Source organism: Garra rufa, unplaced genomic scaffold, assembly GCF_049309525.1.
Source record: "Garra rufa unplaced genomic scaffold, GarRuf1.0 hap1_unplaced_001, whole genome shotgun sequence".
Lineage (NCBI taxonomy): Eukaryota > Metazoa > Chordata > Actinopteri > Cypriniformes > Cyprinidae > Garra > Garra rufa.
The window spans coordinates 18,905,812-18,977,900 of NW_027394276.1; positions in this window are offsets into that span (position 1 = coordinate 18,905,812).

Consider the following 72,089-nt stretch of genomic DNA (forward strand, 5'->3'; position numbering starts at 1 on the left):
TTATACATATCAAAATAAATAGTCCAGTGAACAAATACATCATAAATAGATGTTTGGAAAATAACCCCCAAAAAAAGCATACTTTCCTGGAGGAAAAAAGAAGAACTCATTATTGTATTTTATTTTATTTATTCATTTTGCTGTCATTACATTCCATTATTTTACTCATTTCAATTTAAAGTAAAAAGTTACATTGGTAAAGTCATTCTCTTGGTCTGTCTGGTCCTTGTGTTGATTTAATTGCCTAATTTTTGCCCTCCATAGCGAATCTGGTGATCTGGCCTGTTACTGTGTGTCCTATCATTCATATTGATACACAAGGGAAGTAGAGTATCTATTGTACACTAGGCGTTACTGGCTACACTATAATGCAGTACAAGCTATATCCTCCGTTTAACCTAAATATAAATGATTTTATTCAGTATTTTTGTGCGTCCTCTATAAAGCACCATTTATGAGTAGTGCGCATGCGCACAAATGCCTAAGGGAACTTTCCGAGTATGACGTAAGAGGGAACCTGTGCTAAATCAAACAGAAAATACAGCGAAATGACAGGGAATAAAAAACATTAAATGAGTGATTATATGTTCAATACAGTTGCATTTTTTTGAGAACTCTAATCAGTTGAATAGCATAAGTTATTAGTTGGTGAGGTCATTAAAAACGGCCGTACTTTGTTGAACTATGTGGTTCAAACGATGAGACCATATACATGAAACAGTATTTACTAGCTAATTCGTTTCCACAAAAATGCAGCACAAATAAGCAAGCATTTTAACGTTTTCAATACACTAATCTACTATTATTGTTCAATCGCTGGAGTGTTTTTTTTTTTTTTTTAATGCCTTTAAAATATGTAGTTTTGTGAACACGGACGAAGAAACGCCAGCCCCGAAGCTCATCCGTAAACCACATAAAACAGCTCATATGCGCTTAGCTCTTTAAAATGATAATCTGTTTACATTGTGTACAGTCGCTGGACTGTTTTTATTTAAATGCTTTTAAAAGAGGCATAGTGATGTAGTTCGCAGACCGAGAGCTCGGAGCCTTGACTCTCATGTCAGTACAACAGAAAACACTGGCTGAAGGCAGCTCTCTCCGTTTTAAATAAAATTACTTGCAAACACCTGAGTTTAGCTCTTGCTGTGTTCTAAGGGGTTGACGGAATGAAATCGCTGGAACATTTAAATTTTAAAAGGCCGTATTTATTTTCATTTTCCGCTCCACACCTTCAGTGGAGTGGAATGCCTTAAACGGGGCATTATTTTTCGTACGTGACCTGTGGTTAGAGGCATTGTTGCTTGTTAGTAAGACATATGGCATAATAAATTATGTTCTTGGGCATAATTTGCAAGCTAACATGCATTACAAGTCATATCTTATATTTAACCTAAATATAAATGATTTTAATCTGTATTTTTGTGCGTCCTCTATTAAATCACCCTTTATGAGTAGTGCGCATGCGCACAAATGCCTAAGGGAACTTTCTGAGTATGACGAACCTGTGCTAAATCAAACAGAAAATACAGCGAAATGACAGGGAACAAAAAATATTAAATGAGTGATTATATGTTCAATACAGTTGCATTTTTTTTTGAGAACTCTAATCAGTTAAATAGCATAAGTTATTAGTTGGTGAGGTCTTTAACAACAGCCGTACTTTGTTGAACTAACGTGGTTCAAACGATGAGACCATATGAAACAGTCTTTACTAGCTTATTCGTTTCCACAAAAATGCAGCACAAATAAGCACGCATTTTAACGTTTTAAATACACTAATCTACTGTTATTGTTCAATCGCTGAAGTGTTTTTTTTTTTATTTATTTTTTTTAATGCCTTTAAAATATGTAGTTTTGTGAACACGGACGAAGAAACGCCAGCCCCGAAGCTCATCCGTAAACCACATAAAACAGCTCATATGCGCTTAGCTCTTTAAAATGATAATCTGTTTACATTGTGTACAGTCGCTGGACTGTTTTTATTTAAATGCTTTTAAAAGAGGCATAGTGATGTAGTTCGCAGACCGAGAGCTCGGAGCCTTGACTCTCATGTCAGTACAACAGAAAACACTGGCTGAAGGCAGCTCTCTCCGTTTTAAATAAAACTACTTGCAAACACCTAAGTTTAGCTCTTGCTGTGTTCTAAGGGGTTGACGGAATGAAATCGCTGGAACATTTAAATTTTAAAAGGCCGTATTTATTTTCATTTTCAGCTCCACACCTTCAGTGGAGTGGAATGCCTTAAACGGGGCATTATTTTTCGTACGTGACCTGTGGTTAGAGGCATTGTTGCTTGTTAGTAAGACATATGGCATAATAAATTATGTTCTTGGGCATAATTTGCAAGCTAACATGCTCTACAAGTCATATCTTATATTTAACCTAAATATAAATGATTTTAATCTGTATTTTTGTGCGTCCTCTATTAAATCACCCTTTATGAGTAGTGCGCATGCGCACAAATGCCTAAGGGAACTTTCTGAGTATGACGTAAGAGGGAACCTGTGCTAAATCAAACAGAAAATACAGCGAAATGACAGGGAACAAAAAATATTAAATGAGTGATTATATGTTCAATACAGTTGCATTTTTTTTTGAGAACTCTAATCAGTTAAATAGCATAAGTTATTAGTTGGTGAGGTCTTTAACAACAGCCGTACTTTGTTGAACTAACGTGGTTCAAACGATGAGACCATATGAAACAGTCTTTACTAGCTTATTCGTTTCCACAAAAATGCAGCACAAATAAGCAAGCATTTTAACGTTTTAAATACACTAATCTACTATTATTGTTCAATCGCTGAAGTGTTTTTTTATTTATTTATTTATTTTAATGCCTTTAAAATATGTAGTTTTGTGAACACGGACGAAGAAACGCCAGCCCGGAAGCTCATCCGTAAACCACATAAAACAGCTCATATGCGCTTAGCTCTTTAAAATGATAATCTGTTTACATTGTGTACAGTCGCTGGACTGTTTTTATTTAAATGCTTTTAAAAGAGGCTTAGTGATGTAGTTCGCAGACCGAGAGCTCGGAGCCTTGACTCTCATGTCTGTACAACAGAAAACACTGGCTGAAGGCAGCTCTCTCCGTTTTAAATAAAACTACTTGCAAACACCTGAGTTTAGCTCTTGCTGTGTTCTAAGGGGTTGACGGAATGAAATCGCTGGAACATTTACATTTTAAAAGGCCGTATTTATTTTCATTTTCCGCTCCACACCTTCAGTGGATATGCCTTAAACGGGGCATTATTTTTCGTACGTGACCTGTGGTTAGAGGCATTGTTGCTTGTTAGTAAGACATATGGCATAATAAATTATGTTCTTGGGCATAATTTGCAAGCTAACATGCTCTACAAGTCATATCTTATATTTAACCTAAATATAAATGATTTTAATCTGTATTTTTGTGCGTCCTCTATTAAATCACCCTTTATGAGTAGTGCGCATGCGCACAAATGCCTAAGGGAACTTTCTGAGTATGACGTAAGAGGGAACCTGTGCTAAATCAAACAGAAAATACAGCGAAATGACAGGGAACAAAAAATATTAAATGAGTGATTATATGTTCAATACAGTTGCATTTTTTTTTGAGATCTCTAATCAGTTAAATAGCATAAGTTATTAGTTGGTGAGGTCTTTAACAACAGCCGTACTTTGTTGAACTAACGTGGTTCAAACGATGAGACCATATGAAACAGTCTTTACTAGCTTATTCGTTTCCACAAAAATGCAGCACAAATAAGCAAGCATTTTAACGTTTTAAATACACTAATCTACTATTATTGTTCAATCGCTGAAGTGTTTTTTATTTATTTATTTATTTTAATGCCTATATAATATGTAGTTTTGTGAACACGGACGAAGAAACGCCAGCCCCGAAGCTCATCCGTAAACCACATAAAACAGCTCATATGCGCTTAGCTCTTTAAAATGATAATCTGTTTACATTGTGTACAGTCGCTGGACTATTTTTATTTAAATGCTTTTAAAAGAGGCTTAGTGATGTAGTTCGCAGACCGAGAGCTCGGAGCCTTGACTCTCATGTCAGTACAACAGAAAACACTGGCTGAAGGCAGCTCTCTCCGTTTTAAATAAAACTACTTGCAAACACCTGAGTTTAGCTCTTGCTGTGTTCTAAGGGGTTGACGGAATGAAATCGCTGGAACATTTAAATTTTAAAAGGCCGTATTTATTTTCATTTTCAGCTCCACACCTTCAGTGGAGTGGAATGCCTTAAACGGGGCATTATTTTTCGTACGTGACCTGTGGTTAGAGGCATTGTTGCTTGTTAGTAAGACATATGGCATAATAAATTATGTTCTTGGGCATAATTTGCAAGCTAACATGCACTACAAGTCATATCTTTTATTTAACCTAAATATAAATGATTTTAATCTGTATCTTTGTGCGTCCTCTATTAAATCACCCTTTATGAGTAGTGCGCATGCGCACAAATGCCTAAGGGAACTTTCGGAGTATGACGTAAGAGGGAACCTGTGCTAAATCAAACAGAAAATACAGCGAAATGACAGGGAACAAAAAATATTAAATGAGTGATTATATGTTCAATACAGTTGCATTTTTTTTGAGAACTCTAATCAGTTAAATAGCATAAGTTATTAGTTGGTGAGGTCTTTAACAACAGCCGTACTTTGTTGAACTAACGTGGTTCAAACGATGGGCCATATGAAACAGTCTTTACTAGCTTATTCGTTTCCACAAAAATGCAGCACAAATAAGCAAGCATTTTAACGTTTTAAATACACTAATCTACTATTATTGTTCAATCGCTGAAGTGTTTTTTATTTTTATTTTTATTTTTTAATGCCTTTAAAATATGTAGTTTTGTGAACACGGACGAAGAAACGCCAGCCCCGAAGCTCATCCGTAAACCACATAAAACAGCTCATATGCGCTTAGCTCTTTAAAATGGTAACCTGTTTACATTGTGTACAGTCGCTGGACTGTTTTTATTTAAATGCTTTTAAAAGAGGCTTAGTGATGTAGTTCGCAGACCGAGAGCTCGGAGCCTTGACTCTCATGTCTGTACAACAGAAAACACTGGCTGAAGGCAGCTCTCTCCGTTTTAAATAAAACTACTTGCAAACACCTGAGTTTAGCTCTTGCTGTGTTCTAAGGGGTTGACGGAATGAAATCGCTGGAACATTTACATTTTAAAAGGCCGTATTTATTTTCATTTTCCGCTCCACACCTTCAGTGGATATGCCTTAAACGGGGCATTATTTTTCGTACGTGACCTGTGGTTAGAGGCATTGTTGCTTGTTAGTAAGACATATGGCATAATAAATTATGTTCTTGGGCATAATTTGCAAGCTAACATGCACTACAAGTCATATCTTATATTTAACCTAAATATAAATGATTTTAATCTGTATTTTTGTGCGTCCTCTATTAAATCACCCTTTATGAGTAGTGCGCATGCGCACAAATGCCTAAGGGAACTTTCTGAGTATGACGTAAGAGGGAACCTGTGCTAAATCAAACAGAAAATACAGCGAAATGACAGGGAACAAAAAATATTAAATGAGTGATTATATGTTCAATACAGTTGCATTTTTTTTGAGAACTCTAATCAGTTAAATAGCATAAGTTATTAGTTGGTGAGGTCTTTAACAACAGCCGTACTTTGTTGAACTAACGTGGTTCAAACGATGAGACCATATGAAACAGTCTTTACTAGCTTATTCGTTTCCACAAAAATGCAGCACAAATAAGCAAGCATTTTAACGTTTTAAATACACTAATCTACTGTTATTGTTCAATCGCTGAAGTGTTTTTTTTTTATTTATTTTTTTTAATGCCTTTAAAATATGTAGTTTTGTGAACACGGACGAAGAAACGCCAGCCCCGAAGCTCATCCGTAAACCACATAAAACAGCTCTTATGCGCTTAGCTCTTTAAAATGATAATCTGTTTACATTGTGTACAGTCGCTGGACTGTTTTTATTTAAATGCTTTTAAAAGAGGCTTAGTGATGTAGTTCGCAGACCGAGAGCTCGGAGCCTTGACTCTCATGTCAGTACAACAGAAAACACTGGCTGAAGGCAGCTCTCTCCGTTTTAAATAAAACTACTTGCAAACACCTAAGTTTAGCTCTTGCTGTGTTCTAAGGGGTTGACGGAATGAAATCGCTGGAACATTTAAATTTTAAAAGGCCGTATTTATTTTCATTTTCAGCTCCACACCTTCAGTGGAGTGGAATGCCTTAAACGGGGCATTATTTTTCGTACGTGACCTGTGGTTAGAGGCATTGTTGCTTGTTAGTAAGACATATGGCATAATAAATTATGTTCTTGGGCATAATTTGCAAGCTAACATGCTCTACAAGTCATATCTTATATTTAACCTAAATATAAATGATTTTAATCTGTATTTTTGTGCGTCCTCTATTAAATCACCCTTTATGAGTAGTGCGCATGCGCACAAATGCCTAAGGGAACTTTCTGAGTATGACGTAAGAGGGAACCTGTGCTAAATCAAACAGAAAATACAGCGAAATGACAGGGAACAAAAAATATTAAATGAGTGATTATATGTTCAATACAGTTGCATTTTTTTTTGAGAACTCTAATCAGTTAAATAGCATAAGTTATTAGTTGGTGAGGTCTTTAACAACAGCCGTACTTTGTTGAACTAACGTGGTTCAAACGATGAGACCATATGAAACAGTCTTTACTAGCTTATTCGTTTCCACAAAAATGCAGCACAAATAAGCACGCATTTTAACGTTTTAAATACACTAATCTACTGTTATTGTTCAATCGCTGAAGTGTTTTTTTTTTTATTTATTTTTTTTAATGCCTTTAAAATATGTAGTTTTGTGAACACGGACGAAGAAACGCCAGCCCCGAAGCTCATCCGTAAACCACATAAAACAGCTCATATGCGCTTAGCTCTTTAAAATGATAATCTGTTTACATTGTGTACAGTCGCTGGACTGTTTTTATTTAAATGCTTTTAAAAGAGGCTTAGTGATGTAGTTCGCAGACCGAGAGCTCGGAGCCTTGACTCTCATGTCTGTACAACAGAAAACACTGGCTGAAGGCAGCTCTCTCCGTTTTAAATAAAACTACTTGCAAACACCTGAGTTTAGCTCTTGCTGTGTTCTAAGGGGTTGACGGAATGAAATCGCTGGAACATTTACATTTTAAAAGGCCGTATTTATTTTCATTTTCCGCTCCACACCTTCAGTGGATATGCCTTAAACGGGGCATTATTTTTCGTACGTGACCTGTGGTTAGAGGCATTGTTGCTTGTTAGTAAGACATATGGCATAATAAATTATGTTCTTGGGCATAATTTGCAAGCTAACATGCTCTACAAGTCATATCTTATATTTAACCTAAATATAAATGATTTTAATCTGTATTTTTGTGCGTCCTCTATTAAATCACCCTTTATGAGTAGTGCGCATGCGCACAAATGCCTAAGGGAACTTTCTGAGTATGACGTAAGAGGGAACCTGTGCTAAATCAAACAGAAAATACAGCGAAATGACAGGGAACAAAAAATATTAAATGAGTGATTATATGTTCAATACAGTTGCATTTTTTTGAGATCTCTAATCAGTTAAATAGCATAAGTTATTAGTTGGTGAGGTCTTTAACAACAGCCGTACTTTGTTGAACTAACGTGGTTCAAACGATGAGACCATATGAAACAGTCTTTACTAGCTTATTCGTTTCCACAAAAATGCAGCACAAATAAGCACGCATTTTAACGTTTTAAATACACTCTACTGTTATTGTTCAATCGCTGAAGTGTTTTTTTTTTAATTTATTTTTTTTAATGCCTTTAAAATATGTAGTTTTGTGAACACGGACGAAGAAACGCCAGCCCCGAAGCTCATCCGTAAACCACATAAAACAGCTCTTATGCGCTTAGCTCTTTAAAATGATAATCTGTTTACATTGTGTACAGTCGCTGGACTGTTTTTATTTAAATGCTTTTAAAAGAGGCTTAGTGATGTAGTTCGCAGACCGAGAGCTCGGAGCCTTGACTCTCATGTCAGGACAACAGAAAACACTGGCTGAAGGCAGCTCTCTCCGTTTTAAATAAAACTACTCGCAAACACCTGATTTTAGCTCTTGGTGTGTTCTAAAAGGGGTTGTCGGAATGAAATAGCTGGAACATTTAAATTTTAAAAGGCCGTATTTATTTTCATTTTTCCGCTCCACCCCTTCAGTGGAGTGGAATGGCCTAAACGGGGCATTATTTTTCGTACGTGACCTGTGGCATTGTTTCGTGTTAGTAAGACATATGGCTTAATAAATTATGTTCTTGGGTATAATGTAGCTAACATGCAGTACAAGCAATATCCTACGTTTAACCTAAATATAAATGATTTTATTCAGTATTTTTGTGCGTCCTCTATAAAGCACCATTTATGAGTAGTGCGCATGCGCACAAATGCCTAAGGGAACTTTCGGAGTATGACGTAAGAGGGAACCTGTGCTAAATCAAACAGAACATACAGCGAAATGACAGGGAACAAAACATATTAAATGAGTGATTAGGTGCCTTGTTCAATACAGTTGCTTTTTTTTTTTTTTGAGAACTCTAATCAGTTAAATAGCATAAGTTATTAGTTGGTGAGGTCATTAAAAACGGCCGTACTTTGTTGAACTATGTGGTTCAAACGATGAGACCATATTCATGAAACAGTCTTTACTAGCTAATTCGTTTCCACAAAATTGCAGCACAAATAAGCAAGCATTTTAACGTTTTCAATACACTAATCTACTAGTACTGTTCAATCGCTGGAGTGTTTTTATTTTTTATTTGTTTTAATGCCTTTAAAATATGTAGTTTTGTGAACACGGACGAAGAAACGCCAGCCCTGAAGCTCATCAGTAAACCATATAAAACAGCTCATATGCGCTTAATATAGCTCTTTAAAATGATATTATGTTTACATTGCGTACAGTCGCTGCAGTGTTTTTATTTAAATGCTTTTAAAAGAGGCTCAGTGATGTAGTTCGCAGACCGAGAGCTCGGAGCCTTGACTCTCATGTCAGTACAACAGAAAACACTGGCTGAAGTCAGCTCTCTCCGTTTTAAATAAAACTACTCGCAAACACCTGAAATTAGCTCTTGGTGTGTTCTAAGGGGTTGACGGAATGAAATCGCTGGAACATTTAAATTTTAAAAGGCCGTATTTATTTTCATTTTTGAATGGCTTTAACGGGGCATTATTTTTCGTACGTGACCTGTGGTTAGAGGCATTGTTTCTTGTTAGTAAGACATATGGCTTAATAAATTATGTTCTTGGGTATAATTTGCAAGCTAATGTAACCCATATTAGGATTGAGCTGGTTAGAGGAAATTAAATATAAATTAGTATGAATTTATTTTCACAAAAGAATATTAATTTCTTTTAAAAATAGTCTAAAAAAGGCTATTCTGAAAAGTGAAAACTAAAAAAATAATAATTTTTAACTAAAAAGAAAGCATAATGTTTTGTCATATGGTCGGCGCTCTGTGTGATGTCACTGTGATGAGACGCATAGCGAGAGAAGAGAAACACGCTAGAAAATCGCGGGTGTCAGAAGAGAGATTAAAAGTGTGATGTTTGATGATTGAAGCGGATGCTAGTGGATCGTGAGGCCTGTATCTCCAGATGCGGTTTATAATTTGATATTGATATCACCCGGATTTGGTGAGTTTTAAACCAAACAATGTTTAATTTGTTGTAATTTTGAGTCAATGTGTTATATTGGCATTCTAATGTGTTTATGTGAGTGTATATGTAGTTACTGTTAAAGGTTGTGTGTTAATATACTATGCACTTAAGAATGTACTGGTGTATGTGATGAAATGCTAACTAGCTCTGTGAATGTTATAATTGCACATTAAGTGACAAAAGTGCTCAGATTGTATTTTTATAATCACTGTTGGTGTTTAAATGTCATTTTCTTGAGCTGTGAGGGTAATACAGTCATATAAATTGTCTGAAATATTTTTGATCCTGTTTGTGTAAACAGGTCAAGTTTTTTTTGTGAGGTTGAAACTGTGATCTGAGATGGCGAGCCACCCGGAACCGTAGGCAGAGACGAGAGGGATTTCTGTTCTACATTGTGATCTGTGCCTTAATTGCTGTTACCAACGGGATTCATCTATTGTGTGGTATTTCTCATCCGTTACTCTACCACTAAGTTCTATAAAGAGTTGTCCGTGCCTGGTTGGACATTACACCACATGAAATTGCACTACCATTACTGCACCAAGAGACTTTACATTCGTTGGATTCATTCGATTTCAAGGAACTTTCGTTACATTTGCATATACACACACACTGACACTCACTCATTTCATGGACTGAAATTGTTTACATTGAATTACTGTAAGTTTTTACAGTCAAGTGTTTTTTTGTTTTTTTTTGTTATACAAATCTGATTGTTACAGCTGTTTCATATTGTGGGTTTTGTTTTGAGTCAGGTTTATTCAAAGAAACAATTTAAACCTCAAAGGAAACCACCTAGCATAAGTTAAAATATACCAGTATTAAAGTAAAATAAATTGAAATATAAGTAATATTATACATATCAAAATAAATAGTCCAGTGAACAAATACATCATAAATAGATGTTTGGAAAATAACCCCCAAAAAAAGCATACTTTCCTGGAGGAAAAAAGAAGAACTCATTATTGTATTTTATTTTATTTATTCATTTTGCTGTCATTACATTCCATTATTTTACTCATTTCAATTTAAAGTAAAAAGTTACATTGGTAAAGTCATTCTCTTGGTCTGTCTGGTCCTTGTGTTGATTTAATTGCCTAATTTTTGCCCTCCATAGCGAATCTGGTGATCTGGCCTGTTACTGTGTGTCCTATCATTCATATTGATACACAAGGGAAGTAGAGTATCTATTGTACACTAGGCGTTACTGGCTACACTATAATGCAGTACAAGCTATATCCTCCGTTTAACCTAAATATAAATGATTTTATTCAGTATTTTTGTGCGTCCTCTATAAAGCACCATTTATGAGTAGTGCGCATGCGCACAAATGCCTAAGGGAACTTTCCGAGTATGACGTAAGAGGGAACCTGTGCTAAATCAAACAGAAAATACAGCGAAATGACAGGGAATAAAAAACATTAAATGAGTGATTATATGTTCAATACAGTTGCATTTTTTTGAGAACTCTAATCAGTTGAATAGCATAAGTTATTAGTTGGTGAGGTCATTAAAAACGGCCGTACTTTGTTGAACTATGTGGTTCAAACGATGAGACCATATACATGAAACAGTATTTACTAGCTAATTCGTTTCCACAAAAATGCAGCACAAATAAGCAAGCATTTTAACGTTTTCAATACACTAATCTACTATTATTGTTCAATCGCTGGAGTGTTTTTTTTTTTTTTTTAATGCCTTTAAAATATGTAGTTTTGTGAACACGGACGAAGAAACGCCAGCCTCGAAGCTCATCCGTAAACCACATAAAACAGCTCATATGCGCTTAGCTCTTTAAAATGATAATCTGTTTACATTGTGTACAGTCGCTGGACTGTTTTTATTTAAATGCTTTTAAAAGAGGCATAGTGATGTAGTTCGCAGACCGAGAGCTCGGAGCCTTGACTCTCATGTCAGTACAACAGAAAACACTGGCTGAAGGCAGCTCTCTCCGTTTTAAATAAAATTACTTGCAAACACCTGAGTTTAGCTCTTGCTGTGTTCTAAGGGGTTGACGGAATGAAATCGCTGGAACATTTAAATTTTAAAAGGCCGTATTTATTTTCATTTTCCGCTCCACACCTTCAGTGGAGTGGAATGCCTTAAACGGGGCATTATTTTTCGTACGTGACCTGTGGTTAGAGGCATTGTTGCTTGTTAGTAAGACATATGGCATAATAAATTATGTTCTTGGGCATAATTTGCAAGCTAACATGCATTACAAGTCATATCTTATATTTAACCTAAATATAAATGATTTTAATCTGTATTTTTGTGCGTCCTCTATTAAATCACCCTTTATGAGTAGTGCGCATGCGCACAAATGCCTAAGGGAACTTTCTGAGTATGACGAACCTGTGCTAAATCAAACAGAAAATACAGCGAAATGACAGGGAACAAAAAATATTAAATGAGTGATTATATGTTCAATACAGTTGCATTTTTTTTTGAGAACTCTAATCAGTTAAATAGCATAAGTTATTAGTTGGTGAGGTCTTTAACAACAGCCGTACTTTGTTGAACTAACGTGGTTCAAACGATGAGACCATATGAAACAGTCTTTACTAGCTTATTCGTTTCCACAAAAATGCAGCACAAATAAGCACGCATTTTAACGTTTTAAATACACTAATCTACTGTTATTGTTCAATCGCTGAAGTGTTTTTTTTTTTATTTATTTTTTTTAATGCCTTTAAAATATGTAGTTTTGTGAACACGGACGAAGAAACGCCAGCCCCGAAGCTCATCCGTAAACCACATAAAACAGCTCATATGCGCTTAGCTCTTTAAAATGATAATCTGTTTACATTGTGTACAGTCGCTGGACTGTTTTTATTTAAATGCTTTTAAAAGAGGCATAGTGATGTAGTTCGCAGACCGAGAGCTCGGAGCCTTGACTCTCATGTCAGTACAACAGAAAACACTGGCTGAAGGCAGCTCTCTCCGTTTTAAATAAAACTACTTGCAAACACCTAAGTTTAGCTCTTGCTGTGTTCTAAGGGGTTGACGGAATGAAATCGCTGGAACATTTAAATTTTAAAAGGCCGTATTTATTTTCATTTTCAGCTCCACACCTTCAGTGGAGTGGAATGCCTTAAACGGGGCATTATTTTTCGTACGTGACCTGTGGTTAGAGGCATTGTTGCTTGTTAGTAAGACATATGGCATAATAAATTATGTTCTTGGGCATAATTTGCAAGCTAACATGCTCTACAAGTCATATCTTATATTTAACCTAAATATAAATGATTTTAATCTGTATTTTTGTGCGTCCTCTATTAAATCACCCTTTATGAGTAGTGCGCATGCGCACAAATGCCTAAGGGAACTTTCTGAGTATGACGTAAGAGGGAACCTGTGCTAAATCAAACAGAAAATACAGCGAAATGACAGGGAACAAAAAATATTAAATGAGTGATTATATGTTCAATACAGTTGCATTTTTTTTTGAGAACTCTAATCAGTTAAATAGCATAAGTTATTAGTTGGTGAGGTCTTTAACAACAGCCGTACTTTGTTGAACTAACGTGGTTCAAACGATGAGACCATATGAAACAGTCTTTACTAGCTTATTCGTTTCCACAAAAATGCAGCACAAATAAGCAAGCATTTTAACGTTTTAAATACACTAATCTACTATTATTGTTCAATCGCTGAAGTGTTTTTTTATTTATTTATTTATTTTAATGCCTTTAAAATATGTAGTTTTGTGAACACGGACGAAGAAACGCCAGCCCGGAAGCTCATCCGTAAACCACATAAAACAGCTCATATGCGCTTAGCTCTTTAAAATGATAATCTGTTTACATTGTGTACAGTCGCTGGACTGTTTTTATTTAAATGCTTTTAAAAGAGGCTTAGTGATGTAGTTCGCAGACCGAGAGCTCGGAGCCTTGACTCTCATGTCTGTACAACAGAAAACACTGGCTGAAGGCAGCTCTCTCCGTTTTAAATAAAACTACTTGCAAACACCTGAGTTTAGCTCTTGCTGTGTTCTAAGGGGTTGACGGAATGAAATCGCTGGAACATTTACATTTTAAAAGGCCGTATTTATTTTCATTTTCCGCTCCACACCTTCAGTGGATATGCCTTAAACGGGGCATTATTTTTCGTACGTGACCTGTGGTTAGAGGCATTGTTGCTTGTTAGTAAGACATATGGCATAATAAATTATGTTCTTGGGCATAATTTGCAAGCTAACATGCTCTACAAGTCATATCTTATATTTAACCTAAATATAAATGATTTTAATCTGTATTTTTGTGCGTCCTCTATTAAATCACCCTTTATGAGTAGTGCGCATGCGCACAAATGCCTAAGGGAACTTTCTGAGTATGACGTAAGAGGGAACCTGTGCTAAATCAAACAGAAAATACAGCGAAATGACAGGGAACAAAAAATATTAAATGAGTGATTATATGTTCAATACAGTTGCATTTTTTTTTGAGATCTCTAATCAGTTAAATAGCATAAGTTATTAGTTGGTGAGGTCTTTAACAACAGCCGTACTTTGTTGAACTAACGTGGTTCAAACGATGAGACCATATGAAACAGTCTTTACTAGCTTATTCGTTTCCACAAAAATGCAGCACAAATAAGCAAGCATTTTAACGTTTTAAATACACTAATCTACTATTATTGTTCAATCGCTGAAGTGTTTTTTATTTATTTATTTATTTTAATGCCTATATAATATGTAGTTTTGTGAACACGGACGAAGAAACGCCAGCCCCGAAGCTCATCCGTAAACCACATAAAACAGCTCATATGCGCTTAGCTCTTTAAAATGATAATCTGTTTACATTGTGTACAGTCGCTGGACTATTTTTATTTAAATGCTTTTAAAAGAGGCTTAGTGATGTAGTTCGCAGACCGAGAGCTCGGAGCCTTGACTCTCATGTCAGTACAACAGAAAACACTGGCTGAAGGCAGCTCTCTCCGTTTTAAATAAAACTACTTGCAAACACCTGAGTTTAGCTCTTGCTGTGTTCTAAGGGGTTGACGGAATGAAATCGCTGGAACATTTAAATTTTAAAAGGCCGTATTTATTTTCATTTTCAGCTCCACACCTTCAGTGGAGTGGAATGCCTTAAACGGGGCATTATTTTTCGTACGTGACCTGTGGTTAGAGGCATTGTTGCTTGTTAGTAAGACATATGGCATAATAAATTATGTTCTTGGGCATAATTTGCAAGCTAACATGCACTACAAGTCATATCTTTTATTTAACCTAAATATAAATGATTTTAATCTGTATCTTTGTGCGTCCTCTATTAAATCACCCTTTATGAGTAGTGCGCATGCGCACAAATGCCTAAGGGAACTTTCGGAGTATGACGTAAGAGGGAACCTGTGCTAAATCAAACAGAAAATACAGCGAAATGACAGGGAACAAAAAATATTAAATGAGTGATTATATGTTCAATACAGTTGCATTTTTTTTGAGAACTCTAATCAGTTAAATAGCATAAGTTATTAGTTGGTGAGGTCTTTAACAACAGCCGTACTTTGTTGAACTAACGTGGTTCAAACGATGGGCCATATGAAACAGTCTTTACTAGCTTATTCGTTTCCACAAAAATGCAGCACAAATAAGCAAGCATTTTAACGTTTTAAATACACTAATCTACTATTATTGTTCAATCGCTGAAGTGTTTTTTATTTTTATTTTTATTTTTTAATGCCTTTAAAATATGTAGTTTTGTGAACACGGACGAAGAAACGCCAGCCCCGAAGCTCATCCGTAAACCACATAAAACAGCTCATATGCGCTTAGCTCTTTAAAATGGTAACCTGTTTACATTGTGTACAGTCGCTGGACTGTTTTTATTTAAATGCTTTTAAAAGAGGCTTAGTGATGTAGTTCGCAGACCGAGAGCTCGGAGCCTTGACTCTCATGTCTGTACAACAGAAAACACTGGCTGAAGGCAGCTCTCTCCGTTTTAAATAAAACTACTTGCAAACACCTGAGTTTAGCTCTTGCTGTGTTCTAAGGGGTTGACGGAATGAAATCGCTGGAACATTTACATTTTAAAAGGCCGTATTTATTTTCATTTTCCGCTCCACACCTTCAGTGGATATGCCTTAAACGGGGCATTATTTTTCGTACGTGACCTGTGGTTAGAGGCATTGTTGCTTGTTAGTAAGACATATGGCATAATAAATTATGTTCTTGGGCATAATTTGCAAGCTAACATGCACTACAAGTCATATCTTATATTTAACCTAAATATAAATGATTTTAATCTGTATTTTTGTGCGTCCTCTATTAAATCACCCTTTATGAGTAGTGCGCATGCGCACAAATGCCTAAGGGAACTTTCTGAGTATGACGTAAGAGGGAACCTGTGCTAAATCAAACAGAAAATACAGCGAAATGACAGGGAACAAAAAATATTAAATGAGTGATTATATGTTCAATACAGTTGCATTTTTTTTGAGAACTCTAATCAGTTAAATAGCATAAGTTATTAGTTGGTGAGGTCTTTAACAACAGCCGTACTTTGTTGAACTAACGTGGTTCAAACGATGAGACCATATGAAACAGTCTTTACTAGCTTATTCGTTTCCACAAAAATGCAGCACAAATAAGCAAGCATTTTAACGTTTTAAATACACTAATCTACTGTTATTGTTCAATCGCTGAAGTGTTTTTTTTTTATTTATTTTTTTTAATGCCTTTAAAATATGTAGTTTTGTGAACACGGACGAAGAAACGCCAGCCCCGAAGCTCATCCGTAAACCACATAAAACAGCTCTTATGCGCTTAGCTCTTTAAAATGATAATCTGTTTACATTGTGTACAGTCGCTGGACTGTTTTTATTTAAATGCTTTTAAAAGAGGCTTAGTGATGTAGTTCGCAGACCGAGAGCTCGGAGCCTTGACTCTCATGTCAGTACAACAGAAAACACTGGCTGAAGGCAGCTCTCTCCGTTTTAAATAAAACTACTTGCAAACACCTAAGTTTAGCTCTTGCTGTGTTCTAAGGGGTTGACGGAATGAAATCGCTGGAACATTTAAATTTTAAAAGGCCGTATTTATTTTCATTTTCAGCTCCACACCTTCAGTGGAGTGGAATGCCTTAAACGGGGCATTATTTTTCGTACGTGACCTGTGGTTAGAGGCATTGTTGCTTGTTAGTAAGACATATGGCATAATAAATTATGTTCTTGGGCATAATTTGCAAGCTAACATGCTCTACAAGTCATATCTTATATTTAACCTAAATATAAATGATTTTAATCTGTATTTTTGTGCGTCCTCTATTAAATCACCCTTTATGAGTAGTGCGCATGCGCACAAATGCCTAAGGGAACTTTCTGAGTATGACGTAAGAGGGAACCTGTGCTAAATCAAACAGAAAATACAGCGAAATGACAGGGAACAAAAAATATTAAATGAGTGATTATATGTTCAATACAGTTGCATTTTTTTTTGAGAACTCTAATCAGTTAAATAGCATAAGTTATTAGTTGGTGAGGTCTTTAACAACAGCCGTACTTTGTTGAACTAACGTGGTTCAAACGATGAGACCATATGAAACAGTCTTTACTAGCTTATTCGTTTCCACAAAAATGCAGCACAAATAAGCACGCATTTTAACGTTTTAAATACACTAATCTACTGTTATTGTTCAATCGCTGAAGTGTTTTTTTTTTTATTTATTTTTTTTAATGCCTTTAAAATATGTAGTTTTGTGAACACGGACGAAGAAACGCCAGCCCCGAAGCTCATCCGTAAACCACATAAAACAGCTCATATGCGCTTAGCTCTTTAAAATGATAATCTGTTTACATTGTGTACAGTCGCTGGACTGTTTTTATTTAAATGCTTTTAAAAGAGGCTTAGTGATGTAGTTCGCAGACCGAGAGCTCGGAGCCTTGACTCTCATGTCTGTACAACAGAAAACACTGGCTGAAGGCAGCTCTCTCCGTTTTAAATAAAACTACTTGCAAACACCTGAGTTTAGCTCTTGCTGTGTTCTAAGGGGTTGACGGAATGAAATCGCTGGAACATTTACATTTTAAAAGGCCGTATTTATTTTCATTTTCCGCTCCACACCTTCAGTGGATATGCCTTAAACGGGGCATTATTTTTCGTACGTGACCTGTGGTTAGAGGCATTGTTGCTTGTTAGTAAGACATATGGCATAATAAATTATGTTCTTGGGCATAATTTGCAAGCTAACATGCTCTACAAGTCATATCTTATATTTAACCTAAATATAAATGATTTTAATCTGTATTTTTGTGCGTCCTCTATTAAATCACCCTTTATGAGTAGTGCGCATGCGCACAAATGCCTAAGGGAACTTTCTGAGTATGACGTAAGAGGGAACCTGTGCTAAATCAAACAGAAAATACAGCGAAATGACAGGGAACAAAAAATATTAAATGAGTGATTATATGTTCAATACAGTTGCATTTTTTTTTGAGATCTCTAATCAGTTAAATAGCATAAGTTATTAGTTGGTGAGGTCTTTAACAACAGCCGTACTTTGTTGAACTAACGTGGTTCAAACGATGAGACCATATGAAACAGTCTTTACTAGCTTATTCGTTTCCACAAAAATGCAGCACAAATAAGCAAGCATTTTAACGTTTTAAATACACTAATCTACTATTATTGTTCAATCGCTGAAGTGTTTTTTATTTATTTATTTATTTTAATGCCTATATAATATGTAGTTTTGTGAACACGGACGAAGAAACGCCAGCCCCGAAGCTCATCCGTAAACCACATAAAACAGCTCTTATGCGCTTAGCTCTTTAAAATGATAATCTGTTTACATTGTGTACAGTCGCTGGACTGTTTTTATTTAAATGCTTTTAAAAGAGGCTTAGTGATGTAGTTCGCAGACCGAGAGCTCGGAGCCTTGACTCTCATGTCAGGACAACAGAAAACACTGGCTGAAGGCAGCTCTCTCCGTTTTAAATAAAACTACTCGCAAACACCTGATTTTAGCTCTTGGTGTGTTCTAAAAGGGGTTGTCGGAATGAAATAGCTGGAACATTTAAATTTTAAAAGGCCGTATTTATTTTCATTTTTCCGCTCCACCCCTTCAGTGGAGTGGAATGGCCTAAACGGGGCATTATTTTTCGTACGTGACCTGTGGCATTGTTTCGTGTTAGTAAGACATATGGCTTAATAAATTATGTTCTTGGGTATAATGTAGCTAACATGCAGTACAAGCAATATCCTACGTTTAACCTAAATATAAATGATTTTATTCAGTATTTTTGTGCGTCCTCTATAAAGCACCATTTATGAGTAGTGCGCATGCGCACAAATGCCTAAGGGAACTTTCGGAGTATGACGTAAGAGGGAACCTGTGCTAAATCAAACAGAACATACAGCGAAATGACAGGGAACAAAACATATTAAATGAGTGATTAGGTGCCTTGTTCAATACAGTTGCTTTTTTTTTTTTTTGAGAACTCTAATCAGTTAAATAGCATAAGTTATTAGTTGGTGAGGTCATTAAAAACGGCCGTACTTTGTTGAACTATGTGGTTCAAACGATGAGACCATATTCATGAAACAGTCTTTACTAGCTAATTCGTTTCCACAAAATTGCAGCACAAATAAGCAAGCATTTTAACGTTTTCAATACACTAATCTACTAGTACTGTTCAATCGCTGGAGTGTTTTTATTTTTTATTTGTTTTAATGCCTTTAAAATATGTAGTTTTGTGAACACGGACGAAGAAACGCCAGCCCTGAAGCTCATCAGTAAACCATATAAAACAGCTCATATGCGCTTAATATAGCTCTTTAAAATGATATTATGTTTACATTGCGTACAGTCGCTGGAGTGTTTTTATTTAAATGCTTTTAAAAGAGGCTCAGTGATGTAGTTCGCAGACCGAGAGCTCGGAGCCTTGACTCTCATGTCAGTACAACAGAAAACACTGGCTGAAGTCAGCTCTCTCCGTTTTAAATAAAACTACTCGCAAACACCTGAAATTAGCTCTTGGTGTGTTCTAAGGGGTTGACGGAATGAAATCGCTGGAACATTTAAATTTTAAAAGGCCGTATTTATTTTCATTTTTGAATGGCTTTAACGGGGCATTATTTTTCGTACGTGACCTGTGGTTAGAGGCATTGTTTCTTGTTAGTAAGACATATGGCTTAATAAATTATGTTCTTGGGTATAATTTGCAAGCTAATGTAACCCATATTAGGATTGAGCTGGTTAGAGGAAATTAAATATAAATTAGTATGAATTTATTTTCACAAAAGAATATTAATTTCTTTTAAAAATAGTCTAAAAAAGGCTATTCTGAAAAGTGAAAACTAAAAAAATAATAATTTTTAACTAAAAAGAAAGCATAATGTTTTGTCATATGGTCGGCGCTCTGTGTGATGTCACTGTGATGAGACGCATAGCGAGAGAAGAGAAACACGCTAGAAAATCGCGGGTGTCAGAAGAGAGATTAAAAGTGTGATGTTTGATGATTGAAGCGGATGCTAGTGGATCGTGAGGCCTGTATCTCCAGATGCGGTTTATAATTTGATATTGATATCACCCGGATTTGGTGAGTTTTAAACCAAACAATGTTTAATTTGTTGTAATTTTGAGTCAATGTGTTATATTGGCATTCTAATGTGTTTATGTGAGTGTATATGTAGTTACTGTTAAAGGTTGTGTGTTAATATACTATGCACTTAAGAATGTACTGGTGTATGTGATGAAATGCTAACTAGCTCTGTGAATGTTATAATTGCACATTAAGTGACAAAAGTGCTCAGATTGTATTTTTATAATCACTGTTGGTGTTTAAATGTCATTTTCTTGAGCTGTGAGGGTAATACAGTCATATAAATTGTCTGAAATATTTTTGATCCTGTTTGTGTAAACAGGTCAAGTTTTTTTTGTGAGGTTGAAACTGTGATCTGAGATGGCGAGCCACCCGGAACCGTAGGCAGAGACGAGAGGGATTTCTGTTCTACATTGTGATCTGTGCCTTAATTGCTGTTACCAACGGGATTCATCTATTGTGTGGTATTTCTCATCCGTTACTCTACCACTAAGTTCTATAAAGAGTTGTCCGTGCCTGGTTGGACATTACACCACATGAAATTGCACTACCATTACTGCACCAAGAGACTTTACATTCGTTGGATTCATTCGATTTCAAGGAACTTTCGTTACATTTGCATATACACACACACTGACACTCACTCATTTCATGGACTGAAATTGTTTACATTGAATTACTGTAAGTTTTTACAGTCAAGTGTTTTTTTTTTTTTTTGTTATACAAATCTGATTGTTACAGCTGTTTCATATTGTGGGTTTTGTTTTGAGTCAGGTTTATTCAAAGAAACAATTTAAACCTCAAAGGAAACCACCTAGCATAAGTTAAAATATACCAGTATTAAAGTAAAATAAATTGAAATATAAGTAATATTATACATATCAAAATAAATAGTCCAGTGAACAAATACATCATAAATAGATGTTTGGAAAATAACCCCCAAAAAAAGCATACTTTCCTGGAGGAAAAAAGAAGAACTCATTATTGTATTTTATTTTATTTATTCATTTTGCTGTCATTACATTCCATTATTTTACTCATTTCAATTTAAAGTAAAAAGTTACATTGGTAAAGTCATTCTCTTGGTCTGTCTGGTCCTTGTGTTGATTTAATTGCCTAATTTTTGCCCTCCATAGCGAATCTGGTGATCTGGCCTGTTACTGTGTGTCCTATCATTCATATTGATACACAAGGGAAGTAGAGTATCTATTGTACACTAGGCGTTACTGGCTACACTATAATGCAGTACAAGCTATATCCTCCGTTTAACCTAAATATAAATGATTTTATTCAGTATTTTTGTGCGTCCTCTATAAAGCACCATTTATGAGTAGTGCGCATGCGCACAAATGCCTAAGGGAACTTTCGGAGTATGACGTAAGAGGGAACCTGTGCTAAATCAAACAGAAAATACAGCGAAATGACAGGGAACAAAAAATATTAAATGAGTGATTATATGTTCAATACAGTTGCATTTTTTTTGAGAACTCTAATCAGTTAAATAGCATAAGTTATTAGTTGGTGAGGTCTTTAACAACAGCCGTACTTTGTTGAACTAACGTGGTTCAAACGATGAGACCATATGAAACAGTCTTTACTAGCTTATTCGTTTCCACAAAAATGCAGCACAAATAAGCAAGCATTTTAACGTTTTAAATACACTAATCTACTATTATTGTTCAATCGCTGAAGTGTTTTTTTTTTTTTTTTTAATGCCTTTAAAATATGTAGTTTTGTGAACACGGACGAAGAAACGCCAGCCCCGAAGCTCATCCGTAAACCACATAAAACAGCTCATATGCGCTTAGCTCTTTAAAATGATAATCTGTTTACATTGTGTACAGTCGCTGGACTGTTTTTATTTAAATGCTTTTAAAAGAGGCTTAGTGATGTAGTTCGCAGACCGAGAGCTCGGAGCCTTGACTCTCATGTCTGTACAACAGAAAACACTGGCTGAAGGCAGCTCTCTCCGTTTTAAATAAAACTACTTGCAAACACCTGAGTTTAGCTCTTGCTGTGTTCTAAGGGGTTGACGGAATGAAATCGCTGGAACATTTACATTTTAAAAGGCCGTATTTATTTTCATTTTCCGCTCCACACCTTCAGTGGATATGCCTTAAACGGGGCATTATTTTTCGTACGTGACCTGTGGTTAGAGGCATTGTTGCTTGTTAGTAAGACATATGGCATAATAAATTATGTTCTTGGGCATAATTTGCAAGCTAACATGCTCTACAAGTCATATCTTATATTTAACCTAAATATAAATGATTTTAATCTGTATTTTTGTGCGTCCTCTATTAAATCACCCTTTATGAGTAGTGCGCATGCGCACAAATGCCTAAGGGAACTTTCGGAGTATGACGTAAGAGGGAACCTGTGCTAAATCAAACAGAAAATACAGCGAAATGACAGGGAACAAAAAATATTAAATGAGTGATTATATGTTCAATACAGTTGCATTTTTTTTGAGAACTCTAATCAGTTAAATAGCATAAGTTAGTTGGTGAGGTCTTTAACAACAGCCGTACTTTGTTGAACTAACGTGGTTCAAACGATGAGACCATATGAAACAGTCTTTACTAGCTTATTCGTTTCCACAAAAATGCAGCACAAATAAGCAAGCATTTTAACGTTTTAAATACACTAATCTACTATTATTGTTCAATCGCTGAAGTGTTTTTTTTTTTTTTAATGCCTTTAAAATATGTAGTTTTGTGAACACGGACGAAGAAACGCCAGCCCCGAAGCTCATCCGTAAACCACATAAAACAGCTCATATGCGCTTAGCTCTTTAAAATGATAATCTGTTTACATTGTGTACAGTCGCTGGACTGTTTTTATTTAAATGCTTTTAAAAGAGGCTTAGTGATGTAGTTCGCAGACCGAGAGCTCGGAGCCTTGACTCTCATGTCTGTACAACAGAAAACACTGGCTGAAGGCAGCTCTCCGTTTTAAATAAAACTACTTGCAAACACCTGAGTTTAGCTCTTGCTGTGTTCTAAGGGGTTGACGGAATGAAATCGCTGGAACATTTACATTTTAAAAGGCCGTATTTATTTTCATTTTCCGCTCCACACCTTCAGTGGATATGCCTTAAACGGGGCATTATTTTTCGTACGTGACCTGTGGTTAGAGGCATTGTTGCTTGTTAGTAAGACATATGGCATAATAAATTATGTTCTTGGGCATAATTTGCAAGCTAACATGCTCTACAAGTCATATCTTATATTTAACCTAAATATAAATGATTTTAATCTGTATTTTTGTGCGTCCTCTATTAAATCACCCTTTATGATGTAGCCGGAATCGGGGGCTGTCCCTTTAAGCAGGTAAGAGAAGCAACAAGGCGAGGGGTTTTAAGTCTCGCGAGCGTAGAGAAACTATCGTTTGTTTACGTTTGCTGGTGTGCGCTCCCCGGTGTTGGCGTTTGGAAGAACTGCTAATTAATGTAAGTAGAGGCTTTGTGCATTTTAAAACCTATACAAATTCGTACTCATACGAGTGAATGTAATTGTAGGATCTGTACCGTTGCTTGGAAGAGCTGCATAGGCGTGTGTGGGTGGTTACAACAAATTGACGTGAGTAGAGGTCTCGAGACCATTGCAAACACATGAGTACGAATGTATAAACCTCTAGATGCAATGTTATTCTAGGATCATCTCGTGCGGAGGGTGTATGATTGAAGAAAAACATCGGTTAATGAGACGCGTGTACTGTTTGCCTTTCCTTCTACAAAGCGGGGGGCTTTTATTGGCTAGCAATATCATTTACGTAACCCAAGGTATTGTATTTCATATTCTTTAACGTTGTATTGTGGTCTATGTATATACTCGGGGATAATGGTACTACTTGGGAGCGTTAAGTATTTATGAATGGCTGTAATTCGGCCTCCGAAGTATATGTGAGTATGAGTGTACATGTTGGGTACTATTGTTGGTACACTGAAGGGCTATGTGATCTTTTTAATGCATTAGGTTTGTTTTAAAATTTATAGGGGTTGTGCATCGTGTCTCTCCTTCAATGCAGCGATTGGCTTTTACTATTTGACACCGTGTCATCTTCACCCCCATTGAGGTGATCTATTGCTACAGTCAAGTTAATATTGCTAGTTGTTGAGGTATGAGTGTTTTTATTAAGATGATTATTAAATTGTTATGGTACAACAATTAATTTATTGATATGTTTAAATTGCAGACCTTATGTTAATGGCTGTGCTGTGCACTACGGTTTCTTTTCCCCCCATTTGTATTGATTTTTTATTCTAACTGCTCGTTATAGTTTGTGTACAGAGATTATTAATTCCATTCTAGGGTTGACTATATTGATGTGTATTACGTCTGGTGGCTTATGTGAACCTGACGATTTACCATATTATTGTAATTATAGGGTTTTGCCTGGTTGTGTTTTTGTTGTTGAATTTCCTACGTACTGACTATTTTTTTGTGTGGAATTGTAGTGTTTTATGATTTTTGGTTTAATGATTTGGTTGGTTATATTTCATTTGTTTTGGGTTGGTGTTTGTGTGTAAATTTCTTTTCTTCAGTACTGTGGTTATTTAATGTAAGAATCTCTTTCAGTTGAGCCCTGTATTGTCCATGAGATCAAAGGATTAAGCTATTCGGTAAATCTCTGCCTTTTCTGTATTGTGATAGGTTGGCTGGTAGATGATAATATTTTGTCATAAAGTGTCTCATAGGTTTTATCGTAGATTCTGTAATGTCATATAAAGAGTATTGTCTTGTCAAAATAAACTAGACTATTTGCACTTTGGAGTTGTAGGTTCTTTTAGTGGGACCGCCTGTACGGGGATTTGCTATAACCTGTTCCCTTATCCTGTAATAATAGGGGTGGCGTAGTCGTTTCTAAATTTATAGAGTTAACAACAAACGAGCCAAATAATTGGTATCGGTTACAATTTTGGCGTAGTCGTTTCTAAATTTATAGAGTTAACAACAAACGAGCCAAATAATTGGTATCGGTTACAATTTTGGCGTAGTCGGCAGGGTCTCTTTTCTTGTAAAGAAACCAGAGTGCAATTAGATTTTGTTTTTTTGTATTTAATTTATAGAAAAAATTTTGTGGGGAAAGGAAACCGTGGTTGCGGAGGATTGAAGACATCATCACCTGGACTGAGGATTTGAAGACACTATTATCTGTTCTTGCAACATCATCATTGTTTGGGTCATTGTACAAAATTTTTGTTTTTTTTGTTTTGTGGTTGCTTATTTATTATTGTTGTTTTCATCCTTGTGTGTAGTTTCATTATGGAAGAACAACTTAGAGCTTTGACCGAATTGGTACAACAATTGCAGGCCGATAATCGGCAGCTTCGGGAAGAACTGCAGAATAGGCCGGTTGGTGTTGGGACTAATGAAGTAGAAACAGCCACCTTAAATGAAAGTAGTAATATACTTCCTTCTACAGTAATGAGCAACAGTTCTGCTTCAGAACGCTATGTTTATATTCCACGAGAAAGAAAGTGTCCTAGATTCTCAGGCAAGAAGTCTATTGATATGTTTACAGTAGAAGATTGGGTTGAAGAAGTGCGTAGGTCTTTAGTAGTACGACCTGCTCCGACGGCTGAAAAGGCCTTGTTTGTTTATGATTTGTTAGACGGAGAAGCAAAGGCGGAAGTAAAGTTTCACCCTCCACACGATAGAGACGATCCTGAAAAGATTTTTAAAATTCTGACTGATATTTATGGCTGTTCACAGTCTTTTGTTGGTTTGCAGAAGCAGTTTTTCCAACGTCGCCAGCACGAAGGGGAGTCGCTGCGTGAGTATTCACATGCTTTGATGGCCCTGATGGAGGGAATGAAACGTAAGAACCTTCAAGGTATTTGCAATCCAGATTTCACTTTACGGGACCAGTTTGTTGAACATATGCGCGATGGTAATTTACGCAGGGAACTAAAACGACAAGTGCGGCGGAATGCGGAAATGTCATTCTTAGAAGTACGTGCAGAAGCTATTAGATGGGCGGATGAGGGAGAAACCCCGTATGTAAGGCCTCGAGCTCATTCTTGTGCTGCAGATGTTCAATTAGCGAGTGCACGGGAACCTACTAATTCCATTTCTGAACCAGTCAGTGAGTTGGCCGAGTTAAAAGAATGTCTTCGTAAACAGCAGGGACAATTAGATGCTATCGTGAAACATCTGAGCCTGAACACAGCAGACAATATGGGTGGCGTTGCTGGCCCTCGATCTAGGACTGCCCGTTTTCAGGCTGATGGTAAACCAATTTGTATGCGTTGTAATAAAGTAGGGCATATCGCGAGGTTTTGTCGAGTAGATCTAACTGGCGTACCATCAAATTTAAGGGGGGAGGTAGGAATTAGGCAGGGACAGTTACCCCAGGTGCAGAATCAGTTACACCAGATGCATAGTCAGAATGTGGTACCGGAAACTTCTACGCAGCAGGGAAACTAGCTCCCTCTGGTGCTGGGAGCCTGGCACCAAGAGGGGGGTTTTTGGGCTCAAATGGATCAAGAGATAGTATTTTGCCTCGGCTTATTGGTCAATGTCCTGTAGTAGAAGTTTTTTTGGGGGGTGTTAAAACCCCCTGCTTATTAGACACAGGGTCTATGGTGTCTATGGTTACGGAGAGTTTTTTTGAGTCGTGTTTCCCTACGCATATGAAGGATCGTCTGCAGCCATGTAACTGGCTTCAATTAAAAGCTGCTAATGGATTGGAAATTCCATATTGTGGTTATGTGGAACTAGAGGTTGAGGTTTTGGGAAGAGTTCTCCCCAAGATGGGAGTACTAATTATGAGCGATCCCAAAGATCCATTGACCAAGCAACAAAAGCTCTCAGTTCCTGGTCTTCTTGGTATGAATATCCTTAATTGTTGTTACCAAGACCTTTTTTGCCAGTATGAAGGGGATTTATTTTCTTCTTCTACAGTACAGCAGGCAGGAAAGGTGTGGAAACGAGCCCTGTTAGAGTGTCAGAGTCTAGCTTTGACCGCAGACACTGGCTTAGTGGGGAAGGCAGTTGTTAGAGTAGGATCTGCTATACGAGTTCCTGCGGGTTCCCTTCAGTGGGTCCCTACCAACTACTGTCAGAACATGGCCCGTGTTATTACTTCAGTTTTTTTGGAGCCACCCACAGGTGAGGAGGGTGTTTTACCTGCAAATATTCTCATCTCTAAATGTCTTTTGCCAGTGGATCAAGGGGTAGTTCATGTGCCTGTAGTAAATCTGGGAGACAGGGACCAGTGGCTTAGGCCAAGAACTTTTCTTGGTCACTTGTATATGGTCAGCTTAACACCTACGTCGGACTGTGAAGTTGAAGAAGTTGTGGACCACAGGTCGGTAATTTGTAACCAAGTTATGGGGGTAGATGGTGGTTTGTCATCCGGCCTTGGTGAACTAACATGGTCCTCATTGTCTACTGAGCAGTCCCAACAGGTTAGAAGTCTCTTGTTAAGATTTGGTGCTGTGTTTAGCAAGAGTGCAGGTGACCTGGGATGTACTCAGTTGATCGAACATGAGATTCCAGTGTTAGATAACATTCCTGTTCGCCAACGGTATCGCCGGTTGCCCCCTTCTCAATATGAACAGGTCAAAGCTCACATTAAGGAGTTATTGGATCAGGGTGTAGTTCGACCTAGCAGTAGTCCGTATTCGTCACCTATCGTAGTAGTGCAGAAAAAGGATGGTAGTATTCGTCTTTGCGTTGACTATCGTCAGCTTAATGCTAAAACACGTAAAGATGCATACCCACTCCCACGAATTGAAGAATCACTTGATGCGTTAACAGGTGCCAAGTGGTTTTCTACTCTTGACTTGGTTAGTGGATATAGCCAAGTACCCGTGGCAGAAAGTGATAAAGATAAGACTGCTTTCTGTACACCTTTTGGTCTTTTTGAATACAATAGGATGCCGTTCGGGCTATGTAACGCCCCTAGCACTTTCCAAAGACTGATGGAGAGGGTCTTTGGCGACCAACGGTTCCAGTCACTTTTGTTGTATTTAGATGACATTGTCATTTTTTCAAGTTCTTTTGAGCAGCACCTTCAGCGGCTAGAGATGGTTTTGGAGCGGCTCCAACAGAATAATTTGAAGTTGAAACTTCAAAAGTGTCATTTTTTCCAGCAAGAGGTGAAATATCTCGGTCACATTATTTCTTCTGGTGGCGTTTCCACTGATCCTGAGAAGATTAGTGCCGTAGAAAATTGGAAGCGCCCAAGTAACCTTTCGGAATTGCGATCTTTTTTGGGCTTTGCTTCTTATTATAGAAGGTTTGTTGCAGGTTTCGCTCAACATGCAGCTCCGCTGCATAGATTAGTGGGTAAGCTGCAGGAAAAAGGGAAGAAGCGAGGTTTTGGTACTAACGCTTTGTTGGAAGGGAAGTGGACAGAGGCCTCGGAAAAGGCATTCGTGACTCTAAAGAAGTTGTTGGTGGAGGCCCCAGTGTTGGGATATGCTGACTTTTCCAAACCATTTGTTCTAGAAATTGACGCCAGTCAGGTGGGACTCGGGGCTGTGTTGTCACAGGAGCAAGAGGGTCGGCGACGTCCTATTGCTTATGCTAGCCGGGGCCTGCGCCCTCCGGAAAGAAATATGTCTAATTACAGCTCGATGAAGCTGGAACTGTTGGCCTTAAAGTGGGCAGTTTCCGAGAAGTTCCGTGAATATCTCTTGGGAGCCAAATTTGTAGTATTTACAGATAACAATCCTTTAAGCTATCTTCAAACTGCAAACTTGGCTGCAGTTGAGCAGCGTTGGGTGTCCCAATTGGCTTTGTTCGACTTTGAGTTGAAATATCGTCCGGGAGCAGCCAATCGCAATGCAGACGCCTTGTCTCGCCTGCCTGGAAAAGTGAGTTCCGATAGTGTAGAGGCAGTAGTATCTGGTATAACTCTCCCTCTGGAAATGTCATCAGTCTTGTGCCCAAGTTCCGGTTCAGATTGCATTGTAGCTTCAGAGATTACAGCTAAGCCGTTCCGTGAGAAGGCTGATATGCAAGCTCTTCAAGCGGTAGACCCGCATATTGCTGCATTTATCCATTACTGGGAAAGAGGGTTAGCCCCGACGCGAGAGGAGAGACAGAGGGAGCCTAAGGAGGTATTGGAATTAATTCGTCAGTGGAAACGGATTTGCCAGAAAGAGGGAGTCTTATATAGGGAAGTTTTTTTGCCCCCAGGCAAAGTAAGGGTACTTCAGGTCCTGTTGCCGGCAGTTTTACGGCAAGAAGTGCTTGAGGGCCTACATGACCATCATGGCCACCAAGGTATAGAGAGAACAACCAATTTGGTGAGGGAGAGATGTTTTTGGCCCAATTTACGTTATGATGTGGAACAATGGTGCACTAAATGCCCACGTTGCGTGGCAGCTAAGGCAGTACTCCCTAAAGTTCGGACCACAATGGGCCATTTGATGGCATCCAAGCCCCTGGAAATTCTCGCTATTGATTTTACACTCTTAGAGCGTGCTAGTAGTGGTTGCGAAAATGTTCTAGTGGTCACTGACGTATTTTCAAAATTCACCCAGGCTTACCCAACTAGGGATCAGAAGGCCAGTACGGTGGCCCGCATTTTGACAGAGAGCTGGTTTTATGTCTATGGGGTGCCAAAACGCATCCATTCAGATCAAGGGAGAAATTTCGAAGGAGAGTTGCTGAAACGGTTGTGTCAGTTGTATGGGGTGCAAAAGAGTAGGACCACAGCATACCATCCGGAGGGAAACGGCCAGTGCGAGCGTTTTAATCGCACTTTGCACGATCTTCTAAGGACCTTGCCTATTGAGAAAAAAAGGGCATGGCCTCAGTTTTTACCCCAATTACTCTTTGCGTACAATACTACTGTTCACCAATCTACAGGTTACTCCCCTTATGAACTTATGTTTGGCCAGAAGCCCAAACTTCCAGTAGATGCTCTGCTAGGAATGGATGAGGAAAGTGTGCCAGTGTCTACACAAGATTGGGTAACCAGCCATAGGGACTATTTGGCCTCAGTGTACGTCAATGCAAGGAAACAACTGGGAATGGCAGCAGTAAAACGAGCACGTAACTACCCGGAATCAGTGCCCATCTTGCCTATCGGCACACTAGTTTTGTGTAAGAATCATTTCCCAGGTCGGCATAAGATTCAAGATGTGTGGAGTACTAAGGTCTATGAAGTGGTGGAGTGTCTAGATGGGGTTGGTACCGTTTATAAAATAAGGCAACAAGACAATGTAGGGTTAGAGAAGAATGTCCACCGTGCAGGCTTGCGAGTGCTCCCTGAAGGGTATGTGTCCACCGAAAATGATAGAGCTGAGGTGAACTGCCCCCTTCTAGCGGAACCCCAAGTTGATGACTGCCAGCAGGCACAGTTAGTGGAGGATCCGGAGGGGTCTGATGAAGAGCTCGGATTATATCTAACCCAAGAGAAAGGGTTTGGGAAAGAGGTTAAAGTCAATTCAGTGGCCTCCCCTTTGAGGGAACAAGTAAAAGCTACCCCAGACTTTCTAGTGTCAAGAATAGAACAGCCTTTGGAAGTAGAGCAAGCTGGTCTTCAAGAGCTAGGCCAGTGTTCGTTGGACGAATTACAAGTAGAGCCAAGTTGTAGCCCCCAGAATTTAGGGGAACCGTGTTCAGATCAGGGCCAAGAATTGAGTTTACGACGGTCAAGCAGAACAACGGCTGGCCAGCATTCAAACCCCTTTAACCTTCCTAGGCCGGTACAATTGGGGCAGGATATGCCTCCTGTAGGTTCAGCCTCAGTAAATGGGCACTATGCCCATTTTAGACCTTGGAACCAATAGAACTACAATAAGACTCAAGGTGTCACTGGGACAGTGACTTTTGAAAGGGGGGGCGGATGTAGCCGGAATCGGGGGCTGTCCCTTTAAGCAGGTAAGAGAAGCAACAAGGCGAGGGGTTTTAAGTCTCGCGAGCGTAGAGAAACTATCGTTTGTTTACGTTTGCTGGTGTGCGCTCCCCGGTGTTGGCGTTTGGAAGAACTGCTAATTAATGTAAGTAGAGGCTTTGTGCATTTTAAAACCTATACAAATTCGTACTCATACGAGTGAATGTAATTGTAGGATCTGTACCGTTGCTTGGAAGAGCTGCATAGGCGTGTGTGGGTGGTTACAACAAATTGACGTGAGTAGAGGTCTCGAGACCATTGCAAACACATGAGTACGAATGTATAAACCTCTAGATGCAATGTTATTCTAGGATCATCTCGTGCGGAGGGTGTATGATTGAAGAAAAACATCGGTTAATGAGACGCGTGTACTGTTTGCCTTTCCTTCTACAAAGCGGGGGGCTTTTATTGGCTAGCAATATCATTTACGTAACCCAAGGTATTGTATTTCATATTCTTTAACGTTGTATTGTGGTCTATGTATATACTCGGGGATAATGGTATTACTTGGGAGCGTTAAGTATTTATGAATGGCTGTAATTCGGCCTCCGAAGTATATGTGAGTATGAGTGTACATGTTGGGTACTATTGTTGGTACACTGAAGGGCTATGTGATCTTTTTAATGCATTAGGTTTGTTTTAAAATTTATAGGGGTTGTGCATCGTGTCTCTCCTTCAATGCAGCGATTGGCTTTTACTATTTGACACCGTGTCATCTTCACCCCCATTGAGGTGATCTATTGCTACAGTCAAGTTAATATTGCTAGTTGTTGAGGTATGAGTGTTTTTATTAAGATGATTATTAAATTGTTATGGTACAACAATTAATTTATTGATATGTTTAAATTGCAGACCTTATGTTAATGGCTGTGCTGTGCACTACGGTTTCTTTTCCCCCCATTTGTATTGATTTTTTATTCTAACTGCTCGTTATAGTTTGTGTACAGAGATTATTAATTCCATTCTAGGGTTGACTATATTGATGTGTATTACGTCTGGTGGCTTATGTGAACCTGACGATTTACCATATTATTGTAATTATAGGGTTTTGCCTGGTTGTGTTTTTGTTGTTGAATTTCCTACGTACTGACTATTTTTTTGTGTGGAATTGTAGTGTTTTATGATTTTTGGTTTAATGATTTGGTTGGTTATATTTCATTTGTTTTGGGTTGGTGTTTGTGTGTAAATTTCTTTTCTTCAGTACTGTGGTTATTTAATGTAAGAATCTCTTTCAGTTGAGCCCTGTATTGTCCATGAGATCAAAGGATTAAGCTATTCGGTAAATCTCTGCCTTTTCTGTATTGTGATAGGTTGGCTGGTAGATGATAATATTTTGTCATAAAGTGTCTCATAGGTTTTATCGTAGATTCTGTAATGTCATATAAAGAGTATTGTCTTGTCAAAATAAACTAGACTATTTGCACTTTGGAGTTGTAGGTTCTTTTAGTGGGACCGCCTGTACGGGGATTTGCTATAACCTGTTCCCTTATCCTGTAATAATAGGGGTGGCGTAGTCGTTTCTAAATTTATAGAGTTAACAACAAACGAGCCAAATAATTGGTATCGGTTACAATTTTGGCGTAGTCGTTTCTAAATTTATAGAGTTAACAACAAACGAGCCAAATAATTGGTATCGGTTACAATGAGTAGTGCGCATGCGCACAAATGCCTAAGGGAACTTTCGGAGTATGACGTAAGAGGGAACCTGTGCTAAATCAAACAGAAAATACAGCGAAATGACAGGGAACAAAAAATATTAAATGAGTGATTATATGTTCAATACAGTTGCATTTTTTTTTGAGAACTCTAATCAGTTAAATAGCATAAGTTATTAGTTGGTGAGGTCTTTAACAACAGCCGTACTTTGTTGAACTAACGTGGTTCAAACGATGAGACCATATGAAACAGTCTTTACTAGCTTATTCGTTTCCACAAAAATGCAGCACAAATAAGCAAGCATTTTAACGTTTTAAATACACTAATTTACTATTATTGTTCAATCGCTGAAGTGTTTTTTTTTTTTTTATTTTTTTTTTTTATTTATTTTATTGCCTTTAAAATATGTAGTTTTGTGAACACGGACGAAGAAACGCCAGCCCCGAAGCTCATCCGTAAACCACATAAAACAGCTCATATGCGCTTAGCTCTTTAAAATGATAATCTGTTTACATTGTGTACAGTCGCTGGACTGTTTTTATTTAAATGCTTTTAAAAGAGGCTTAGTGATGTAGTTCGCAGACCGAGAGCTCGGAGCCTTGACTCTCATGTCAGTACAACAGAAAACACTGGCTGAAGGCAGCTCTCTCCGTTTTAAATAAAATTACTTGCAAACACCTGAGTTTAGCTCTTGCTGTGTTCTAAGGGGTTGACGGAATGAAATCGCTGGAACATTTACATTTTAAAAGGCCGTATTTATTTTCATTTTCCGCTCCACACCTTCAGTGGATATGCCTTAAACGGGGCATTATTTTTCGTACGTGACCTGTGGTTAGAGGCATTGTTGCTTGTTAGTAAGACATATGGCATAATAAATTATGTTCTTGGGCATAATTTGCAAGCTAACATGCTCTACAAGTCATATCTTATATTTAACCTAAATATAAATGATTTTAATCTGTATTTTTGTGCGTCCTCTATTAAATCACCCTTTATGAGTAGTGCGCATGCGCACAAATGCCTAAGGGAACTTTCGGAGTATGACGTAAGAGGGAACCTGTGCTAAATCAAACAGAAAATACAGCGAAATGACAGGGAACAAAAAATATTAAATGAGTGATTATATGTTCAATACAGTTGCATTTTTTTTGAGAACTCTAATCAGTTAAATAGCATAAGTTATTAGTTGGTGAGGTCTTTAACAACAGCCGTACTTTGTTGAACTAACGTGGTTCAAACGATGAGACCATATGAAACAGTCTTTACTAGCTTATTCGTTTCCACAAAAATGCAGCACAAATAAGCAAGCATTTTAACGTTTTAAATACACTAATTTACTATTATTGTTCAATCGCTGAAGTGTTTTTTTTTTTTTTTTTTTTTTTTTTTTTTTATTTTATTGCCTTTAAAATATGTAGTTTTGTGAACACGGACGAAGAAACGCCAGCCCCGAAGCTCATCCGTAAACCACATAAAACAGCTCATATGCGCTTAGCTCTTTAAAATGATAATCTGTTTACATTGTGTACAGTCGCTGGACTGTTTTTATTTAAATGCTTTTAAAAGAGGCTTAGTGATGTAGTTCGCAGACCGAGAGCTCGGAGCCTTGACTCTCATGTCAGTACAACAGAAAACACTGGCTGAAGGCAGCTCTCTCCGTTTTAAATAAAATTACTTGCAAACACCTGAGTTTAGCTCTTGCTGTGTTCTAAGGGGTTGACGGAATGAAATCGCTAGAACATTTGAATTTTAAAAGGCCGTATTTATTTTCATTTTCCGCTCCACACCTTCAGTGGAGTGGAATGCCTTAAACGGGGCATTATTTTTCGTACGTGACCTGTGGTTAGAGGCATTGTTGCTTGTTAGTAAGACATATGGCATAATAAATTATGTTCTTGGGCATAATTTGCAAGCTAACATGCACTACAAGTCATATCTTATATTTAACCTAAATATAAATGATTTTAATCTGTATTTTTGTGCGTCCTCTATTAAATCACCCTTTATGAGTAGTGCGCATGCGCACAAATGCCTAAGGGAACTTTCTGAGTATGACGTAAGAGGGAACCTGTGCTAAATCAAACAGAAAATACAGCGAAATGACAGGGAACAAAAAATATTAAATGAGTGATTATATGTTCAATACAGTTGCATTTTTTTGAGATCTCTAATCAGTTAAATAGCATAAGTTATTAGTTGGTGAGGTCTTTAACAACAGCCGTACTTTGTTGAACTAACGTGGTTCAAACGATGAGACCATATGAAACAGTCTTTACTAGCTTATTCGTTTCCACAAAAATGCAGCACAAATAAGCAAGCATTTTAACGTTTTAAATACACTAATCTACTGTTATTGTTCAATCGCTGAAGTGTTTTTTATTTTTTTTATTTTTTTTAATGCCTTTAAAATATGTAGTTTTGTGAACACGGACGAAGAAACGCCAGCCCCGAAGCTCATCCGTAAACCACATAAAACAGCTCTTATGCGCTTAGCTCTTTAAAATGATAATCTGTTTACATTGTGTACAGTCGCTGGACTGTTTTTATTTAAATGCTTTTAAAAGAGGCTTAGTGATGTAGTTCGCAGACCGAGAGCTCGGAGCCTTGACTCTCATGTCAGTACAACAGAAAACACTGGCTGAAGGCAGCTCTCTCCGTTTTAAATAAAACTACTTGCAAACACCTAAGTTTAGCTCTTGCTGTGTTCTAAGGGGTTGACGGAATGAAATCGCTGGAACATTTAAATTTTAAAAGGCCGTATTTATTTTCATTTTCAGCTCCACACCTTCAGTGGAGTGGAATGCCTTAAACGGGGCATTATTTTTCGTACGTGACCTGTGGTTAGAGGCATTGTTGCTTGTTAGTAAGACATATGGCATAATAAATTATGTTCTTGGGCATAATTTGCAAGCTAACATGCTCTACAAGTCATATCTTATATTTAACCTAAATATAAATGATTTTAATCTGTATTTTTGTGCGTCCTCTATTAAATCACCCTTTATGAGTAGTGCGCATGCGCACAAATGCCTAAGGGAACTTTCTGAGTATGACGTAAGAGGGAACCTGTGCTAAATCAAACAGAAAATACAGCGAAATGACAGGGAACAAAAAATATTAAATGAGTGATTATATGTTCAATACAGTTGCATTTTTTTTGAGAACTCTAATCAGTTAAATAGCATAAGTTATTAGTTGGTGAGGTCTTTAACAACAGCCGTACTTTGTTGAACTAACGTGCATGGTTCAAACGATGAGACCATATGAAACAGTCTTTACTAGCTTATTCGTTTCCACAAAAATGCAGCACAAATAAGCAAGCATTTTAACGTTTTAAATACACTAATCTACTATTATTGTTCAATCGCTGAAGTGTTTTTTTATTTATTTATTTATTTTAATGCCTTTAAAATATGTAGTTTTGTGAACACGGACGAAGAAACGCCAGCCCCGAAGCTCATCCGTAAACCACATAAAACAGCTCATATGCGCTTAGCTCTTTAAAATGATAATCTGTTTACATTGTGTACAGTCGCTGGACTGTTTTTATTTAAATGCTTTTAAAAGAGGCATAGTGATGTAGTTCGCAGACCGAGAGCTCGGAGCCTTGACTCTCATGTCAGTACAACAGAAAACACTGGCTGAAGGCAGCTCTCTCCGTTTTAAATAAAATTACTTGCAAACACCTGAGTTTAGCTCTTGCTGTGTTCTAAGGGGTTGACGGAATGAAATCGCTGGAACATTTAAATTTTAAAAGGCCGTATTTATTTTCATTTTCCGCTCCACACCTTCAGTGGAGTGGAATGCCTTAAACGGGGCATTATTTTTCGTACGTGACCTGTGGTTAGAGGCATTGTTGCTTGTTAGTAAGACATATGGCATAATAAATTATGTTCTTGGGCATAATTTGCAAGCTAACATGCATTACAAGTCATATCTTATATTTAACCTAAATATAAATGATTTTAATCTGTATTTTTGTGCGTCCTCTATTAAATCACCCTTTATGAGTAGTGCGCATGCGCACAAATGCCTAAGGGAACTTTCTGAGTATGACGAACCTGTGCTAAATCAAACAGAAAATACAGCGAAATGACAGGGAACAAAAAATATTAAATGAGTGATTATATGTTCAATACAGTTGCATTTTTTTTGAGAACTCTAATCAGTTAAATAGCATAAGTTATTAGTTGGTGAGGTCTTTAACAACAGCCGTACTTTGTTGAACTAACGTGGTTCAAACGATGAGACCATATGAAACAGTCTTTACTAGCTTATTCGTTTCCACAAAAATGCAGCACAAATAAGCAAGCATTTTAACGTTTTAAATACACTAATCTACTATTATTGTTCAATCGCTGAAGTGTTTTTTTTTTTTTTTTAATGCCTTTAAAATATGTAGTTTTGTGAACACGGACGAAGAAACGCCAGCCCCGAAGCTCATCCGTAAACCACATAAAACAGCTCATATGCGCTTAGCTCTTTAAAATGATAATCTGTTTACATTGTGTACAGTCGCTGGACTGTTTTTATTTAAATGCTTTTAAAAGAGGCTTAGTGATGTAGTTCGCAGACCGAGAGCTCGGAGCCTTGACTCTCATGTCTGTACAACAGAAAACACTGGCTGAAGGCAGCTCTCTCCGTTTTAAATAAAACTACTTGCAAACACCTGAGTTTAGCTCTTGCTGTGTTCTAAGGGGTTGACGGAATGAAATCGCTGGAACATTTACATTTTAAAAGGCCGTATTTATTTTCATTTTCCGCTCCACACCTTCAGTGGATATGCCTTAAACGGGGCATTATTTTTCGTACGTGACCTGTGGTTAGAGGCATTGTTGCTTGTTAGTAAGACATATGGCATAATAAATTATGTTCTTGGGCATAATTTGCAAGCTAACATGCTCTACAAGTCATATCTTATATTTAACCTAAATATAAATGATTTTAATCTGTATTTTTGTGCGTCCTCTATTAAATCACCCTTTATGAGTAGTGCGCATGCGCACAAATGTCTAAGGGAACTTTCTGAGTATGACGTAAGAGGGAACCTGTGCTAAATCAAACAGAAAATACAGCGAAATGACAGGGAACAAAAAATATTAAATGAGTGATTATATGTTCAATACAGTTGCATTTTTTTTGAGAACTCTAATCAGTTAAATAGCATAAGTTATTAGTTGGTGAGGTCTTTAACAACAGCCGTACTTTGGTTCAAACGATGAGACCATATGAAACAGTCTTTACTAGCTTATTCGTTTCCACAAAAATGCAGCACAAATAAGCAAGCATTTTAACGTTTTAAATACACTAATCTACTATTATTGTTCAATCGCTGAAGTGTTTTTTTATTTATTTATTTATTTTAATGCCTTTAAAATATGTAGTTTTGTGAACACGGACGAAGAAACGCCAGCCCCGAAGCTCATCCGTAAACCACATAAAACAGCTCATATGCGCTTAGCTCTTTAAAATGATAATCTGTTTACATTGTGTACAGTCGCTGGACTGTTTTTATTTAAATGCTTTTAAAAGAGGCATAGTGATGTAGTTCGCAGACCGAGAGCTCGGAGCCTTGACTCTCATGTCAGTACAACAGAAAACACTGGCTGAAGGCAGCTCTCTCCGTTTTAAATAAAATTACTTGCAAACACCTGAGTTTAGCTCTTGCTGTGTTCTAAGGGGTTGACGGAATGAAATCGCTGGAACATTTAAATTTTAAAAGGCCGTATTTATTTTCATTTTCCGCTCCACACCTTCAGTGGAGTGGAATGCCTTAAACGGGGCATTATTTTTCGTACGTGACCTGTGGTTAGAGGCATTGTTGCTTGTTAGTAAGACATATGGCATAATAAATTATGTTCTTGGGCATAATTTGCAAGCTAACATGCATTACAAGTCATATCTTATATTTAACCTAAATATAAATGATTTTAATCTGTATTTTTGTGCGTCCTCTATTAAATCACCCTTTATGAGTAGTGCGCATGCGCACAAATGCCTAAGGGAACTTTCTGAGTATGACGAACCTGTGCTAAATCAAACAGAAAATACAGCGAAATGACAGGGAACAAAAAATATTAAATGAGTGATTATATGTTCAATACAGTTGCATTTTTTTTGAGAACTCTAATCAGTTAAATAGCATAAGTTATTAGTTGGTGAGGTCTTTAACAACAGCCGTACTTTGTTGAACTAACGTGGTTCAAACGATGAGACCATATGAAACAGTCTTTACTAGCTTATTCGTTTCCACAAAAATGCAGCACAAATAAGCAAGCATTTTAACGTTTTAAATACACTAATCTACTATTATTGTTCAATCGCTGAAGTGTTTTTTTTTTTTTTTTTAATGCCTTTAAAATATGTAGTTTTGTGAACACGGACGAAGAAACGCCAGCCCCGAAGCTCATCCGTAAACCACATAAAACAGCTCATATGCGCTTAGCTCTTTAAAATGATAATCTGTTTACATTGTGTACAGTCGCTGGACTGTTTTTATTTAAATGCTTTTAAAAGAGGCTTAGTGATGTAGTTCGCAGACCGAGAGCTCGGAGCCTTGACTCTCATGTCAGGACAACAGAAAACACTGGCTGAAGGCAGCTCTCTCCGTTTTAAATAAAACTACTCGCAAACACCTGATTTTAGCTCTTGGTGTGTTCTAAAAGGGGTTGTCGGAATGAAATAGCTGGAACATTTAAATTTTAAAAGGCCGTATTTATTTTCATTTTTCCGCTCCACCCCTTCAGTGGAGTGGAATGGCCTAAATGGGGCATTATTTTTCGTACGTGACCTGTGGCATTGTTTCGTGTTAGTAAGACATATGGCTTAATAAATTATGTTCTTGGGTATAATGTGCAAGCTAACATGCAGTACAAGCAATATCCTACGTTTAACCTAAATATAAATGATTTTATTCAGTATTTTTGTGCGTCCTCTATAAAGCACCATTTATGAGTAGTGCGCATGCGCACAAATGCCTAAGGGAACTTTCGGAGTATGACGTAAGAGGGAACCTGTGCTAAATCAAACAGAACATACAGCGAAATGACAGGGAACAAAACATATTAAATGAGTGATTAGGTGCCTTGTTCAATACAGTTGCTTTTTTTTTTTTTTTTGAGAACTCTAATCAGTTAAATAGCATAAGTTATTAGTTGGTGAGGTCATTAAAAACGGCCGTACTTTGTTGAACTATGTGGTTCAAACGATGAGACCATATTCATGAAACAGTCTTTACTAGCTAATTCGTTTCCACAAAATTGCAGCAAAAATAAGCAAGCATTTTAACGTTTTCAATACACTAATCTACTAGTACTGTTCAATCGCTGGAGTGTTTTTATTTTTTATTTGTTTTAATGCCTTTAAAATATGTAGTTTTGTGAACACGGACGAAGAAACGCCAGCCCTGAAGCTCATCAGTAAACCATATAAAACAGCTCATATGCGCTTAATATAGCTCTTTAAAATGATATTATGTTTACATTGCGTACAGTCGCTGGAGTGTTTTTATTTAAATGCTTTTAAAAGAGGCTCAGTGATGTAGTTCGCAGACCGAGAGCTCGGAGCCTTGACTCTCATGTCAGTACAACAGAAAACACTGGCTGAAGTCAGCTCTCTCCGTTTTAAATAAAACTACTCGCAAACACCTGAAATTAGCTCTTGGTGTGTTCTAAGGGGTTGACGGAATGAAATCGCTGGAACATTTAAATTTTAAAAGGCCGTATTTATTTTCATTTTTGAATGGCTTTAACGGGGCATTATTTTTCGTACGTGACCTGTGGTTAGAGGCATTGTTTCTTGTTAGTAAGACATATGGCTTAATAAATTATGTTCTTGGGTATAATTTGCAAGCTAATGTAACCCATATTAGGATTGAGCTGGTTAGAGGAAATTAAATATAAATTAGTATGAATTTATTTTCACAAAAGAATATTAATTTCTTTTAAAAATAGTCTAAAAAAGGCTATTCTGAAAAGTGAAAACTAAAACAATAATAATTTTTAACTAAAAAGAAAGCATAATGTTTTGTCATATGGTCGGCGCTCTGTGTGATGTCACTGTGATGAGACGCATAGCGAGAGAAGAGAAACACGCTAGAAAATCGCGGGTGTCAGAAGAGAGATTAAAAGTGTGATGTTTGATGATTGAAGCGGATGCTAGTGGATCGTGAGGCCTGTATCTCCAGATGCGGTTTATAATTTGATATTGATATCACCCGGATTTGGTGAGTTTTAAACCAAACAATGTTTAATTTGTTGTAATTTTGAGTCAATGTGTTATATTGGCATTCTAATGTGTTTATGTGAGTGTATATGTAGTTACTGTTAAAGGTTGTGTGTTAATATACTATGCACTTAAGAATGTACTGGTGTATGTGATGAAATGCTAACTAGCTCTGTGAATGTTATAATTGCACATTAAGTGACAAAAGTGCTCAGATTGTATTTTTATAATCACTGTTGGTGTTTAAATGTCATTTTCTTGAGCTGTGAGGGTAATACAGTCATATAAATTGTCTGAAATATTTTTGATCCTGTTTGTGTAAACAGGTCAAGTTTTTTTTGTGAGGTTGAAACTGTGATCTGAGATGGCGAGCCACCCGGAACCGTAGGCAGAGACGAGAGGGATTTCTGTTCTACATTGTGATCTGTGCCTTAATTGCTGTTACCAACGGGATTCATCTATTGTGTGGTATTTCTCATCCGTTACTCTACCACTAAGTTCTATAAAGAGTTGTCCGTGCCTGGTTGGACATTACACCACATGAAATTGCACTACCATTACTGCACCAAGAGACTTTACATTCGTTGGATTCATTCGATTTCAAGGAACTTTCGTTACATTTGCATATACACACACACTGACACTCACTCATTTCATGGACTGAAATTGTTTACATTGAATTACTGTAAGTTTTTACAGTCAAGTGTTTTTTTTTTTTTTTGTTATACAAATCTGATTGTTACAGCTGTTTCATATTGTGGGTTTTGTTTTGAGTCAGGTTTATTCAAAGAAACAATTTAAACCTCAAAGGAAACCACCTAGCATAAGTTAAAATATACCAGTATTAAAGTAAAATAAATTGAAATATAAGTAATATTATGCATATCAAAATAAATAGTCCAGTGAACAAATACATCATAAATAGATGTTTGGAAAATAACCCCCAAAAAAAGCATACTTTCCTGGAGGAAAAAAGAAGAACTCATTATTGTATTTTATTTTATTTATTCATTTTGCTGTCATTACATTCCATTATTTTACTCATTTCAATTTAAAGTAAAAAGTTACATTGGTAAAGTCATTCTCTTGGTCTGTCTGGTCCTTGTGTTGATTTAATTGCCTAATTTTTGCCCTCCATAGCGAATCTGGTGATCTGGCCTGTTACTGTGTGTCCTATCATTCATATTGATACACAAGGGAAGTAGAGTATCTATTGTACACTAGGCGTTACTGGCTACACTATAATGCAGTACAAGCTATATCCTCCGTTTAACCTAAATATAAATGATTTTATTCAGTATTTTTGTGCGTCCTCTATAAAGCACCATTTATGAGTAGTGCGCATGCGCACAAATGCCTAAGGGAACTTTCCGAGTATGACGTAAGAGGGAACCTGTGCTAAATCAAACAGAAAATACAGCGAAATGACAGGGAATAAAAAACATTAAATGAGTGATTATATGTTCAATACAGTTGCATTTTTTTGAGAACTCTAATCAGTTGAATAGCATAAGTTATTAGTTGGTGAGGTCATTAAAAACGGCCGTACTTTGTTGAACTATGTGGTTCAAACGATGAGACCATATACATGAAACAGTATTTACTAGCTAATTCGTTTCCACAAAAATGCAGCACAAATAAGCAAGCATTTTAACGTTTTCAATACACTAATCTACTATTATTGTTCAATCGCTGGAGTGTTTTTTTTTTTTTTTTTAATGCCTTTAAAATATGTAGTTTTGTGAACACGGACGAAGAAACGCCAGCCCCGAAGCTCATCCGTAAACCACATAAAACAGCTCATATGCGCTTAGCTCTTTAAAATGATAATCTGTTTACATTGTGTACAGTCGCTGGACTGTTTTTATTTAAATGCTTTTAAAAGAGGCTTAGTGATGTAGTTCGCAGACCGAGAGCTCGGAGCCTTGACTCTCATGTCAGTACAACAGAAAACACTGGCTGAAGGCAGCTCTCTCCGTTTTAAATAAAACTACTTGCAAACACCTGAGTTTAGCTCTTGCTGTGTTCTAAGGGGTTGACGGAATGAAATCGCTGGAACATTTAAATTTTAAAAGGCCGTATTTATTTTCATTTTCCGCTCCACACCTTCAGTGGAGTGGAATGCCTTAAACGGGGCATTATTTTTCGTACGTGACCTGTGGTTAGAGGCATTGTTGCTTGTTAGTAAGACATATGGCATAATAAATTATGTTCTTGGGCATAATTTGCAAGCTAACATGCACTACAAGTCATATCTTATATTTAACCTAAATGTAAATGATTTTAATCTGTATTTTTGTGCGTCCTCTATTAAATCACCCTTTATGAGTAGTGCGCATGCGCACAAATGCCTAAGGGAACTTTCGGAGTATGACGTAAGAGGGAACCTGTGCTAAATCAAACAGAAAATACAGCGAAATGACAGGGAACAAAAAATATTAAATGAGTGATTATATGTTCAATACAGTTGCATTTTTTTGAGAACTCTAATCAGTTAAATAGCATAAGTTATTAGTTGGTGAGGTCTTTAACAACAGCCGTACTTTGTTGAACTAACGTGGTTCAAACGATGAGACCATATGAAACAGTCTTTACTGGCTTATTCGTTTCCACAAAAATGCAGCACAAATAAGCAAGCATTTTAACGTTTTAAATACACTAATCTACTATTATTGTTCAATCGCTGAAGTGTTTTTTATTTTTTTTATTTTTTTTAATGCCTTTAAAATATGTAGTTTTGTGAACACGGACGAAGAAACGCCAGCCCCGAAGCTCATCCGTAAACCACATAAAACAGCTCATATGCGCTTAGCTCTTTAAAATGATAATCTGTTTACATTGTGTACAGTCGCTGGACTGTTTTTATTTAAATGCTTTTAAAAGAGGCTTAGTGATGTAGTTCGCAGACCGAGAGCTCGGAGCCTTGACTCTCATGTCTGTACAACAGAAAACACTGGCTGAAGGCAGCTCTCTCCGTTTTAAATAAAACTACTTGCAAACACCTGAGTTTAGCTCTTGCTGTGTTCTAAGGGGTTGACGGAATGAAATCGCTGGAACATTTACATTTTAAAAGGCCGTATTTATTTTCATTTTCCGCTCCACACCTTCAGTGGAGTGGTATGCCTTAAACGGGGCATTATTTTTCGTACGTGACCTGTGGTTAGAGGCATTGTTGCTTGTTAGTAAGACATATGGCATAATAAATTATGTTCTTGGGCATAATTTGCAAGCTAACATGCACTACAAGTCATATCTTATATTTAACCTAAATATAAATGATTTTAATCTGTATTTTTGTGCGTCCTCTATTAAATCACCCTTTATGAGTAGTGCGCATGCGCACAAATGCCTAAGGGAACTTTTGGAGTATGACGTAAGAGGGAACCTGTGCTAAATCAAACAGAAAATACAGCGAAATGACAGGGAACAAAAAATATTAAATGAGTGATTATATGTTCAATACAGTTGCATTTTTTTGAGAACTCTAATCAGTTAAATAGCATAAGTTATTAGTTGGTGAGGTCTTTAACAACAGCCGTACTTTGTTGAACTAACGTGGTTCAAACGATGAGACCATATGAAACAGTCTTTACTAGCTTATTCGTTTCCACAAAAATGCAGCACAAATAAGCAAGCATTTTAACGTTTTAAATACACTAATCTACTATTATTGTTCAATCGCTGAAGTGTTTTTTTTTTTTTTTAATGCCTTTAAAATATGTAGTTTTGTGAACACGGACGAAGAAACGCCAGCCCCGAAGCTCATCCGTAAACCACATAAAACAGCTCATATGCGCTTAGCTCTTTAAAATGATAATCTGTTTACATTGTGTACAGTCGCTGGACTGTTTTTATTTAAATGCTTTTAAAAGAGGCTTAGTGATGTAGTTCGCAGACCGAGAGCTCGGAGCCTTGACTCTCATGTCTGTACAACAGAAAACACTGGCTGAAGGCAGCTCTCTCCGTTTTAAATAAAACTACTTGCAAACACCTGAGTTTAGCTCTTGCTGTGTTCTAAGGGGTTGACGGAATGAAATCGCTGGAACATTTACATTTTAAAAGGCCGTATTTATTTTCATTTTCCGCTCCACACCTTCAGTGGATATGCCTTAAACGGGGCATTATTTTTCGTACGTGACCTGTGGTTAGAGGCATTGTTGCTTGTTAGTAAGACATATGGCATAATAAATTATGTTCTTGGGCATAATTTGCAAGCTAACATGCTCTACAAGTCATATCTTATATTTAACCTAAATATAAATGATTTTAATCTGTATTTTTGTGCGTCCTCTATTAAATCACCCTTTATGAGTAGTGCGCATGCGCACAAATGCCTAAGGGAACTTTCTGAGTATGACGTAAGAGGGAACCTGTGCTAAATCAAACAGAAAATACAGCGAAATGACAGGGAACAAAAAATATTAAATGAGTGATTATATGTTCAATACAGTTGCATTTTTTTGAGATCTCTAATCAGTTAAATAGCATAAGTTATTAGTTGGTGAGGTCTTTAACAACAGCCGTACTTTGTTGAACTAACGTGGTTCAAACGATGAGACCATATGAAACAGTCTTTACTAGCTTATTCGTTTCCACAAAAATGCAGCACAAATAAGCAAGCATTTTAACGTTTTAAATACACTAATCTACTGTTATTGTTCAATCGCTGAAGTGTTTTTTTTTATTTATTTTTTTTTTAATGCCTTTAAAATATGTAGTTTTGTGAACACGGACGAAGAAACGCCAGCCCCGAAGCTCATCCGTAAACCACATAAAACAGCTCTTATGCGCTTAGCTCTTTAAAATGATAATCTGTTTACATTGTGTACAGTCGCTGGACTGTTTTTATTTAAATGCTTTTAAAAGAGGCTTAGTGATGTAGTTCGCAGACCGAGAGCTCGGAGCCTTGACTCTCATGTCAGTACAACAGAAAACACTGGCTGAAGGCAGCTCTCTCCGTTTTAAATAAAACTACTTGCAAACACCTAAGTTTAGCTCTTGCTGTGTTCTAAGGGGTTGACGGAATGAAATCGCTGGAACATTTAAATTTTAAAAGGCCGTATTTATTTTCATTTTCAGCTCCACACCTTCAGTGGAGTGGAATGCCTTAAACGGGGCATTATTTTTCGTACGTGACCTGTGGTTAGAGGCATTGTTGCTTGTTAGTAAGACATATGGCATAATAAATTATGTTCTTGGGCATAATTTGCAAGCTAACATGCTCTACAAGTCATATCTTATATTTAACCTAAATATAAATGATTTTAATCTGTATTTTTGTGCGTCCTCTATTAAATCACCCTTTATGAGTAGTGCGCATGCGCACAAATGCCTAAGGGAACTTTCTGAGTATGACGTAAGAGGGAACCTGTGCTAAATCAAACAGAAAATACAGCGAAATGACAGGGAACAAAAAATATTAAATGAGTGATTATATGTTCAATACAGTTGCATTTTTTTTGAGAACTCTAATCAGTTAAATAGCATAAGTTATTAGTTGGTGAGGTCTTTAACAACAGCCGTACTTTGTTGAACTAACGTGGTTCAAACGATGAGACCATATGAAACAGTCTTTACTAGCTTATTCGTTTCCACAAAAATGCAGCACAAATAAGCAAGCATTTTAACGTTTTAAATACACTAATCTACTATTATTGTTCAATCGCTGAAGTGTTTTTTTATTTATTTATTTATTTTAATGCCTTTAAAATATGTAGTTTTGTGAACACGGACGAAGAAACGCCAGCCCCGAAGCTCATCCGTAAACCACATAAAACAGCTCATATGCGCTTAGCTCTTTAAAATGATAATCTGTTTACATTGTGTACAGTCGCTGGACTGTTTTTATTTAAATGCTTTTAAAAGAGGCATAGTGATGTAGTTCGCAGACCGAGAGCTCGGAGCCTTGACTCTCATGTCAGTACAACAGAAAACACTGGCTGAAGGCAGCTCTCTCCGTTTTAAATAAAATTACTTGCAAACACCTGAGTTTAGCTCTTGCTGTGTTCTAAGGGGTTGACGGAATGAAATCGCTGGAACATTTAAATTTTAAAAGGCCGTATTTATTTTCATTTTCCGCTCCACACCTTCAGTGGAGTGGAATGCCTTAAACGGGGCATTATTTTTCGTACGTGACCTGTGGTTAGAGGCATTGTTGCTTGTTAGTAAGACATATGGCATAATAAATTATGTTCTTGGGCATAATTTGCAAGCTAACATGCATTACAATTCATATCTTATATTTAACCTAAATATAAATGATTTTAATCTGTATTTTTGTGCGTCCTCTATTAAATCACCCTTTATGAGTAGTGCGCATGCGCACAAATGCCTAAGGGAACTTTCTGAGTATGACGAACCTGTGCTAAATCAAACAGAAAATACAGCGAAATGACAGGGAACAAAAAATATTAAATGAGTGATTATATGTTCAATACAGTTGCATTTTTTTGAGAACTCTAATCAGTTAAATAGCATAAGTTATTAGTTGGTGAGGTCTTTAACAACAGCCGTACTTTGTTGAACTAACGTGGTTCAAACGATGAGACCATATGAAACAGTCTTTACTAGCTTATTCGTTTCCACAAAAATGCAGCACAAATAAGCAAGCATTTTAACGTTTTAAATACACTAATCTACTATTATTGTTCAATCGCTGAAGTGTTTTTTTTTTTTTTTTTTTAATGCTTTTAAAATATGTAGTTTTGTGAACACGGACGAAGAAACGCCAGCCCCGAAGCTCATCCGTAAACCACATAAAACAGCTCATATGCGCTTAGCTCTTTAAAATGATAATCTGTTTACATTGTGTACAGTCGCTGGACTGTTTTTATTTAAATGCTTTTAAAAGAGGCTTAGTGATGTAGTTCGCAGACCGAGAGCTCGGAGCCTTGACTCTCATGTCAGTACAACAGAAAACACTGGCTGAAGGCAGCTCTCTCCGTTTTAAATAAAACTACTTGCAAACACCTGAGTTTAGCTCTTGCTGTGTTCTAAGGGGTTGACGGAATGAAATCGCTGGAATATTTAAATTTTAAAAGGCCGTATTTATTTTCATTTTCAGCTCCACACCTTCAGTGGAGTGGAATGCCTTAAACGGGGCATTATTTTTCGTACGTGACCTGTGGTTAGAGGCATTGTTGCTTGTTAGTAAGACATATGGCATAATAAATTATGTTCTTGGGCATAATTTGCAAGCTAACATGCACTACAAGTCATATGTTATATTTAACCTAAATATAAATGATTTTAATCTGTATTTTTGTGCGTCCTCTATTAAATCACCCTTTATGAGTAGTGCGCATGCGCACAAATGCCTAAGGGAACTTTTGGAGTATGACGTAAGAGGGAACCTGTGCTAAATCAAACAGAAAATACAGCGAAATGACAGGGAACAAAAAATATTAAATGAGTGATTATATGTTCAATACAGTTGCATTTTTTTGAGAACTCTAATCAGTTAAATAGCATAAGTTATTAGTTGGTGAGGTCTTTAACAACAGCCGTACTTTGTTGAACTAACGTGGTTCAAACGATGAGACCATATGAAACAGTCTTTACTAGCTTATTCGTTTCCACAAAAATGCAGCACAAATAAGCAAGCATTTTAACGTTTTAAATACACTAATCTACTATTATTGTTCAATCGCTGAAGTGTTTTTTTTTTTTTTAATGCCTTTAAAATATGTAGTTTTGTGAACACGGACGAAGAAACGCCAGCCCCGAAGCTCATCCGTAAACCACATAAAACAGCTCATATGCGCTTAGCTCTTTAAAATGATAATCTGTTTACATTGTGTACAGTCGCTGGACTGTTTTTATTTAAATGCTTTTAAAAGAGGCTTAGTGATGTAGTTCGCAGACCGAGAGCTCGGAGCCTTGACTCTCATGTCTGTACAACAGAAAACACTGGCTGAAGGCAGCTCTCTCCGTTTTAAATAAAACTACTTGCAAACACCTGAGTTTAGCTCTTGCTGTGTTCTAAGGGGTTGACGGAATGAAATCGCTGGAACATTTACATTTTAAAAGGCCGTATTTATTTTCATTTTCCGCTCCACACCTTCAGTGGATATGCCTTAAACGGGGCATTATTTTTCGTACGTGACCTGTGGTTAGAGGCATTGTTGCTTGTTAGTAAGACATATGGCATAATAAATTATGTTCTTGGGCATAATTTGCAAGCTAACATGCTCTACAAGTCATATCTTATATTTAACCTAAATATAAATGATTTTAATCTGTATTTTTGTGCGTCCTCTATTAAATCACCCTTTATGAGTAGTGCGCATGCGCACAAATGCCTAAGGGAACTTTCGGAGTATGACGTAAGAGGGAACCTGTGCTAAATCAAACAGAAAATACAGCGAAATGACAGGGAACAAAAAATATTAAATGAGTGATTATATGTTCAATACAGTTGCATTTTTTTTTGAGAACTCTAATCAGTTAAATAGCATAAGTTATTAGTTGGTGAGGTCTTTAACAACAGCCGTACTTTGTTGAACTAACGTGGTTCAAACGATGAGACCATATGAAACAGTCTTTACTAGCTTATTCGTTTCCACAAAAATGCAGCACAAATAAGCAAGCATTTTAACGTTTTAAATACACTAATCTACTATTATTGTTCAATCGCTGAAGTGTTTTTTTATTTATTTATTTATTTTAATGCCTTTAAAATATGTAGTTTTGTGAACACGGACGAAGAAACGCCAGCCCCGAAGCTCATCCGTAAACCACATAAAACAGCTCATATGCGCTTAGCTCTTTAAAATGATAATCTGTTTACATTGTGTACAGTCGCTGGACTGTTTTTATTTAAATGCTTTTAAAAGAGGCATAGTGATGTAGTTCGCAGACCGAGAGCTCGGAGCCTTGACTCTCATGTCAGTACAACAGAAAACACTGGCTGAAGGCAGCTCTCTCCGTTTTAAATAAAATTACTTGCAAACACCTGAGTTTAGCTCTTGCTGTGTTCTAAGGGGTTGACGGAATGAAATCGCTGGAACATTTAAATTTTAAAAGGCCGTATTTATTTTCATTTTCCGCTCCACACCTTCAGTGGAGTGGAATGCCTTAAACGGGGCATTATTTTTCGTACGTGACCTGTGGTTAGAGGCATTGTTGCTTGTTAGTAAGACATATGGCATAATAAATTATGTTCTTGGGCATAATTTGCAAGCTAACATGCATTACAAGTCATATCTTATATTTAACCTAAATATAAATGATTTTAATCTGTATTTTTGTGCGTCCTCTATTAAATCACCCTTTATGAGTAGTGCGCATGCGCACAAATGCCTAAGGGAACTTTCTGAGTATGACGAACCTGTGCTAAATCAAACAGAAAATACAGCGAAATGACAGGGAACAAAAAATATTAAATGAGTGATTATATGTTCAATACAGTTGCATTTTTTTTGAGAACTCTAATCAGTTAAATAGCATAAGTTATTAGTTGGTGAGGTCTTTAACAACAGCCGTACTTTGTTGAACTAACGTGGTTCAAACGATGAGACCATATGAAACAGTCTTTACTAGCTTATTCGTTTCCACAAAAATGCAGCACAAATAAGCAAGCATTTTAACGTTTTAAATACACTAATCTACTATTATTGTTCAATCGCTGAAGTGTTTTTTTTTTTTTTTTTAATGCCTTTAAAATATGTAGTTTTGTGAACACGGACGAAGAAACGCCAGCCCCGAAGCTCATCCGTAAACCACATAAAACAGCTCATATGCGCTTAGCTCTTTAAAATGATAATCTGTTTACATTGTGTACAGTCGCTGGACTGTTTTTATTTAAATGCTTTTAAAAGAGGCTTAGTGATGTAGTTCGCAGACCGAGAGCTCGGAGCCTTGACTCTCATGTCAGGACAACAGAAAACACTGGCTGAAGGCAGCTCTCTCCGTTTTAAATAAAACTACTCGCAAACACCTGATTTTAGCTCTTGGTGTGTTCTAAAAGGGGTTGTCGGAATGAAATAGCTGGAACATTTAAATTTTAAAAGGCCGTATTTATTTTCATTTTTCCGCTCCACCCCTTCAGTGGAGTGGAATGGCCTAAACGGGGCATTATTTTTCGTACGTGACCTGTGGCATTGTTTCGTGTTAGTAAGACATATGGCTTAATAAATTATGTTCTTGGGTATAATGTGCAAGCTAACATGCAGTACAAGCAATATCCTACGTTTAACCTAAATATAAATGATTTTATTCAGTATTTTTGTGCGTCCTCTATAAAGCACCATTTATGAGTAGTGCGCATGCGCACAAATGCCTAAGGGAACTTTCGGAGTATGACGTAAGAGGGAACCTGTGCTAAATCAAACAGAACATACAGCGAAATGACAGGGAACAAAACATATTAAATGAGTGATTAGGTGCCTTGTTCAATACAGTTGCTTTTTTTTTTTTTTTTGAGAACTCTAATCAGTTAAATAGCATAAGTTATTAGTTGGTGAGGTCATTAAAAACGGCCGTACTTTGTTGAACTATGTGGTTCAAACGATGAGACCATATTCATGAAACAGTCTTTACTAGCTAATTCGTTTCCACAAAATTGCAGCAAAAATAAGCAAGCATTTTAACGTTTTCAATACACTAATCTACTAGTACTGTTCAATCGCTGGAGTGTTTTTATTTTTTATTTGTTTTAATGCCTTTAAAATATGTAGTTTTGTGAACACGGACGAAGAAACGCCAGCCCTGAAGCTCATCAGTAAACCATATAAAACAGCTCATATGCGCTTAATATAGCTCTTTAAAATGATATTATGTTTACATTGCGTACAGTCGCTGGAGTGTTTTTATTTAAATGCTTTTAAAAGAGGCTCAGTGATGTAGTTCGCAGACCGAGAGCTCGGAGCCTTGACTCTCATGTCAGTACAACAGAAAACACTGGCTGAAGGCAGCTCTCTCCGTTTTAAATAAAACTACTCGCAAACACCTGATTTTAGCTCTTGGTGTGTTCTAAAAGGGGTTGTCGGAATGAAATAGCTGGAACATTTAAATTTTAAAAGGCCGTATTTATTTTCATTTTTCCGCTCCACCCCTTCAGTGGAGTGGAATGGCCTAAACGGGGCATTATTTTTCGTACGTGACCTGTGGCATTGTTTCGTGTTAGTAAGACATATGGCTTAATAAATTATGTTCTTGGGTATAATGTGCAAGCTAACATGCAGTACAAGCAATATCCTACGTTTAACCTAAATATAAATGATTTTATTCAGTATTTTTGTGCGTCCTCTATAAAGCACCATTTATGAGTAGTGCGCATGCGCACAAATGCCTAAGGGAACTTTCGGAGTATGACGTAAGAGGGAACCTGTGCTAAATCAAACAGAACATACAGCGAAATGACAGGGAACAAAACATATTAAATGAGTGATTAGGTGCCTTGTTCAATACAGTTGCTTTTTTTTTTTTTTTTGAGAACTCTAATCAGTTAAATAGCATAAGTTATTAGTTGGTGAGGTCATTAAAAACGGCCGTACTTTGTTGAACTATGTGGTTCAAACGATGAGACCATATTCATGAAACAGTCTTTACTAGCTAATTCGTTTCCACAAAATTGCAGCAAAAATAAGCAAGCATTTTAACGTTTTCAATACACTAATCTACTAGTACTGTTCAATCGCTGGAGTGTTTTTATTTTTTATTTGTTTTAATGCCTTTAAAATATGTAGTTTTGTGAACACGGACGAAGAAACGCCAGCCCTGAAGCTCATCAGTAAACCATATAAAACAGCTCATATGCGCTTAATATAGCTCTTTAAAATGATATTATGTTTACATTGCGTACAGTCGCTGGAGTGTTTTTATTTAAATGCTTTTAAAAGAGGCTCAGTGATGTAGTTCGCAGACCGAGAGCTCGGAGCCTTGACTCTCATGTCAGTACAACAGAAAACACTGGCTGAAGTCAGCTCTCTCCGTTTTAAATAAAACTACTCGCAAACACCTGAAATTAGCTCTTGGTGTGTTCTAAGGGGTTGACGGAATGAAATCGCTGGAACATTTAAATTTTAAAAGGCCGTATTTATTTTCATTTTTGAATGGCTTTAACGGGGCATTATTTTTCGTACGTGACCTGTGGTTAGAGGCATTGTTTCTTGTTAGTAAGACATATGGCTTAATAAATTATGTTCTTGGGTATAATTTGCAAGCTAATGTAACCCATATTAGGATTGAGCTGGTTAGAGGAAATTAAATATAAATTAGTATGAATTTATTTTCACAAAAGAATATTAATTTCTTTTAAAAATAGTCTAAAAAAGGCTATTCTGAAAAGTGAAAACTAAAACAATAATAATTTTTAACTAAAAAGAAAGCATAATGTTTTGTCATATGGTCGGCGCTCTGTGTGATGTCACTGTGATGAGACGCATAGCGAGAGAAGAGAAACACGCTAGAAAATCGCGGGTGTCAGAAGAGAGATTAAAAGTGTGATGTTTGATGATTGAAGCGGATGCTAGTGGATCGTGAGGCCTGTATCTCCAGATGCGGTTTATAATTTGATATTGATATCACCCGGATTTGGTGAGTTTTAAACCAAACAATGTTTAATTTGTTGTAATTTTGAGTCAATGTGTTATATTGGCATTCTAATGTGTTTATGTGAGTGTATATGTAGTTACTGTTAAAGGTTGTGTGTTAATATACTATGCACTTAAGAATGTACTGGTGTATGTGATGAAATGCTAACTAGCTCTGTGAATGTTATAATTGCACATTAAGTGACAAAAGTGCTCAGATTGTATTTTTATAATCACTGTTGGTGTTTAAATGTCATTTTCTTGAGCTGTGAGGGTAATACAGTCATATAAATTGTCTGAAATATTTTTGATCCTGTTTGTGTAAACAGGTCAAGTTTTTTTTGTGAGGTTGAAACTGTGATCTGAGATGGCGAGCCACCCGGAACCGTAGGCAGAGACGAGAGGGATTTCTGTTCTACATTGTGATCTGTGCCTTAATTGCTGTTACCAACGGGATTCATCTATTGTGTGGTATTTCTCATCCGTTACTCTACCACTAAGTTCTATAAAGAGTTGTCCGTGCCTGGTTGGACATTACACCACATGAAATTGCACTACCATTACTGCACCAAGAGACTTTACATTCGTTGGATTCATTCGATTTCAAGGAACTTTCGTTACATTTGCATATACACACACACTGACACTCACTCATTTCATGGACTGAAATTGTTTACATTGAATTACTGTAAGTTTTTACAGTCAAGTGTTTTTTTTTTTTTTTGTTATACAAATCTGATTGTTACAGCTGTTTCATATTGTGGGTTTTGTTTTGAGTCAGGTTTATTCAAAGAAACAATTTAAACCTCAAAGGAAACCACCTAGCATAAGTTAAAATATACCAGTATTAAAGTAAAATAAATTGAAATATAAGTAATATTATGCATATCAAAATAAATAGTCCAGTGAACAAATACATCATAAATAGATGTTTGGAAAATAACCCCCAAAAAAAGCATACTTTCCTGGAGGAAAAAAGAAGAACTCATTATTGTATTTTATTTTATTTATTCATTTTGCTGTCATTACATTCCATTATTTTACTCATTTCAATTTAAAGTAAAAAGTTACATTGGTAAAGTCATTCTCTTGGTCTGTCTGGTCCTTGTGTTGATTTAATTGCCTAATTTTTGCCCTCCATAGCGAATCTGGTGATCTGGCCTGTTACTGTGTGTCCTATCATTCATATTGATACACAAGGGAAGTAGAGTATCTATTGTACACTAGGCGTTACTGGCTACACTATAATGCAGTACAAGCTATATCCTCCGTTTAACCTAAATATAAATGATTTTATTCAGTATTTTTGTGCGTCCTCTATAAAGCACCATTTATGAGTAGTGCGCATGCGCACAAATGCCTAAGGGAACTTTCCGAGTATGACGTAAGAGGGAACCTGTGCTAAATCAAACAGAAAATACAGCGAAATGACAGGGAATAAAAAACATTAAATGAGTGATTATATGTTCAATACAGTTGCATTTTTTTGAGAACTCTAATCAGTTGAATAGCATAAGTTATTAGTTGGTGAGGTCATTAAAAACGGCCGTACTTTGTTGAACTATGTGGTTCAAACGATGAGACCATATACATGAAACAGTATTTACTAGCTAATTCGTTTCCACAAAAATGCAGCACAAATAAGCAAGCATTTTAACGTTTTCAATACACTAATCTACTATTATTGTTCAATCGCTGGAGTGTTTTTTTTTTTTTTTTTAATGCCTTTAAAATATGTAGTTTTGTGAACACGGACGAAGAAACGCCAGCCCCGAAGCTCATCCGTAAACCACATAAAACAGCTCATATGCGCTTAGCTCTTTAAAATGATAATCTGTTTACATTGTGTACAGTCGCTGGACTGTTTTTATTTAAATGCTTTTAAAAGAGGCTTAGTGATGTAGTTCGCAGACCGAGAGCTCGGAGCCTTGACTCTCATGTCAGTACAACAGAAAACACTGGCTGAAGGCAGCTCTCTCCGTTTTAAATAAAACTACTTGCAAACACCTGAGTTTAGCTCTTGCTGTGTTCTAAGGGGTTGACGGAATGAAATCGCTGGAACATTTAAATTTTAAAAGGCCGTATTTATTTTCATTTTCCGCTCCACACCTTCAGTGGAGTGGAATGCCTTAAACGGGGCATTATTTTTCGTACGTGACCTGTGGTTAGAGGCATTGTTGCTTGTTAGTAAGACATATGGCATAATAAATTATGTTCTTGGGCATAATTTGCAAGCTAACATGCACTACAAGTCATATCTTATATTTAACCTAAATGTAAATGATTTTAATCTGTATTTTTGTGCGTCCTCTATTAAATCACCCTTTATGAGTAGTGCGCATGCGCACAAATGCCTAAGGGAACTTTCGGAGTATGACGTAAGAGGGAACCTGTGCTAAATCAAACAGAAAATACAGCGAAATGACAGGGAACAAAAAATATTAAATGAGTGATTATATGTTCAATACAGTTGCATTTTTTTGAGAACTCTAATCAGTTAAATAGCATAAGTTATTAGTTGGTGAGGTCTTTAACAACAGCCGTACTTTGTTGAACTAACGTGGTTCAAACGATGAGACCATATGAAACAGTCTTTACTGGCTTATTCGTTTCCACAAAAATGCAGCACAAATAAGCAAGCATTTTAACGTTTTAAATACACTAATCTACTATTATTGTTCAATCGCTGAAGTGTTTTTTATTTTTTTTATTTTTTTTAATGCCTTTAAAATATGTAGTTTTGTGAACACGGACGAAGAAACGCCAGCCCCGAAGCTCATCCGTAAACCACATAAAACAGCTCATATGCGCTTAGCTCTTTAAAATGATAATCTGTTTACATTGTGTACAGTCGCTGGACTGTTTTTATTTAAATGCTTTTAAAAGAGGCTTAGTGATGTAGTTCGCAGACCGAGAGCTCGGAGCCTTGACTCTCATGTCTGTACAACAGAAAACACTGGCTGAAGGCAGCTCTCTCCGTTTTAAATAAAACTACTTGCAAACACCTGAGTTTAGCTCTTGCTGTGTTCTAAGGGGTTGACGGAATGAAATCGCTGGAACATTTACATTTTAAAAGGCCGTATTTATTTTCATTTTCCGCTCCACACCTTCAGTGGAGTGGTATGCCTTAAACGGGGCATTATTTTTCGTACGTGACCTGTGGTTAGAGGCATTGTTGCTTGTTAGTAAGACATATGGCATAATAAATTATGTTCTTGGGCATAATTTGCAAGCTAACATGCACTACAAGTCATATCTTATATTTAACCTAAATATAAATGATTTTAATCTGTATTTTTGTGCGTCCTCTATTAAATCACCCTTTATGAGTAGTGCGCATGCGCACAAATGCCTAAGGGAACTTTTGGAGTATGACGTAAGAGGGAACCTGTGCTAAATCAAACAGAAAATACAGCGAAATGACAGGGAACAAAAAATATTAAATGAGTGATTATATGTTCAATACAGTTGCATTTTTTTGAGAACTCTAATCAGTTAAATAGCATAAGTTATTAGTTGGTGAGGTCTTTAACAACAGCCGTACTTTGTTGAACTAACGTGGTTCAAACGATGAGACCATATGAAACAGTCTTTACTAGCTTATTCGTTTCCACAAAAATGCAGCACAAATAAGCAAGCATTTTAACGTTTTAAATACACTAATCTACTATTATTGTTCAATCGCTGAAGTGTTTTTTTTTTTTTTTAATGCCTTTAAAATATGTAGTTTTGTGAACACGGACGAAGAAACGCCAGCCCCGAAGCTCATCCGTAAACCACATAAAACAGCTCATATGCGCTTAGCTCTTTAAAATGATAATCTGTTTACATTGTGTACAGTCGCTGGACTGTTTTTATTTAAATGCTTTTAAAAGAGGCTTAGTGATGTAGTTCGCAGACCGAGAGCTCGGAGCCTTGACTCTCATGTCTGTACAACAGAAAACACTGGCTGAAGGCAGCTCTCTCCGTTTTAAATAAAACTACTTGCAAACACCTGAGTTTAGCTCTTGCTGTGTTCTAAGGGGTTGACGGAATGAAATCGCTGGAACATTTACATTTTAAAAGGCCGTATTTATTTTCATTTTCCGCTCCACACCTTCAGTGGATATGCCTTAAACGGGGCATTATTTTTCGTACGTGACCTGTGGTTAGAGGCATTGTTGCTTGTTAGTAAGACATATGGCATAATAAATTATGTTCTTGGGCATAATTTGCAAGCTAACATGCACTACAAGTCATATGTTATATTTAACCTAAATATAAATGATTTTAATCTGTATTTTTGTGCGTCCTCTATTAAATCACCCTTTATGAGTAGTGCGCATGCGCACAAATGCCTAAGGGAACTTTTGGAGTATGACGTAAGAGGGAACCTGTGCTAAATCAAACAGAAAATACAGCGAAATGACAGGGAACAAAAAATATTAAATGAGTGATTATATGTTCAATACAGTTGCATTTTTTTGAGAACTCTAATCAGTTAAATAGCATAAGTTATTAGTTGGTGAGGTCTTTAACAACAGCCGTACTTTGTTGAACTAACGTGGTTCAAACGATGAGACCATATGAAACAGTCTTTACTAGCTTATTCGTTTCCACAAAAATGCAGCACAAATAAGCAAGCATTTTAACGTTTTAAATACACTAATCTACTATTATTGTTCAATCGCTGAAGTGTTTTTTTTTTTTTTTTAATGCCTTTAAAATATGTAGTTTTGTGAACACGGACGAAGAAACGCCAGCCCCGAAGCTCATCCGTAAACCACATAAAACAGCTCATATGCGCTTAGCTCTTTAAAATGATAATCTGTTTACATTGTGTACAGTCGCTGGACTGTTTTTATTTAAATGCTTTTAAAAGAGGCTTAGTGATGTAGTTCGCAGACCGAGAGCTCGGAGCCTTGACTCTCATGTCAGTACAACAGAAAACACTGGCTGAAGGCAGCTCTCTCCGTTTTAAATAAAATTACTTGCAAACACCTGAGTTTAGCTCTTGCTGTGTTCTAAGGGGTTGACGGAATGAAATCGCTAGAACATTTGAATTTTAAAAGGCCGTATTTATTTTCATTTTCCGCTCCACACCTTCAGTGGAGTGGAATGCCTTAAACGGGGCATTATTTTTCGTACGTGACCTGTGGTTAGAGGCATTGTTGCTTGTTAGTAAGACATATGGCATAATAAATTATGTTCTTGGGCATAATTTGCAAGCTAACATGCACTACAAGTCATATCTTATATTTAACCTAAATATAAATGATTTTAATCTGTATTTTTGTGCGTCCTCTATTAAATCACCCTTTATGAGTAGTGCGCATGCGCACAAATGCCTAAGGGAACTTTCTGAGTATGACGTAAGAGGGAACCTGTGCTAAATCAAACAGAAAATACAGCGAAATGACAGGGAACAAAAAATATTAAATGAGTGATTATATGTTCAATACAGTTGCATTTTTTTGAGATCTCTAATCAGTTAAATAGCATAAGTTATTAGTTGGTGAGGTCTTTAACAACAGCCGTACTTTGTTGAACTAACGTGGTTCAAACGATGAGACCATATGAAACAGTCTTTACTAGCTTATTCGTTTCCACAAAAATGCAGCACAAATAAGCAAGCATTTTAACGTTTTAAATACACTAATCTACTGTTATTGTTCAATCGCTGAAGTGTTTTTTTTTTTTTTAATGCCTTTAAAATATGTAGTTTTGTGAACACGGACGAAGAAACGCCAGCCCCGAAGCTCATCCGTAAACCACATAAAACAGCTCATATGCGCTTAGCTCTTTAAAATGATAATCTGTTTACATTGTGTACAGTCGCTGGACTGTTTTTATTTAAATGCTTTTAAAAGAGGCTTAGTGATGTAGTTCGCAGACCGAGAGCTCGGAGCCTTGACTCTCATGTCTGTACAACAGAAAACACTGGCTGAAGGCAGCTCTCTCCGTTTTAAATAAAACTACTTGCAAACACCTGAGTTTAGCTCTTGCTGTGTTCTAAGGGGTTGACGGAATGAAATCGCTGGAACATTTACATTTTAAAAGGCCGTATTTATTTTCATTTTCCGCTCCACACCTTCAGTGGATATGCCTTAAACGGGGCATTATTTTTCGTACGTGACCTGTGGTTAGAGGCATTGTTGCTTGTTAGTAAGACATATGGCATAATAAATTATGTTCTTGGGCATAATTTGCAAGCTAACATGCTCTACAAGTCATATCTTATATTTAACCTAAATATAAATGATTTTAATCTGTATTTTTGTGCGTCCTCTATTAAATCACCCTTTATGAGTAGTGCGCATGCGCACAAATGCCTAAGGGAACTTTCGGAGTATGACGTAAGAGGGAACCTGTGCTAAATCAAACAGAAAATACAGCGAAATGACAGGGAACAAAAAATATTAAATGAGTGATTATATGTTCAATACAGTTGCATTTTTTTTTGAGAACTCTAATCAGTTAAATAGCATAAGTTATTAGTTGGTGAGGTCTTTAACAACAGCCGTACTTTGTTGAACTAACGTGGTTCAAACGATGAGACCATATGAAACAGTCTTTACTAGCTTATTCGTTTCCACAAAAATGCAGCACAAATAAGCAAGCATTTTAACGTTTTAAATACACTAATTTACTATTATTGTTCAATCGCTGAAGTGTTTTTTTTTTTTTTTTTTTTTTTTTAATTTATTTTATTGCCTTTAAAATATGTAGTTTTGTGAACACGGACGAAGAAACGCCAGCCCCGAAGCTCATCCGTAAACCACATAAAACAGCTCATATGCGCTTAGCTCTTTAAAATGATAATCTGTTTACATTGTGTACAGTCGCTGGACTGTTTTTATTTAAATGCTTTTAAAAGAGGCTTAGTGATGTAGTTCGCAGACCGAGAGCTCGGAGCCTTGACTCTCATGTCAGTACAACAGAAAACACTGGCTGAAGGCAGCTCTCTCCGTTTTAAATAAAATTACTTGCAAACACCTGAGTTTAGCTCTTGCTGTGTTCTAAGGGGTTGACGGAATGAAATCGCTAGAACATTTGAATTTTAAAAGGCCGTATTTATTTTCATTTTCCGCTCCACACCTTCAGTGGAGTGGAATGCCTTAAACGGGGCATTATTTTTCGTACGTGACCTGTGGTTAGAGGCATTGTTGCTTGTTAGTAAGACATATGGCATAATAAATTATGTTCTTGGGCATAATTTGCAAGCTAACATGCTCTACAAGTCATATCTTATATTTAACCTAAATATAAATGATTTTAATCTGTATTTTTGTGCGTCCTCTATTAAATCACCCTTTATGAGTAGTGCGCATGCGCACAAATGTCTAAGGGAACTTTCTGAGTATGACGTAAGAGGGAACCTGTGCTAAATCAAACAGAAAATACAGCGAAATGACAGGGAACAAAAAATATTAAATGAGTGATTATATGTTCAATACAGTTGCATTTTTTTTGAGAACTCTAATCAGTTAAATAGCATAAGTTATTAGTTGGTGAGGTCTTTAACAACAGCCGTACTTTGGTTCAAACGATGAGACCATATGAAACAGTCTTTACTAGCTTATTCGTTTCCACAAAAATGCAGCACAAATAAGCAAGCATTTTAACGTTTTAAATACACTAATCTACTATTATTGTTCAATCGCTGAAGTGTTTTTTTATTTATTTATTTATTTTAATGCCTTTAAAATATGTAGTTTTGTGAACACGGACGAAGAAACGCCAGCCCCGAAGCTCATCCGTAAACCACATAAAACAGCTCATATGCGCTTAGCTCTTTAAAATGATAATCTGTTTACATTGTGTACAGTCGCTGGACTGTTTTTATTTAAATGCTTTTAAAAGAGGCATAGTGATGTAGTTCGCAGACCGAGAGCTCGGAGCCTTGACTCTCATGTCAGTACAACAGAAAACACTGGCTGAAGGCAGCTCTCTCCGTTTTAAATAAAATTACTTGCAAACACCTGAGTTTAGCTCTTGCTGTGTTCTAAGGGGTTGACGGAATGAAATCGCTGGAACATTTAAATTTTAAAAGGCCGTATTTATTTTCATTTTCCGCTCCACACCTTCAGTGGAGTGGAATGCCTTAAACGGGGCATTATTTTTCGTACGTGACCTGTGGTTAGAGGCATTGTTGCTTGTTAGTAAGACATATGGCATAATAAATTATGTTCTTGGGCATAATTTGCAAGCTAACATGCATTACAAGTCATATCTTATATTTAACCTAAATATAAATGATTTTAATCTGTATTTTTGTGCGTCCTCTATTAAATCACCCTTTATGAGTAGTGCGCATGCGCACAAATGCCTAAGGGAACTTTCTGAGTATGACGAACCTGTGCTAAATCAAACAGAAAATACAGCGAAATGACAGGGAACAAAAAATATTAAATGAGTGATTATATGTTCAATACAGTTGCATTTTTTTTGAGAACTCTAATCAGTTAAATAGCATAAGTTATTAGTTGGTGAGGTCTTTAACAACAGCCGTACTTTGTTGAACTAACGTGGTTCAAACGATGAGACCATATGAAACAGTCTTTACTAGCTTATTCGTTTCCACAAAAATGCAGCACAAATAAGCAAGCATTTTAACGTTTTAAATACACTAATCTACTATTATTGTTCAATCGCTGAAGTGTTTTTTTTTTTTTTTTAATGCCTTTAAAATATGTAGTTTTGTGAACACGGACGAAGAAACGCCAGCCCCGAAGCTCATCCGTAAACCACATAAAACAGCTCATATGCGCTTAGCTCTTTAAAATGATAATCTGTTTACATTGTGTACAGTCGCTGGACTGTTTTTATTTAAATGCTTTTAAAAGAGGCTTAGTGATGTAGTTCGCAGACCGAGAGCTCGGAGCCTTGACTCTCATGTCAGGACAACAGAAAACACTGGCTGAAGGCAGCTCTCTCCGTTTTAAATAAAACTACTCGCAAACACCTGATTTTAGCTCTTGGTGTGTTCTAAAAGGGGTTGTCGGAATGAAATAGCTGGAACATTTAAATTTTAAAAGGCCGTATTTATTTTCATTTTTCCGCTCCACCCCTTCAGTGGAGTGGAATGGCCTAAATGGGGCATTATTTTTCGTACGTGACCTGTGGCATTGTTTCGTGTTAGTAAGACATATGGCTTAATAAATTATGTTCTTGGGTATAATGTGCAAGCTAACATGCAGTACAAGCAATATCCTACGTTTAACCTAAATATAAATGATTTTATTCAGTATTTTTGTGCGTCCTCTATAAAGCACCATTTATGAGTAGTGCGCATGCGCACAAATGCCTAAGGGAACTTTCGGAGTATGACGTAAGAGGGAACCTGTGCTAAATCAAACAGAACATACAGCGAAATGACAGGGAACAAAACATATTAAATGAGTGATTAGGTGCCTTGTTCAATACAGTTGCTTTTTTTTTTTTTTTTGAGAACTCTAATCAGTTAAATAGCATAAGTTATTAGTTGGTGAGGTCATTAAAAACGGCCGTACTTTGTTGAACTATGTGGTTCAAACGATGAGACCATATTCATGAAACAGTCTTTACTAGCTAATTCGTTTCCACAAAATTGCAGCAAAAATAAGCAAGCATTTTAACGTTTTCAATACACTAATCTACTAGTACTGTTCAATCGCTGGAGTGTTTTTATTTTTTATTTGTTTTAATGCCTTTAAAATATGTAGTTTTGTGAACACGGACGAAGAAACGCCAGCCCTGAAGCTCATCAGTAAACCATATAAAACAGCTCATATGCGCTTAATATAGCTCTTTAAAATGATATTATGTTTACATTGCGTACAGTCGCTGGAGTGTTTTTATTTAAATGCTTTTAAAAGAGGCTCAGTGATGTAGTTCGCAGACCGAGAGCTCGGAGCCTTGACTCTCATGTCAGTACAACAGAAAACACTGGCTGAAGTCAGCTCTCTCCGTTTTAAATAAAACTACTCGCAAACACCTGAAATTAGCTCTTGGTGTGTTCTAAGGGGTTGACGGAATGAAATCGCTGGAACATTTAAATTTTAAAAGGCCGTATTTATTTTCATTTTTGAATGGCTTTAACGGGGCATTATTTTTCGTACGTGACCTGTGGTTAGAGGCATTGTTTCTTGTTAGTAAGACATATGGCTTAATAAATTATGTTCTTGGGTATAATTTGCAAGCTAATGTAACCCATATTAGGATTGAGCTGGTTAGAGGAAATTAAATATAAATTAGTATGAATTTATTTTCACAAAAGAATATTAATTTCTTTTAAAAATAGTCTAAAAAAGGCTATTCTGAAAAGTGAAAACTAAAACAATAATAATTTTTAACTAAAAAGAAAGCATAATGTTTTGTCATATGGTCGGCGCTCTGTGTGATGTCACTGTGATGAGACGCATAGCGAGAGAAGAGAAACACGCTAGAAAATCGCGGGTGTCAGAAGAGAGATTAAAAGTGTGATGTTTGATGATTGAAGCGGATGCTAGTGGATCGTGAGGCCTGTATCTCCAGATGCGGTTTATAATTTGATATTGATATCACCCGGATTTGGTGAGTTTTAAACCAAACAATGTTTAATTTGTTGTAATTTTGAGTCAATGTGTTATATTGGCATTCTAATGTGTTTATGTGAGTGTATATGTAGTTACTGTTAAAGGTTGTGTGTTAATATACTATGCACTTAAGAATGTACTGGTGTATGTGATGAAATGCTAACTAGCTCTGTGAATGTTATAATTGCACATTAAGTGACAAAAGTGCTCAGATTGTATTTTTATAATCACTGTTGGTGTTTAAATGTCATTTTCTTGAGCTGTGAGGGTAATACAGTCATATAAATTGTCTGAAATATTTTTGATCCTGTTTGTGTAAACAGGTCAAGTTTTTTTTGTGAGGTTGAAACTGTGATCTGAGATGGCGAGCCACCCGGAACCGTAGGCAGAGACGAGAGGGATTTCTGTTCTACATTGTGATCTGTGCCTTAATTGCTGTTACCAACGGGATTCATCTATTGTGTGGTATTTCTCATCCGTTACTCTACCACTAAGTTCTATAAAGAGTTGTCCGTGCCTGGTTGGACATTACACCACATGAAATTGCACTACCATTACTGCACCAAGAGACTTTACATTCGTTGGATTCATTCGATTTCAAGGAACTTTCGTTACATTTGCATATACACACACACTGACACTCACTCATTTCATGGACTGAAATTGTTTACATTGAATTACTGTAAGTTTTTACAGTCAAGTGTTTTTTTTTTTTTTTGTTATACAAATCTGATTGTTACAGCTGTTTCATATTGTGGGTTTTGTTTTGAGTCAGGTTTATTCAAAGAAACAATTTAAACCTCAAAGGAAACCACCTAGCATAAGTTAAAATATACCAGTATTAAAGTAAAATAAATTGAAATATAAGTAATATTATGCATATCAAAATAAATAGTCCAGTGAACAAATACATCATAAATAGATGTTTGGAAAATAACCCCCAAAAAAAGCATACTTTCCTGGAGGAAAAAAGAAGAACTCATTATTGTATTTTATTTTATTTATTCATTTTGCTGTCATTACATTCCATTATTTTACTCATTTCAATTTAAAGTAAAAAGTTACATTGGTAAAGTCATTCTCTTGGTCTGTCTGGTCCTTGTGTTGATTTAATTGCCTAATTTTTGCCCTCCATAGCGAATCTGGTGATCTGGCCTGTTACTGTGTGTCCTATCATTCATATTGATACACAAGGGAAGTAGAGTATCTATTGTACACTAGGCGTTACTGGCTACACTATAATGCAGTACAAGCTATATCCTCCGTTTAACCTAAATATAAATGATTTTATTCAGTATTTTTGTGCGTCCTCTATAAAGCACCATTTATGAGTAGTGCGCATGCGCACAAATGCCTAAGGGAACTTTCCGAGTATGACGTAAGAGGGAACCTGTGCTAAATCAAACAGAAAATACAGCGAAATGACAGGGAATAAAAAACATTAAATGAGTGATTATATGTTCAATACAGTTGCATTTTTTTGAGAACTCTAATCAGTTGAATAGCATAAGTTATTAGTTGGTGAGGTCATTAAAAACGGCCGTACTTTGTTGAACTATGTGGTTCAAACGATGAGACCATATACATGAAACAGTATTTACTAGCTAATTCGTTTCCACAAAAATGCAGCACAAATAAGCAAGCATTTTAACGTTTTCAATACACTAATCTACTATTATTGTTCAATCGCTGGAGTGTTTTTTTTTTTTTTTTAATGCCTTTAAAATATGTAGTTTTGTGAACACGGACGAAGAAACGCCAGCCCCGAAGCTCATCCGTAAACCACATAAAACAGCTCATATGCGCTTAGCTCTTTAAAATGATAATCTGTTTACATTGTGTACAGTCGCTGGACTGTTTTTATTTAAATGCTTTTAAAAGAGGCTTAGTGATGTAGTTCGCAGACCGAGAGCTCGGAGCCTTGACTCTCATGTCAGTACAACAGAAAACACTGGCTGAAGGCAGCTCTCTCCGTTTTAAATAAAATTACTTGCAAACACCTGAGTTTAGCTCTTGCTGTGTTCTAAGGGGTTGACGGAATGAAATCGCTGGAACATTTAAATTTTAAAAGGCCGTATTTATTTTCATTTTCCGCTCCACACCTTCAGTGGAGTGGAATGCCTTAAACGGGGCATTATTTTTCGTACGTGACCTGTGGTTAGAGGCATTGTTGCTTGTTAGTAAGACATATGGCATAATAAATTATGTTCTTGGGCATAATTTGCAAGCTAACATGCATTACAAGTCATATCTTATATTTAACCTAAATATAAATGATTTTAATCTGTATTTTTGTGCGTCCTCTATTAAATCACCCTTTATGAGTAGTGCGCATGCGCACAAATGCCTAAGGGAACTTTCTGAGTATGACGAACCTGTGCTAAATCAAACAGAAAATACAGCGAAATGACAGGGAACAAAAAATATTAAATGAGTGATTATATGTTCAATACAGTTGCATTTTTTTTGAGAACTCTAATCAGTTAAATAGCATAAGTTATTAGTTGGTGAGGTCTTTAACAACAGCCGTACTTTGTTGAACTAACGTGGTTCAAACGATGAGACCATATGAAACAGTCTTTACTAGCTTATTCGTTTCCACAAAAATGCAGCACAAATAAGCAAGCATTTTAACGTTTTAAATACACTAATCTACTATTATTGTTCAATCGCTGAAGTGTTTTTTTTTTTTTTTTTAATGCCTTTAAAATATGTAGTTTTGTGAACACGGACGAAGAAACGCCAGCCCCGAAGCTCATCCGTAAACCACATAAAACAGCTCATATGCGCTTAGCTCTTTAAAATGATAATCTGTTTACATTGTGTACAGTCGCTGGACTGTTTTTATTTAAATGCTTTTAAAAGAGGCTTAGTGATGTAGTTCGCAGACCGAGAGCTCGGAGCCTTGACTCTCATGTCAGGACAACAGAAAACACTGGCTGAAGGCAGCTCTCTCCGTTTTAAATAAAACTACTCGCAAACACCTGATTTTAGCTCTTGGTGTGTTCTAAAAGGGGTTGTCGGAATGAAATAGCTGGAACATTTAAATTTTAAAAGGCCGTATTTATTTTCATTTTTCCGCTCCACCCCTTCAGTGGAGTGGAATGGCCTAAACGGGGCATTATTTTTCGTACGTGACCTGTGGCATTGTTTCGTGTTAGTAAGACATATGGCTTAATAAATTATGTTCTTGGGTATAATGTGCAAGCTAACATGCAGTACAAGCAATATCCTACGTTTAACCTAAATATAAATGATTTTATTCAGTATTTTTGTGCGTCCTCTATAAAGCACCATTTATGAGTAGTGCGCATGCGCACAAATGCCTAAGGGAACTTTCGGAGTATGACGTAAGAGGGAACCTGTGCTAAATCAAACAGAACATACAGCGAAATGACAGGGAACAAAACATATTAAATGAGTGATTAGGTGCCTTGTTCAATACAGTTGCTTTTTTTTTTTTTTTTGAGAACTCTAATCAGTTAAATAGCATAAGTTATTAGTTGGTGAGGTCATTAAAAACGGCCGTACTTTGTTGAACTATGTGGTTCAAACGATGAGACCATATTCATGAAACAGTCTTTACTAGCTAATTCGTTTCCACAAAATTGCAGCAAAAATAAGCAAGCATTTTAACGTTTTCAATACACTAATCTACTAGTACTGTTCAATCGCTGGAGTGTTTTTATTTTTTATTTGTTTTAATGCCTTTAAAATATGTAGTTTTGTGAACACGGACGAAGAAACGCCAGCCCTGAAGCTCATCAGTAAACCATATAAAACAGCTCATATGCGCTTAATATAGCTCTTTAAAATGATATTATGTTTACATTGCGTACAGTCGCTGGAGTGTTTTTATTTAAATGCTTTTAAAAGAGGCTCAGTGATGTAGTTCGCAGACCGAGAGCTCGGAGCCTTGACTCTCATGTCAGTACAACAGAAAACACTGGCTGAAGGCAGCTCTCTCCGTTTTAAATAAAACTACTCGCAAACACCTGATTTTAGCTCTTGGTGTGTTCTAAAAGGGGTTGTCGGAATGAAATAGCTGGAACATTTAAATTTTAAAAGGCCGTATTTATTTTCATTTTTCCGCTCCACCCCTTCAGTGGAGTGGAATGGCCTAAACGGGGCATTATTTTTCGTACGTGACCTGTGGCATTGTTTCGTGTTAGTAAGACATATGGCTTAATAAATTATGTTCTTGGGTATAATGTGCAAGCTAACATGCAGTACAAGCAATATCCTACGTTTAACCTAAATATAAATGATTTTATTCAGTATTTTTGTGCGTCCTCTATAAAGCACCATTTATGAGTAGTGCGCATGCGCACAAATGCCTAAGGGAACTTTCGGAGTATGACGTAAGAGGGAACCTGTGCTAAATCAAACAGAACATACAGCGAAATGACAGGGAACAAAACATATTAAATGAGTGATTAGGTGCCTTGTTCAATACAGTTGCTTTTTTTTTTTTTTTTGAGAACTCTAATCAGTTAAATAGCATAAGTTATTAGTTGGTGAGGTCATTAAAAACGGCCGTACTTTGTTGAACTATGTGGTTCAAACGATGAGACCATATTCATGAAACAGTCTTTACTAGCTAATTCGTTTCCACAAAATTGCAGCAAAAATAAGCAAGCATTTTAACGTTTTCAATACACTAATCTACTAGTACTGTTCAATCGCTGGAGTGTTTTTATTTTTTATTTGTTTTAATGCCTTTAAAATATGTAGTTTTGTGAACACGGACGAAGAAACGCCAGCCCTGAAGCTCATCAGTAAACCATATAAAACAGCTCATATGCGCTTAATATAGCTCTTTAAAATGATATTATGTTTACATTGCGTACAGTCGCTGGAGTGTTTTTATTTAAATGCTTTTAAAAGAGGCTCAGTGATGTAGTTCGCAGACCGAGAGCTCGGAGCCTTGACTCTCATGTCAGTACAACAGAAAACACTGGCTGAAGTCAGCTCTCTCCGTTTTAAATAAAACTACTCGCAAACACCTGAAATTAGCTCTTGGTGTGTTCTAAGGGGTTGACGGAATGAAATCGCTGGAACATTTAAATTTTAAAAGGCCGTATTTATTTTCATTTTTGAATGGCTTTAACGGGGCATTATTTTTCGTACGTGACCTGTGGTTAGAGGCATTGTTTCTTGTTAGTAAGACATATGGCTTAATAAATTATGTTCTTGGGTATAATTTGCAAGCTAATGTAACCCATATTAGGATTGAGCTGGTTAGAGGAAATTAAATATAAATTAGTATGAATTTATTTTCACAAAAGAATATTAATTTCTTTTAAAAATAGTCTAAAAAAGGCTATTCTGAAAAGTGAAAACTAAAACAATAATAATTTTTAACTAAAAAGAAAGCATAATGTTTTGTCATATGGTCGGCGCTCTGTGTGATGTCACTGTGATGAGACGCATAGCGAGAGAAGAGAAACACGCTAGAAAATCGCGGGTGTCAGAAGAGAGATTAAAAGTGTGATGTTTGATGATTGAAGCGGATGCTAGTGGATCGTGAGGCCTGTATCTCCAGATGCGGTTTATAATTTGATATTGATATCACCCGGATTTGGTGAGTTTTAAACCAAACAATGTTTAATTTGTTGTAATTTTGAGTCAATGTGTTATATTGGCATTCTAATGTGTTTATGTGAGTGTATATGTAGTTACTGTTAAAGGTTGTGTGTTAATATACTATGCACTTAAGAATGTACTGGTGTATGTGATGAAATGCTAACTAGCTCTGTGAATGTTATAATTGCACATTAAGTGACAAAAGTGCTCAGATTGTATTTTTATAATCACTGTTGGTGTTTAAATGTCATTTTCTTGAGCTGTGAGGGTAATACAGTCATATAAATTGTCTGAAATATTTTTGATCCTGTTTGTGTAAACAGGTCAAGTTTTTTTTGTGAGGTTGAAACTGTGATCTGAGATGGCGAGCCACCCGGAACCGTAGGCAGAGACGAGAGGGATTTCTGTTCTACATTGTGATCTGTGCCTTAATTGCTGTTACCAACGGGATTCATCTATTGTGTGGTATTTCTCATCCGTTACTCTACCACTAAGTTCTATAAAGAGTTGTCCGTGCCTGGTTGGACATTACACCACATGAAATTGCACTACCATTACTGCACCAAGAGACTTTACATTCGTTGGATTCATTCGATTTCAAGGAACTTTCGTTACATTTGCATATACACACACACTGACACTCACTCATTTCATGGACTGAAATTGTTTACATTGAATTACTGTAAGTTTTTACAGTCAAGTGTTTTTTTTTTTTTTTGTTATACAAATCTGATTGTTACAGCTGTTTCATATTGTGGGTTTTGTTTTGAGTCAGGTTTATTCAAAGAAACAATTTAAACCTCAAAGGAAACCACCTAGCATAAGTTAAAATATACCAGTATTAAAGTAAAATAAATTGAAATATAAGTAATATTATGCATATCAAAATAAATAGTCCAGTGAACAAATACATCATAAATAGATGTTTGGAAAATAACCCCCAAAAAAAGCATACTTTCCTGGAGGAAAAAAGAAGAACTCATTATTGTATTTTATTTTATTTATTCATTTTGCTGTCATTACATTCCATTATTTTACTCATTTCAATTTAAAGTAAAAAGTTACATTGGTAAAGTCATTCTCTTGGTCTGTCTGGTCCTTGTGTTGATTTAATTGCCTAATTTTTGCCCTCCATAGCGAATCTGGTGATCTGGCCTGTTACTGTGTGTCCTATCATTCATATTGATACACAAGGGAAGTAGAGTATCTATTGTACACTAGGCGTTACTGGCTACACTATAATGCAGTACAAGCTATATCCTCCGTTTAACCTAAATATAAATGATTTTATTCAGTATTTTTGTGCGTCCTCTATAAAGCACCATTTATGAGTAGTGCGCATGCGCACAAATGCCTAAGGGAACTTTCCGAGTATGACGTAAGAGGGAACCTGTGCTAAATCAAACAGAAAATACAGCGAAATGACAGGGAATAAAAAACATTAAATGAGTGATTATATGTTCAATACAGTTGCATTTTTTTGAGAACTCTAATCAGTTGAATAGCATAAGTTATTAGTTGGTGAGGTCATTAAAAACGGCCGTACTTTGTTGAACTATGTGGTTCAAACGATGAGACCATATACATGAAACAGTATTTACTAGCTAATTCGTTTCCACAAAAATGCAGCACAAATAAGCAAGCATTTTAACGTTTTCAATACACTAATCTACTATTATTGTTCAATCGCTGGAGTGTTTTTTTTTTTTTTTTTAATGCCTTTAAAATATGTAGTTTTGTGAACACGGACGAAGAAACGCCAGCCCCGAAGCTCATCCGTAAACCACATAAAACAGCTCATATGCGCTTAGCTCTTTAAAATGATAATCTGTTTACATTGTGTACAGTCGCTGGACTGTTTTTATTTAAATGCTTTTAAAAGAGGCTTAGTGATGTAGTTCGCAGACCGAGAGCTCGGAGCCTTGACTCTCATGTCTGTACAACAGAAAACACTGGCTGAAGGCAGCTCTCTCCGTTTTAAATAAAACTACTTGCAAACACCTGAGTTTAGCTCTTGCTGTGTTCTAAGGGGTTGACGGAATGAAATCGCTGGAACATTTACATTTTAAAAGGCCGTATTTATTTTCATTTTCCGCTCCACACCTTCAGTGGAGTGGTATGCCTTAAACGGGGCATTATTTTTCGTACGTGACCTGTGGTTAGAGGCATTGTTGCTTGTTAGTAAGACATATGGCATAATAAATTATGTTCTTGGGCATAATTTGCAAGCTAACATGCACTACAAGTCATATCTTATATTTAACCTAAATATAAATGATTTTAATCTGTATTTTTGTGCGTCCTCTATTAAATCACCCTTTATGAGTAGTGCGCATGCGCACAAATGCCTAAGGGAACTTTTGGAGTATGACGTAAGAGGGAACCTGTGCTAAATCAAACAGAAAATACAGCGAAATGACAGGGAACAAAAAATATTAAATGAGTGATTAT